The sequence below is a fragment of the Anser brachyrhynchus genome, assembly GCF_964034855.1.
Source record: "Anser brachyrhynchus genome assembly, chromosome: 25".
Taxonomy (NCBI): domain Eukaryota; kingdom Metazoa; phylum Chordata; class Aves; order Anseriformes; family Anatidae; genus Anser; species Anser brachyrhynchus.
Genome location: NC_137718.1, coordinates 3707577 through 3779665, shown reverse-complemented (window position 1 = coordinate 3779665; position 72089 = coordinate 3707577). Strand labels below are relative to the sequence as shown.

Genomic DNA, 72089 nt, shown 5'->3' with positions numbered 1-72089 from the left:
TTTGAGCACTTGAGTCCAGGCTTCTCGTGTTTGTTTGCTATGGAACAGGGAGCTTGTGAGGGGGACACCAAAAAATATAACAATGTGATATGATGTTTGGGTGGGGACAGCTAATTGATTTGACAGTTAATCAAAAACTACTAAGGGAAAATCAATATGGAGTAAAACAGTCTAGTCTTCTGTTCTATATCGTATTCCCAGTGGCATTGTTGATTGTATAGCATCAATGTCATCTATTTTAGATGGAAATGTTACCAACTATAATGCCACTGTTGATGTTTCAAAACGATTCTAATCTCATTTCAATAATAGCTTCTGTCTCTCTTAGTGACACACATGCCATAACATTCTTGGCTAAATTGACAGCACTAATAACACACTCGGTTTTTATATTATTCGGACCACTGTCTGCATTTTTGAGTGTTCATGTTATTGCACAGCACGAAGGGCCTGTGTCTCCTTTGAAAGTTTTGAGTAACCGAGGGTCAGTAGTGCTCTTGCAGCCCACCTGGACATTGCCAGCACCATGCTGGCACCCTGGAGGTTAATGGGGACATGGGGAGGCTCCTGAGCTGGAAAGGTCTGACTGAGGTGATATGCTCATGGCCACCGAGAGTAATTCAGGAAGGGCAAGGTTACGGCTGAGATTGTGGCCAGGTTTGCGGTTTAGCTGCTGGACTGCACACTTCCTCCGAGGTCTGGAGTCCCCCAAAGCGGATGAGAAAACATCCCACAGGGAAATTCCGTGCTGGCTTTCTGGAACTCCTCCTCTGCATCAAAGGCTGACTTACCAAACTCAACGCCTCTTGTGTGGTTTCACTGAAGGTTTTGTTTTCATCCTGCTCACAATCTAGAAATGAAAAATGAATGTGCCATCAGCCCAGATGCTGCACTGATGGGCGAAAGGGGAGGTGGACACCTCATGGTGAATCAAGTTCTCCAGCCTAAGTCGGGTGTTTTCAGTTCCTGATGTTTCATTCAGATGAAATTCAGAGTACAGCTCATAGCCCTTTCTTGGATGGATCTAGTGATGGTTCAAATCCAAAATTTAAAGGAGGTATCTGGCACTTTTTGTGGGGAAAATTCTCATCTCTCAGCACATTTACTGCCCCGACCCCGCCTGATCCTGTGTTGGTTTGAGCACTGAATGCACCACCCAGGCAAAGCACTTAAGCAGATGCTTAGCTGCACACTTAATTTCAACTCTCCCGAGCATGGCTTATGCTTAAATTTTAGTGAATATACAAAAGTCTCATTGGAGTCAATGGACTTCAAGCCTGTGCTGAATTTTAAGCATAGGCTTTGCCAGAGCCCTGCACTTGAACCTGTTTCTGGAATATGCAGTACATAATTGGGAACGCAGGAACCAAATCTTTCAAATAGTTCCTTCATTTAAAACAACTTTCCTCTTCAATTATCAGCTGTGGATTTAAATAGGATGAAAATTCAGTCTTTTCTTTCCGAATTTATCTTCTCTCTTCTCCTTTCTTTTGCAGGGGAATTTTCCCTTTATTAACTTTTTGAGAATAAAATGCAGAAAATAAATGAATAAACAAAACCTGGAGCAATATGTGAGATCTTTAAACTAATTCAGCAGTCATCATTACTGACATCAGGAGAAAGAAATGCTAGAATACAAGTCTATTGCTTTAAGCTGGGATTTTCAGGAGAGCCCGTTGGAGTTTGGCACTCAAATCCCACCAAATCCCCTTTATACTTTTCACTTCTCTTTCTTTTCTCTTAATTTATTTTTCTTGGACATGGGAAAGGCCTGATACATTTTGTTAGGGTGCATTATTACATGATGTTTAGGATCAGCATCTAGGATTAAAGCAGGTTCAGAGCCCCTGTAGTGCACAAAGTAATAGGCAGTTCCTCCTCTGATGATGTGATGCCTGCGGGTGGATGTGTGGTTGTGGCGCTGGGTTCAGTGTTTTAGCACACCGACTTCCCAAGCTGTTTATTACCTCCCAATGGCTGGCGATTATTATTATTATTGTGATGTTTTTCCGTTATTCTGGCTGAATTTGCACTGAAATGGATTGGGAGTGCTCCCTCAGAGACTTACAGCACTTCTGCTCTGGGACAGAAGTGGCGAAGGGAGGAAACAGCAAATGGGAGTTTCCCAGATCTGCCTGTGCCATTGCTAAGGCTTGCTGTTGTCAGCTCCACAGGTTTATTTGGCCAGTCTGAAGATGCAGGTGATGCATCAGACTTAAAGTTGCTGAACGGTTGGTTACGAGTAGCCACATCAGTATATATTTCTTGGTGTGCCTCGGGAGATCTGCATTTTAAAGTTATAAACTGCTCTGTGTGTAGTGCTTCCTTGTGCCTTGTGTAGGGCCTGGTGCAGGGTCCTGCAGATCCCCTGCTGCAGCTCATGGGTATGGTGAGTAGACACATTCTAGTATCCTAAGCACAGCTTGCAGTGGGGTACAGGGGGCATGTTTTCTATTCCTAACTGTGGAACAACTTGTGTTGGTATTACAGTAATATTTTGGTCATTTGTTACAAAAAACATCCACCCTGTTGGGACCAGCCAGCCTGGAGCTTGCTGTAGTTCGCTAAGCCAGCCCCGAGCTCTGTTTTTCTTCCTTTTCCTAAGAGAGGAAAACTTATATTTGGCTTCCACTCCCCATTACTAATGACACACTTTGTAGAATTTGCTCGGTTTTGCCTCTTGTTTCATTACACAGGAATCACATCTTCAGCTCAAACCAGGTGTAAGAACTAGATCCTCTGCCCTTGTGCTCACAACTCCAAAAGATTGCAGGGTTGTAGCGCATCCTGGATTTTGGTTTCCCCTGCCAGTCCTGCCTGCAGTCTGGCAACTGCTGTGCTGATTTCTGACCTCATTACTGTCTCCCTTATGAAGATGAGGTACCAAAATTTAATGCCTGATGTAGGCTCTGAAATACGGTTGTATGCTATACCGGTCTGACCTTTTCATTATTCTGCAGTTTGACTGACTGGCTACCCCAGCCCTTTCCCACAAGTTGAGGGGGCTGTAATCATTGGAGGAATGGAGCTGCTAGATAATCAGCATACAGAATGCCGAAAAGGTCAGGATAATCCAGTGTACATAACAGATGGATGCACAGATAGGTAATACACAAGCAGAACTTGAGGACTGGATATATGTTTTCTAACCTTCAAAGAAAGTTGTATTCTTTCTCCTATTCCCTCCCTGCCCCAAAAACCCCTGCAGACTTGTTATTTGTTATTTCAAAAATGCAAGTGTCTTTATGGTTTTTCATATACTGCAAACAAAATGCATTTCTTGTCTGGCTGTCTGCAGTACAGAAGTGACAAGGTACTGGGGAAAATACTGGAAACCTTTTAGTATTGTTTTCTTTCAAAAATAATTTCAAACTTCTTATCTCTGCTCAGTTTTCTACTCTCTTCCATTTTTAAAAACACAAAAGTATTAGAAAAAGTTATTAAAATGGATATTTCAAGAGGAAGCTTGTTAAAAAATGCAGGTAGATTATAGCAAGTTGTTCTCCGTTTTCCACTGGTGAAATAGTATCAACAAGAGATAAGAGGGGAAAATGGGAGAGATTTATAAAAGCAGTGTTTTGTTCTGTTCCTCAATGTAAAAAAAAAAAAAAAAAAAGTTCGTCTGAACTACAGGACTGAAAATTTGAAACAATGGGAATATAAATATATATTTCTTCTGAAAAATTCATGGCCAAATCTTTAATATTTTTTATTATTACCTTTCCTTCACAATCGTACAAATTACATAGCTGCGAGGAGGCACAATTGTACGGTATCACCGTACCAAAATCAAGACACCTGAACTTACATAAATGTACTAGTTCAAATGTACATGCCTAACAGCAACAGAGGGAAATAACTGAAGAATAAAATATAAATAGTATGTAGGAATAAGTTCCACGTTACTACAAATCAGTCGGTTATCTACGTTAATCAAGCAGTCCGCTCCATTCTTGGAGAGTCCCTTCACAAGATTCAGCGTAACCCAAAGGGTAGAAAATAATTACCTACAATTAAAGAGTATGCGAGACAAGTCAAGGTCAAGGTGAAGCTCTGGGGATCTGTCATTAGCCACTCTAAGGCAGGTTCAGGCTAGGCTAATAAAAATCCTGACCGCCACTGTTGTGTTATCTAAGAGAAACTGACCCTTGCTCAGCAGCGAAGAAGGGTCCGTGCCTCCTGCCATTGCTCGTGAGGGTAGAGCCACAGGGATGCTTTTAGTCACAGTAAAGTTTGTTGTACTAAAAACCCTGCAGACTGTTCGTTTCAAATGCCTGGCTGAGCAGGGCATAAAGCTGAGGAAAAGGCTAGATAGAGGACACCGATCCTTTTGTGAATGTTTTAGCCTCGATATTGGTTCTCTCTGTCCTGTTTCTGCTCCTGGAAGCTGCCTTCGGTTCTGGCGTTAGAGTTTCTTTCTATTACCTGAGAAATAATCCTTCCGTCCACATCACGTGGCTCTCTCAGGTCTTCGTCTCCCCATATCGATCGCTGCAGGTTGCTTTATGAGTTAGTCCTTCAGCTGTTCCGTGCTGCGGGTGAGAGCTGTGCAAGGTCAGACATCCATGTCCCGGTCTGCTCAAGCCCTAGCAAGAAACTCAAATTTCTTCCCAGCAAAATAAGGCCATGGAAGCACCCAGCCCCAAGTCAGCCCCTCTGCCCTCTTATTTTTCTTCAGATTTCAGGAGCCGCTACACCAGTCCTGGTCCTGAAATCACAGGTGATGAAACATTTCTTGGGAAACACTGATGCGATGGACCGCACCGAGGCTTTTTTCTCAGCCTGCAGGGTGTCTGCGGCCAGACCCTCAGTTATCCAGTTTGATCCTTTTTTTGGCTTCTAAGCCTGTCTGCACCTTGTGATGCGCAGGTACTGGTTTATTAATTATCCCTCCTGTAGGCTCGGGAGAGCAGGTGGAAGGGGCTCTGTTAATTGTGCCCCGAGGCTCTGATGTCCTCTTCCTAATCAGCTGCCCTCAGCAGCTATGTTTTTGAAGCAGGTTGCAAGCATTCATTGCACACTTGAGCCCTTAAAAAATCAGCTCTCCTTTGGCTGGCATTTTAAGACATTTTGCTTCAGGCTGGACAGTTTGTGACAAATATATATATATATATATATATATATATATATATATCTCCCCAAATACCTGGTGTTTCCACAGTCATTTTCCAGTGCTCATGCTTAACCCATCCCATGCCATGCCATAAGGAAATTTGGCCATGGCTCTCCAGGCATCCCCAAGGCAGATATACTATGGGTCAGATATACCATCCCAGCCTCCTGCAGCAGGAGGGCAGATGTCACCTCCTGCCACCTTTTTCATGAAGATTGATGCCCATTTGCTTCTTTCTTTCTGTGTAGCTAAATCTCCACTGAACATTTAGCAGATGTAAAGCCCCACAGCCTACCTGAAGAGGTGATGCTTCAAGCATTGGTGCCAATGGACAATGGGATGGTGTCAAGCAGGCTGGGTAAATGTCAGAGAGCTTCCTTGGTCTGGTAGCTCAGGACCTGCTCTCAGTTAAGCAACAATTTGGTGGTAAAACATATTCAGGGGAGAGATTTGAGTACTTCCAAAGGATGATTAATCCTATCCTGATAGGGCTGCTTATAAGTGGTGGGTTGAACTGCCCTTTGGTGTCACCTCTTCCTGCGCTGTGTGAGACAGACTACAGGTAGATATGTATGTATATCCTACAATTTCAGCTGGCTGGGGTGGTGTCCTTGTGTGAGAATATGGAGGGAAGGGAGGCTGGTCCTGCTTTGTTTCATTTCTTTTGTGCTGCTGTTTCTTTCTCCCATTTCCTCTCTGACTTGGGGAGACAATACAGGAGAGGTTTATTACTAAGACAAGATGTCAAACTGCTGCAATTAGATCCAGGTTAAATCTATAGTTTTTCTCAGCCCCACTGGCTCTTCCAACCTGCCTTCCAAACACCAAGGGAGATCAGCTTATGAGCCCAAAACTCAAAGGAAAACAAAGCAGCTTCAGGGAGTGAGAACTTCGTGAGATGGGACCTAAATTAATCCCTGCTGTAAATCCATCGTAGTCCCAGACATATTGGGCTGAGAGCGATGAAGGTGATGAATAGTAGGTGAAGGCATAGTACAGGTTGGCTTATTTCTCTGCGAAACCTAGCTGCTGTGTTAGCCATTGTTGGTTGCATTGTGCAGCCTCTGTGTTTAATAACATTGGGATGGATATGAGAACCAGAAGCAGTAAACTTCTTGGTTTTTACTCTTCAAGGTACTCCTTAAATCTTAGTGGCACTGCTCTCTCCTGCCAGCCAGCAGTGCTCAGATCAAATTGCAAAGCAAGCTTCCAGAGCTCTCCGTTGCCTCTGACTGCCAGCATCTTGCCTTACCGCGTGTTATCCTGCAGCATCCACCGGACGGTGGGCAGCATCAGCACAGAGATGTTTCATGAGTAAGGGGATGAGGGAGAGGTGACCGAAAATTAGGGGATGGGGAGTGTCCCCTGCTTCCCCTGGCCCCTTCTGGAGGCAGAAAAACTGAAAAGTGGAGCTGTGATGCCAGTGTCACAGGGGGAGACTGCAGCAGCACTTGCCTTGCAGCGCCGAAGGATTTGCTTTGACACCTTATTTCAAACATCACCCCATGACCATTATTTCTTTCTCCCCTCTTATAGAGCAAATATCTGAATTTAAGCAGAGCAGGTATTGCGCACTAATTAGTAATGTGATAAATATGGCAGCTAATTAAACAATTTGAATTTTGCCTCTACTGCCATTTAACTGGAACTGAAGTCAAAATACAGTCCTTAAAGCATCCAGAACGAATATGCAGTGTGCTTGCTGTGACTGTTTTCATTGTTTGAAAACAATTGAGTCTCAGAAAGCAATTACAATGAACCAAACTGCTTGTGTAACAGCCAGGTAAGAAACTGTTCAGGTTACTATGAGCTCCTTTCACTTAATAAAGCAGAGTATATAGGTTATTAATCTTAATTGAGCAAGGCTTTCTTAATCCATCCCATTGTCCAGACTAGGGTTAAAGCATTTTAAATGATTAAAAAAAAAATCAGTACCCATTCCTGAGCGGTTTGATACCAAAGAGGTAGTATTGATCCAGAAGAGGACAACAGAAATGACTTAAAGGAAGTGATTTGTCACAGGTGGACAAATCTGCTGAACTGCTGCTTTCACCTCTGCATGTTGTCGCTCCTTTGCAGCTCCGGTGGGAAGGAAGCTTGGAAGCCCAAGCCCCAGCTGCGCTAGCCCCATGCTGGGGCAGCATCTCAGAGGACAATCAAAGCAATTTTTAATTCCTCACATTTTCCGGAGACAGTTGGAGTTCAGGGTAAAGAGGGTCAAACCAGGTCCAGCCCAGCCCTACTCACACGTTTTCTTTTCTATTATCTGATCCAGCCTAGAAGACCATTCCAGCAGCTTGAAACCACCAGAGAATATTAGATTGCAGTCTGTCCTGTTTTCCCCTCCCACTGCTGCTACCTATTAACGCTTAACACCCCACAAAGCACCACGTTTTCTTCGGGCAGCCTGTGATGGTCCTGTGCCGAGAGAAGGCAGGGAGATGAAGGCTCTGCTAGCTCTCCTGGCTGATCTCAAGCCTGCTCGTGAGCAAGGAGGAGGATGTTCCTTGTGGGAACTGGCCCCACACTTTCTTTTTTGCTCCAAACTTCCTTAAAAAAAGCATTCCCACTTGTGTCTAACGTCCTGCCTGAATGCATTGTTGATTGTTGTTCTCCTTCTCAGTTTACCTGGCTGCAGTACAATTAAAAAAAAAAAAAAAAACGATCATTTCTCCCAAAGTCAGATGAATTCCCCCTTGTTGCAAAGCCCAGGCAGTTTACAGCTTTGGGGGGTGTTTTGTTCATTCCCTTTGGCACCCCTGCATGAACTCATCTTTGGGTTACCCATTCGCACAATGAACTTGATATATGGTAGCGTGGATAATCGCGTTACTGAATCCAGGGCCAGCTACAGGGGAGGACCATTAATAGCTGCCCATGCCGAGACGCCATGGCTCCGTCGCCTTGCCGTGAGTCATTCCAGCTGCTGGAGAATGCTATCTTTGTAGATTCCCCTTTGGTCAGAAAGAGGAGGATGGAGATTGCTCCAGTTCAGCAGTGAAAATATCTCACCAGTCTGGAGACAAGAGAGCTCTTTCAGAGCCATGCTCGCACAAAATACCTAATGGTGCTGCGCGTGGCACAAATACGCTCCAGTTCCCGAGGCCAGCGGATAAAAGACACATATGCTCTCACAGATTAGATATGAAACAAGCATATGTTTCTGCACTGAATCAACTGCAGAATCACGTTTGCTGGTGCATCTAGTCACAGGACGGGTCCCTGGCATATGTACAGGGCGGGGAGTGCGTAGGTACGTGGAGTCAGAGATTTACCCTGCTGTAGAGCACTGAATCACAGACGGGGTGGAATGACAGCAATTAGAGTTGGAGATTAACGCTGCTGTGTCTGAGAACATAATTTCAGTGGAGTCATTTCTGATTTACAAGAGAAAAGGCAGATCCAGCAGCCCCAAAACCTTGCTGAGGTCTGCTTCGTATTTTCTCTCCTACCATAACTAAACAATACAAGACATGTATGTACGTGCACCCATACAACTCTGGCACAGCATTTCAAAAAAGGATATGTTTTAAATTTCTTCTAACCCTATTCTATGTTTTCCAAGCAGTAGAAGTTACATATATTTTTCAGACAGGCAGGTATTTATTTATTTATTTATTTATTTATTTATTTATTTATTTATTTATTTATTTATTTATTTTTCTCAAGGAACAGCCTAAAACTAAGAGAGCTTTTTTTTTCATGATATCAGTTGTTACTGCCTATTTGCAAACAGGGGGTCTTGTTCAAAGTGGGCTTTGGATTTGCATGTTCTCACTCTCCAGTTTCACTGCTGATAACCTGACCAACTCAGTTCAGATATCCTGCCTGTCCCACGGGCAAAAGTTTCTATGTTTCAGATCTGTAGGTTTTTTATTTTGAATAGCATTAGGTAGTCCAGAGGGGCTAGTTTTTGATGCTCAGTCCAATGCACTTCCCAGGCTTTATTTTGGCACACCCGTAGACATTACTGCCACACATCCAAAGCTGAACGACCTGAAATTGCCAGGCACTTCACCTAAAACTTAAAATTGCAATCATGAATATAGAGGTACTGAAACATTTCTAACCATTTCCAACACTTGTGTGCTAGCTGATGTCCAACAAGGAAAAAGTTGATCTCTGTGTAGTAAAGGAAAAAAAAATGATATCATTGTGTGATGGAGAAAAATCTGAACTTAGTACCTCTTTTTGTTTTTGCATACGTCTCTCTAAAGGTTGGCTATGATCATGTGTTCATCACACTTAATATTTATGGCAGAGGGACAGCTAGCAGCTCTGAATAAAGCAGGGTGATGTTGGAAAGTTAGATGTCTGGAATTCGGATGGCCTGATGAATTTCATCTTTTATTAGTTAGAGACTGCTTGATGCAATCTCTGTAAGGTTAGCAGCTATCTTTAAGAGTATGTGGAGGATGAGGGAAGAAACTATGAAAGGATGCACGTGATGCTTGGCTCTAAAAAAAAGTTGTGAAGAGGAGGTGTGAAGTCCAGGAAGTGGAGAATCACAGACTAGTCATTTCAGTGCCAGCCCGTGGAAAATTATTGGAAAAAAATAATTGAAGCAAGTATTTGTTCACACCTGGAGGATAACAAGAAATGAAATAACAGACAGCATTGATTTGTCAAGCAAATTGTGCCAGAACATGCTGAGCTCCTAGTCTGGGTCCAGAACTAAATCCTAAATGAAACCAGGACCTACAAACAAATTCTCACACAGGTTGTGCAAGAGGCTTTGTGCTCTGAATGGGTCAGAGCAAAGATGATGAAAATATCTGCCTCCCAAAATGCAACCTCCTGTGCTTGATTCCATTTTATTACTGGGATGTTATAGGGACCTGATCTTCAAGACCCTCTGTGAGTCTGGAATGGCCATATCAAAAATCACCTCCCTAGTCACAGATCACTGAGGCAACGCCACTTCTCCCAGGCAATGTATTTGACAGTACCCAGGAATAAGCACTCAAGAACCAGAGAGCTAAAAAATAAATAAAAAGATTGGCTAAAATAGTGAGTTTATTCTGAAGTGTTTCCAAATGGCCACACATCTTTTTTTTCAGTGGTGAAAATCCCTTTTAAAAATTATTTTATTTGATCAATTAAATGCTACCAATTTCTGGATGCACTAACCACAAATTTGCTAAATTCCTGAGCTAATGAAAGGCTGGCTTGCTTTGACATGAATGGGAGTTTTGTTTGAGTAACAATCAAATAAGGACTTGGCCCAAAGACAGCAAGGAAAACATTTAGATGTTAAATATGTATTCAGAAGACCTTTCTTCAAATCTTTTCTATTGCAGCAACAGGATAGTAATTGTGTTCTGTAGCAGGGACAGTGCAGTGAGATATCCAGCACCTCTCAGGATTGGGCAGAGCGAGCAAGAAACTATGCAAATATTTTAGTTTAGAAATACTTGTAGCTCCTTTTCAAACAATGAAAGCCTCAATTAAAGCCAGATCTCCGTTATTTAAAAATTCCAGGCAGCAACTGAGAGAGAAAGAGAGAGAGTGAGCGGGTTTCTTTCTTTCTTTCCTTTTTTTTTTCCTTACTCAAGAAAAATAAAGTACAAGGTATTTGAAAGTCGGTAGAATTGTGTCTTACATTAAAACTGTGAGAGCTGAGAAGTCTGAAGCTGTGATTCTTATCTTCTAAAGAGTTTTGCAGTCATCAATACCTAAAGTAAGCTGAAATAGAAGAAATAGGTGACCTTAATAGATATAACTCTGTATGGGTTCATCGTACCATGAAATTAAATTTTTAATCTGAATTGATGAACAAAAATGCTAGTTTGATCCTCCCCACACACAATAGTTTAAATAGTTTGGTAACTATTTCACTTCCAGCGTGTACTTGCACAAACAAGCTCAGTAACAGGGGAATGCACTTCGTGCACCACGGGCTGGGAGATCCAGAAACAAAAAGATCTTGGGGGCTATTTTGTTGTTGTTGTTAAATTGTCGCAAACCAGGTTTAGGATTCCTGGGGAGGTAAATTTATGTTCTTCTGCTTCTGGTAACTTGTAAACATAGGGGTTAATCCGACAGTCACTAAAATCAGTAGTCGCTGAGTCTTTTGATGGACTTCAACTGGCTTTGGATGCTGTTCCAGGCTTCTGTCTTTTGCTGATGGAAGCCATCCATTTTGTGTATAATCACATTCAGCAACACTTCATCCTCAGAGTTCATTTCATTTCAGTGGGCTTCCCTTCAAAGTGATGCACTTCCTCCACGCGTACATTTAAAATACCTACTGGCAGGCTAAACTCAAAGCAGATATATTGTCTAGGAGGGAATTACTGATTCCTTATTTGGCTTATGACCACTTGATCTCAAAAACTTTAACATAACCTGTAGAAGCTGAAGTGAAGATATTAATAAAACATCCCCTGCCAAAAAACAGAAAATGATTTTATCCTTTTTTTTTAATCAGCTTTTTTCCTTTTTTTTTTTTTCCCAAGTTCATCAATATTAAAAATATCCCTCACTCCATGATCTTATTTATGGCTTTTTCCCCCTAAAAGAGCCAACACAGATTTGAGAAATAAAAACAAACAGGAAAAGAAAAATCAATTACTCTCTTCGTTAGTATAGAAACCTGAACTTGGATGTGTTGGTCAGCTGAAGTTGTCAGGATGGTCAGAGGAATTGTCTGCTATTATCTGCCAAGTAAACACCATCACAAAGTGAAAACTGATGCCATAGCATTTTTTATAATGCAATAGGCATGGCCCTCACTTCTGAGTATTGGAGCCAAATGTTCTGCCATGGCCCTATACAATAGCAGTCTTTGACAATAGCTCAGTATTTAGTTTGTTATGAAATCCAGTCTATTTTGGGAGGGCCCTATTGTTCCCATTTTATATGTGCTGCAGACTTGTGCCTCAGAAAACACAGAACTAATTGCAGAAGTTGTCACTGTTACTGAAAAAGCTGAAGGTTTTGTACCACTGTGAGCGCAGAAGCCTCCTCCTCCTGCAGCGAGAGCCTTGGAGACAGCTTGGTCCTGCCCGAGTGCACAGGAGCTTGTCGATGCCTGGGGACAGGCTCAGCAGCGAGCTGCCAAGGAAAGCTGAAGTTCAGCTTGTCCCCTTGTTGGAATAACATCTAGAAGCACCGAAGTCTATCCTGGAAGCATCTCATCTCTGATGCGTCTTAGAGAATATCTCAGTTTAGTACCAGTCCCTGAAGGAGGATACAAATCAGTAAATGGAAATATCCGGCTCTTAAAACGCTTAATTATTTCCTGAAATAAGGTGTTTTTGTCCCCATAATGAAGCTGACTCATGTCTGCCATTAAATAGAAAGAGTTGCTCTACCTATTCCACTCCCTGGTGGCCTGATTCTGCTCTCCTTTCCCTTGCAAAAGGCAGCGTCATACTATAAAAGTTAATAGCGTGGTACAAACAGAAGCGAGAGGAATGCAAGCTGATTGTGCATTCTCCATCCCTCTTTCTCCTGTGCATGAGTTCACTTCTACTTTGATGTTTGATAACTTTAAAATTTAATAATTTCAGGTAAATCAGCGATCTAATGATGCATTCCGTTGTATGTAAAGCACTCGTTTGTGGCAGTCCTAGCCCTAGCCTGTATCAGAGAGAAAGAAAAGTAAGGAGGATTTCAGGGAAGGGTGGGCGGGTATGAGGAACAGAGAATTTCAGGAGGGAAAAAAGGTATTTCCCCTGCCTGCTTTTATTAGTAGGCAGTGGTGCCCAGTGATTGATGAAGGGGGCTGATTTAATGTTTCAGGCATTTGTTAGAACTCTGACTCATGCCAATGCACTGGGCTGGCCACTGCACTTCTGCTGTTTTGTGCCACTGAGACTGTAAAAAAGAGACATTAGTATTCAGTTCTAGAAGATCATCAGCAGAAGCTAGGGATTTATTTGGGCCCATAAAGATAGCTAAAAGAAAAGAAAAGCCTCACTGACTCCTTTCTTCAGCTCCCTTTTGATTTTGTTTTGTTTTTTAGATGTTTCTAAATAATGAATTTTATTTTATTTTTTTATTTATTTCCAAAATTCCCTGTATGCTTACAAAGATATCCGTTCCAAGACTGGGGACTCAGAGTCAGACTTGCAAGTTGACTGAGGCTGGCAGAAAGACTCAGCCTTTAGCATCAGGCCTTTTAAAGGCAGCCATGGCTCCACAGGAGCAAAACCTTCCATTATTTTAGGCCTGGCCTCAGTGCATTTGTTTCCGATTCCAGAAGTTCACAGTAGAGCCAGGAGCAGACTGAGTCCCAAGCCTTTCCTAGGCCACAGAAGCTGTGTTTGTGCATCCTCATGCAATCTTACTCAAGTTACTGTAAGTTTGAACAGTCAGCCTTTCTGTGCTGAGATCAATCCAAGTAAATTTAGAGCTATCGAACCTCATTAAATATGTATTGATGGTTGTTGTATGTATATTTTTTCCTTTTTCCCCATTTAAAATGATTACAAGTTTGTGCACTGAATGCAAATCAGCAAATGAGAGCTGATAATTTTGCAGACAGCTAGTGATGGTTCGCGACTTCCTAGTACCTGTTTCATCCTTCCATTTTAGAAGACAGAGTGAATGACAGGTAGCTCGGAAATGGTTCATCCTCATAGTGACAGACCCTCCTGAAGGACTGTGCCCTCCCCTGGAAGCACCCCATGAGCTTCAATGGAAATTAGGGACAGCTACCAAGGAGAGTGGAGGTGAGACATACAGAAATATTTGTTATAAAAATTTTATGGCTAAACTCAGAGCAAGTGAAAGGAGCTAGACTGACAGCTGATGAGAAGCGTGGTGTGTTTCCACATGGGAGATGCCATGGGGGCAGACGAATATGGGAGGAAACTTCCAGTGGCTCCTCTGCTTACGTCCAGCACTGACTGTTGGGAACGATGCATTTCAAGTCCCGTGTTTTCCTTTTTTATAGGCTCCAAGCATGCCTCCTGCTAAGTGGTTTCTGGGGTGGCAGTGGTTTGATGTGCATGTGTTGATATGCATGTGTTTACATGTGGTCCACCTTTGGTCTCTAGTAATGAAATTCATCTTTGAAAGAAGCTGTTAGTGCAAATTTCTCGGGCTCGCTGAGGGCCAGGTGCTTACCTGCTTAATCAGGGAAGTTCTGCTGGAGTAAAACTGAGCTCTGCTAGTCTGTGCTGGCTGAGGATCAAGCTTGGGGAAATATATGTATGTGTTTTATCTGTTTTGTACAATTGTACAAGAAATGGTTTGCCTTGGAAGCTCACCAGTCTTCCCATTCGAAATTTGAATGCCTTACACATGCCAAAGTATTTCTAGATGAGGACCATGCAGTCATCTTCCAGACAGCGTTCATATCCTCTATCGACCAGAATGGTGTAGCCCTGGTTATTTAAAATATAGCTGCCCTCAGCAGCATCAGAGCATTTTATATCCAGTATGAGTGCTCTACTCTGAAAATCTTTTGCCTTTCCTCTGCAGGCCCCCCAACACAGCATGTAAAACCCAAGAAAGCAGCCTGAAGGGCCCCCGCCTTATATCTAATCATGGGAACTATCACTTAGTATTGATATTGCCTTATTAAAGCAATTAGCCAAGCATTTCAGAAGCTTGTTAATGTTTCTAGAGTGACTTCTAATGAGGGATAATGATAACAAGCATGGAAGGTCTCTGGTGAACTTTAGATAATGATGTAAATCTGAGAAAGGTCAATGGTATTCGTGGATTCGATGATGGCCGTTCCATTTCCGTTCATTACCTAGTTCAGCTTTTATTTTCCCTTCCCAGGCCATTTACATCTGCAAGAACGTGTTCCTTATCCAATTCGGAGCCTACCACTTGTTTTCACAGATCGACTTAGTTACAAAGTAAATGATGCTGAGCCTCAGCACTCCTGATAATGAGCTGAAGTCTAGACAACAGCTAATCAATTAGCAGAAGGAAGGCAGATACAACAGGAGGCACCCTGACAAACAATGACAGTGTTTTGCATTTATATAGCACCTTTCCTCAGAAGATCCCAAAGCAGCACATCACAAGGAGCTCATTGCAGCTGTGGAAAGGATAATGCTAAGGAAAAGTGAGATCAAACAGAGATGTAGTCCTGTGGGGAAGCAAGAAATGGAGCTTGTTTGCCAGAACTGTGCTGGGAAGTTCAGGTATGATGGCAAGGTCTAGAGCTGTAGGAACTATTTATATTGGTATCAAAAAGGCATTTGTTGACATAGAAATATGATCAGATTATGTATGCCCTAGCCCTACTAATATATCCACGGTCACAACTTTCTAATTTATCCCTGGACAGGGCCCATGAGCCTATTCCCAGCCCACCAGTCAGTGCGATGCTAACTCTGCACAGCTGGAGGAGGCCTGGGTTCACACCGCACAGTGCTTCAAAGCATGTCTTCATGGGAGGCTTTGGCTAAAGGTTCCCTGCAAGCCCTCCAAGGTGGAAGATGTGGCAGGAAGGGTATTTCCAGCCCTACAGAAAGTCATTACAGGAGTCAGCACTGTACGTGGTTCTGATAGGGACATCGTTCTTGTAAAGAGCCACGGAAGTAGTTGGAGGTGTAAAGGAAGGCTCTCGCAGTGACAGACTGAAAGAGCTGTCTATTTAGGAAAAAGAATAGAGAGAGATGGCTTGATTACTCCATGCTGGCACTCTGCTGGTACACTCACAAGAAGGAAATGCTAGATACCAAAAGGCCATTTAATCTACCAGAGATAAGCACAAAAGCCTGTTACCAGGCCAGACAAATTCAAAATGGAAATGAAGCATGCTTATTTTTATTATTATTTTTAAACAAGGGTGGTCAGGTAGAGGAATAGCCTCTTTAGTAGGCCAGCAGGTTCCCTCCTGCAGTGGGTCAGGGACTTGAGGGCACCACTGGGCATTAACAGCCTCACCCAGCCTCTCCTGAGGCCTCCACCCATTGCCTCCATGGTTCCATTTAAGCTCACAGGTGGGCTCCCCGGTTCACCTGAGCTTTGCTGTGAGCAGGTTTCTTGCTGTTCCTGAGCTTTGGACTGGACCTGTCACCTCACCTCTACTAGATGACCATGGGACACCAGCCAAACCAGTAACTATTGCTAACCCCCTTCTTCTCACCCCTCTCAGGGCTGCCTCCTTGCTGGTGGGGCTGCCCTTACTCCTCCCCGTGCCTTAGTTTCCCCATCTGTGAGGCAGACCCTATTATCCTTGTTTTACTGACCTGACAGGAGCTGTTATCAGGATTAATAATTAACAGCGGGATTTTTAAATCTGGGCTCGCTTTACAGAGCTGGGAGAGTTGTTCCAGGCTTGTACAGAAATCAAAGGAGGCAGAATGGAATTGTAAATCATTTTCAGGAAACAGTGTTATGCCTTTGGTGGAAGGTAATATAGAAGGGAAACATATTAAACGGCATGCTTGCCATTCATGCACTCTTTACTAATATTTTGAGTCCGCAGATCACCTTTTGATTATTAGTGCAAATATTTGCTCTTTGTTTATTATTCTGCAACTATTTAAGATTGAAAAGGAAGGGAGCTAGAAATGGCTGGCAAGAGGGGCAGATGGGAATTATTAAATAAGTAAACAAAAGGGCAGTCATCACATTAATCACTCCAGTCCCTGCCCTGTAAAGATCCTTGTGCTGCTGAGCCCCTCTCCCTGAGCACGGAGTTGCTTGAGAAGGCTCGTGCCTCGCCGTGGTTGTCCTCTGGCAGGGGATCCTGAAGGACCAGGCTCCTTATCTGCACCTCACACTCCGTCATCTGCCCCTGGTTTTTAGACTGCAAGCTCTATGTGTTTGGATAGCCTGACACACAGTAGGCAATCTGATTCAGTTTCAGCATAAAGCGAGAGATAAAAAGTTGTTGGGAGAAATAATTAGTATTATTGTGTGTTCGAGCTGAGAGATGGCAAGCTATCAAGGCTTACTGCAGAAAATGGAAAAGTTCATGCACTTGAGAGAGAAAGCTTGAAAGGGAGATGCAGAAATTAAGTGACTTGCCCAAGGTTACATATTTGGTTAAGACCGGATAAACCACTTACTTGAGCCCTGCCCCTGGGCTACCATGCTCTTCCAGGTATATAATTTTCAGTGATAAGCTTCTTCCCCAGAAGCCTCCCACAGTCCTGCCTTGTTTTGAAATTTCTTTCTCAGCTTATTACTGAGAACTTGCCACAAACCGGGGTTTGAATATCTGCTCTGTATGCCCTTTACAACTTCTACATTTCAAAAGTTCTTATTTAAAAGAAAAAAAAAAGGAAAAAAAGCTTTGCCATAGAGCATCCCTTGTCTTCTCCCTAAGTTTCTCTCTGAAGAATGTGTGAAGAATAAGAGTTGCTTCATGGTTTGGATGAAATTATGTATCTTTATTAGGTTTCTGTTCTCAGGAAACAATTTATTAGACACAAGAATGTTATGTTATACTACCTCCTCCTTTTTGCCTGGGAATTTACAGTTCGCACACTGCACCAGCACATAAATCCAGTTTTATTTCTCAATTTATTCACCTGGAACTAAGTGGATTAAATCTTTTTTTAAAGGAGACCGGCACTGCATTTTCAAATAGAAGCACTGCAAATAATCACGATTGTTAAGCAGACAAATTAGAGGTGGCTGTGGACATGCAGTTGCTTTCTATGCAAACTTTTATGCTTGCTGAGTTTAAATGGTGATTTTTTTTTTTCCAGTGCAAAATTTACCTTTAATGACCCTCTTTCCCCTTAATAAACCAGGATTGATTAGAATTTGGCTTTAAAAGATGAAAGGACTCTGCAATTATCTACTTGTATATGCCCTTCAGTAAACTACCTTGTCTCCCCCTTTCTACCTCCCCTTCTTAAGAAGACTTTCCCAGGTCCCTCTTGGCTGCGGTTGAACGATGTTGGCTCATGTCCATGCTGCAACAAAGACCTGGCATTCCAGCTGTCTGCTTCTAATCTCCAGTGTCAGCTCTTGTTAATGTTTCAGCATGAAATCAGAGGGGGCAAAGCTGCATGGAATATTAAAACCATGATCAGAATTCCACTGAAATGCTGATAGTCTGCAAGCACCATTAGGAGGGCCGTCAAATCACTGTCTCGCATTAAATAAAAAGAAAAGATTTCTATCGCTGGGGCGCACGGGAAGTACAATCAGTGAATCACTGAACTAAATTAGCATTTTTTCAATTGGAGATCGAAGTTGATTTATTGTTCTACACAACATTAATGTAACTATGTGCTTGACCTGTTAAGGCAGCTAATTTTTCATTTAAATGGGTTCTTTCTGTATGCAAAAAGGTTGTAATCATATTTCAACTTTGCAAAGTGATCAGAAAAGTACTGGACTGTTTCAAAATTGTCTTAAGGAGTCCCCGTGTCGTCCCCCGCCACCCCCCCCCCTCTTCTGCTTAGTGGTCAAGGGCAAGCAGTTTAAGAAAAAAAAAAATCTGTCTCAAGTAATAAGCTTAATTGTCATTTGACTTGAGCTGTTTTACACCATTTTGGCCATGTAAAAAAACATTGGAGGGGGTGTTAATTTCACACCCCCAAACCCTGCAAAGGGATCTAAATATATAAGGAGGATCTGTCCCATTAATAATTTTTTTACTTTTATTTTTTAAAAAGGTGTGTGTGGTTTTTTTTCCTGCCACATAGTTTTATCCTTCCATGTATTTTTCACTGTCCTGTATAAAGCAGTTGCTGGATGTGATAACAGGCATGTCATATTTTCTATAGGTAATAAATAAATAAATAAAGCTCAGGCTTCACTGGCAGCAGACTGAACTAACGACTACAAAATGTAGCCCAAGACAAAATTCAGTGCAGAAATTCCTGCTGGTTTTAATAGACTTCACAAGGCCCTATACATGTAGGATATGAGTTGTAGTTTTCCAGTGAAGTTTGTTTTGCAAATGAGAATGGTAACTAACTGGAACTGAAGCTGCCTGTGAGAAAGTGTCGCTGAAATGTCTGAGGGGGGGAAAAAAATGCAACTGTCCAAGGTGAAGTCTCCTTTCCTGGTCTGAAAGGCTATTCCATTTTGCAAATGTAATTTATGGTTTGAAAATAGAGGAATGTTTTTTAAACGGCAGAAATCCAATCTGTGTGCAAAACCTGCTGAGGTAGTCCCTTTGTTCTTGGTTCAGGATGATGAGGAGGTGGAGATTTGAAATCCCCGATGCTGGCAGGATGGGAACCCCTTTTCCCACCCAGCTCCAGCATGTTTCCTGGTAAATGTGTCTACTTTAAACCTGGGCATTTCCAACTGTTGATGCCTCTCAGTCCAGCATCCCAATCTGGGAAAAGTTTTGTACAAATTGACATTCTCCAGATGACAATGTAGAGCACCCCAGTGCCTCCTCCCTAACAAAGTGAAGATAATATACATTTCCAATTAGTGGTACACATTCTAGTCATGTTCTCTTTTTACTCCCTAACTATCTTTGTTTTGCTAAAAAGCTGTTCGGTCATTAATGAAATCCTGCAGTTCTGCTAATCCTAGATACAATGCAGCTTTTCTCTAGCAAGCTATCCCTGACATAAAACTACAGTTACCCAAGCTCCCCACCACATTAAGATTCGTTGTCATTTGCTTTTCATTACATACCTGATGTAGCACAGTAGCAGTCAAATGTCCTTGGCAGGCAAAGCAAAGTATTTAATTGTATTAGTTTCCGCTTGCTCCGCCTTAGGAGCATTTTTTTTTTTTCCTTTGGAAGGAAAGAGGGAAAAAAAAAAAAAAAAAAAAGAAAATACTGTATCATGGAAACTTATACTTTCTGGTTGGACATAAATGTAATTATACTTAAATTCTCAAAGCAATCTTGCAACCCCCCCTCCAACAACACTGTATTGCCAGTGCCATATGAAATGCCTCTCCGTAGAGGCGAACAATGAGGCATTCATCAAAGGGAACTAGTGATTAGATGTTTTTCATTTTCAGAACTTTAAGAGATAAATAGGGGCCCTGTTCCTTTATTTGATGTACAGTACTGTTGGGATTCAATTAATCTCTTCTGATAAATACCAAATTTCTGCAATATTATTTTGGAAGAAAGAGTGTCACATAGAATGTTGACTTCAATTCCTCAGAACACGGGTGCTGGTTTTCAATAAAGAAATATATTAAAGAAGGCTTGGATGGCTAGAGAGCCTGGGACAGGACTGTGAAGCTGTACAGCTTTTCCACTCAACAGCCATGTGTTTCCCAATGTTTCCTTTCAAAAAAAGGGCATTGGGTAGAATAAGGAGCTAAACGTTAAAACGCTGGCTTGTGTTTTAGGAGGTCTGAATTCTTTCTCTGGTGTTGCTGTGGAGTCATGAAGTCTCTTGGTGTATGTGTGTCCCCTCCTGTTCAAGGCAGTTAATCATCTTTTTCTTCATCGAGATGTTGGGGATTGCTTTTGCCTCATTAGGATTTTTTTTTCTTTTGAAATGCTCAGGTATTACTGAGCCAAGCAGCACAGGGATAGGTTACAGACACCTTCAGTTACGACATTTCATTTCTACACTCTTCATTTGAATATGCAGAATTGCAACAAAAGGCAGCTATCTCTGGCTGGCTGCTTCATGGCCTATGAAAAATGACTTGCTGCTTTCAGCCCTGAAAGCACACTCAAGCTTGCGTGCCTGTGTTACAAAAGCTGTCTCTGCAATTGATAATAATTTACCCATCTATTCCCATTGACAATTTTATTAATAAGATCAATGACTGAACAGGCCTCAAACACTGAACATGCATCTTGTCGTTGCTGGAGCAAATGAGGGATATTGATGGAGCAGCGCAGTGCAGGTTTGTGTTGCTGCTGCAGCATGGCACGTTAGCGGTGGATGGAGAAAATAGGTTGGGTTTGATCAATAAGCCTGCTTTCCTGAGTACTGAATCTACTTATATAAATGGACCAGCTCAATTAAAAAAAAAATAATAAATTAGGTAACAATCAGGCCCAATTTGGACTTAATCTAAAGAAGGAAAAACTCTCCTCCTGGCAGTGAGGCTAAGGTGGTGGCAGCAAGGAAGTTTTGAATGCAATGTCGTGCCCATCAGAAAGGTGCCCAATGGGTGTCCCTGGGAATATGTCCCTTCTGCAACAAAGAGCCAAGCCCCCCTCTCACCTGGTGTAGCCCCCTGGGGTGATCTGTACAGCCAATCTCAGCACAACCCCAAGCTTGTAGCATCATGCACACCTTTTAATGAACCTGGCTTAAATTGCCACAGCCCCTTTTGGTTCCATTTGTGGGCTTTATCATGATTGAGTTTCACTGCTAGGATTTATAATCTGTCCTTTCTTGTAATTATTCTTCCCTAAAACTACTTTGTTTGTATGTTTTGCTATAAAATGAGCAGCCATTTATTTGGAATAGCACACACTGCATTGGTATGTTGGAAGACTTAACAAATGGCATTCATTAAGGGTCTGATCCTCCTTCCATTTACCTCCTTGGCAAATCTGCCACTGGTTTTACTAGAGCAGAATCAGATACTGATTAAATACAAATTTACCACTGAGGACAAGATAGGGATTTATAGTCAAATGCTGCAGCCAGTTTCCAGAGCACCATAGAAATATCAAGGGACGAGTGGCAGCTGTACCTATGAAATGAAAAACATTTTTGGCACAAATCTCCATCTTTTTATTTTAAGGATCCAGTGGTCCTTTGTAGTCTCCAGGATTGATGTTAGGCTTGTTGAGGTCGGTAGGAATCTTTCAAACAATTTCAAGGGCTTTGGATCAAGTGTAAAGCCAAACTACTCATAAAAAGTCATGGACTACACATAGATTTGGGAAGGGACAAGGAGGTCATTCGGTTAAAAAAGTGGATTTTCTGAATTTCTGCTGGTTTTATCAGGTGCTTTCTGAATACAGCTCAGCTTGTATTATCTGCAAGATTTTATGTCACTGCAGAATCTCAAGCTGCACCGATAACAGGATCTCACAATGTATTCTTAACACAAAACATGTAGAGAGTTTTGGAAGGTTTAGTCTCTGGATTAACTGAGTGGAAAATGTCTTTCATTGTAGCTACAGATGGCCTTCAACACAGGGGAGGACTCTGGAGGAAAAAGAAAAAAAAAAGAGAACCTGTTTGTCTCTGCAAGTTCATTAGGTTTTTCAAAACTGAACAGTGACAAAATGAGAGAAGGGAAGGAGAAATATTGTTGTTATTATATTCTCTCATTTCTTTACATCTTCTGTTTTCCCAAATAGAAAACCTTAAATGCATTTCCTATTATAAAATGATAAATATAGAAAAAAAAAATCAAACCCTTTGCAATGCTATAGAAACTAAGACTTGAAGGAAATCTAGCAAGCCACCTTGCAAAGAACATGAAAATGTTATAATCCTAAGCCTGAACTTCGAGCACTTGAAAGCAGCAATTTGATGATATTTGATTTCTGATCTGTTTTGGTTTTCTCCATGAGGTTTTTCCCCTGAGGAGTCTGAAGCCTGATGTACTGTAGTGAGATTGCTGAATATCTGGTGTCACGGGAATTCATGCTCCACTATGACAAGCCATACTTCATTCTGACTATCATCAAAATGAAAATAGCAACCTCTTTTCTGACTGCATTGCTAACCCAATGGAGGCTGGAGAGAGAGGTGGGTAGGCGGAACGAAGGAAGACATAGCGGTGATAATGTCGCTTATTTGGGAACAAGATATCTTCCTGTATAAGCCTAAGTTATCAAATTAAAGCCTAGTGTCATTATCAAGAAACTCAATTCTCTGTACAGTACAATTGCCAGTCTGGGCCAAATTTATCCTTGATAGAAAGCCATCTGTGCTATAAGACCATCCAGGCTGAAGTGGATTTCTTGATACTGCTGGGATCATCACTACCACCAGTGACTAAGATACCTGCATGTAAATACCATTCTTGGGTCTTGAGAATGATATTACTGAGATATCTGTGGTGATTTTCATTTCATCTCTCCAGACCTTGCAGTAAAAGTGTCGTACCTCCATCATAGAATATGTACCAGTGAGAAGACAGCTTTGCTTTGCAGGAAAATGAAAAGCTAGACCAGCCAGCAATTGCAACAGAAATCTGTAGCCTGTGTTTGTAGCACATTAATAACATGACTACTGACCTTTCTGAAGACAAGAAATGTGTAGAATTGATTGTCCTGCCCAGGAGTTGTGCGGAACTATAGATCAGATATTTTCAGACCAATTTTTGTCGTGGCCACATCTTTGGCCAGTGCAACTCAGTGTGGGGGTAGTTAGTCCAGTTAAATCCGAATATAGCTGAGTAACTAGAACTGAGCCTCAGTATGGCTGCCAAAGGTGCAGCTGCTGGTGACTGCTTGAACTTGTATATTAAAAAGTTTCTCCTAAAGGAAAGAAAAAAGAAGAAATAATAAAAGGTAAAACATGATGTTATTTTTAAAGCTGTAGAATCTCACTTTTCTAGAATATATATATATATACTATATATATTTTTTCATATATACCCACTATGACTTTTCATTATTATCTGAGAGGATGGTAATTCACGTCCCCAGAAGTTTTAAATATTATGGTAATGTCATATTTAATCAGGGAATAAAAATCCCAGAGTCTGGTGTCCTCCCGTATGGAGAATGAAGACCAAGGGCAGCTCTGTGGTCTTCTGCTGTGAAAACCCAGAGGTCCCAGACCCAAGACAACCTCCTGGGTTACTCTGCTGGTGGGTTTCTCCAGCCTGGAGGCCCAAGCTGTTCGCAGCTCTCCAGAGCTGTACTTGGAAATCTGAGAAGGTTCCCTGGGCTATGTCACATCTGCAAAAAAAACAAACCCTCCCTGGAAAAACACTTTTTGCAAGCCAGAAGTTTTTGCAAATATATGATTTTCTTGACAATTGCTATCTTCCTTAGTAAAAACCCACCTCCCCCATGACTTATTGCTCCCTGAAGAGGAACAGGACACAGAAAGGCTATGTGATTTGCTGCAGGCCAAGGAAGAGATAGCGCACGTGTAAGACTTCTGATTTCTTTCATTCACAGCTGCAGCAACGTCCTTTTATAAATTGCAAGGTAGCGACAGTTCCTCCAGCCCTCTGCCAGACCTGTCTGTTTGTGGGCCTGAAAGCTACTGCAAAGACCTCGCTTTACTTGAGAACCTGGCTAGATGATAAGGTCACTGTGGGATGGGGTTTTCTTTACATTAGTCATTAGATAGCGCCAGTCCCTGTCACTTGCTCTAAATTTCCCTTCAAAGATTGCTTTATCAACCCAGTAGTATAAAATCCTATTGCAACAGGGTGCTGGTTTTAGTCCCAAACAGATTACTTTAGGTAGCAAACAATGGGTCCCAATAGCAGTTAGTTGGCAAGGTGGGTTTCCTGGATGAGAGTGGGTAATTATTTGGTACCCAGGCGTGGGGTGGATGGTCTGCTTCCTGCCTATGTCCAGGCATAATATCCAGAATCCATTAGAGCGTTGCCTAATCATCTTAACCTGTCAGATCCAAACCGCCCTCTTTTAAGAGCCAATTTGTTTTCCTGCCAGATCGATGTTCTTATCTGTAATTGCACAGGCCATGAGTGGAACCCAATAACCGGTTAATATTCAATTCCATTGCATGGCAGAGTGGGAAGCAGGGAAATGTCTTAATTTAAACATTTATTGTACAACTGTGAAAATGTTCTAAGTTAAATTAATTGAAGCTCAGGGAGAATAACTTATAAATCACCTTGTCTGGCTTGCATAAAATGATATAGGGATATGCCAAAGTCTTATCATGGTGCTCCTTAGAGCTGAAGAAAGCTTTAACTCTAAGGTTACTGCTGCTATTCTGGCTCCCGGATGGTAGAAACCTGACTTGTACAGGTTATGTGATAACAGGAGGGCTGATCTAATTAAAAAGAATCTGCAAATTTTTACTGATATTTTGCACTTCTCCAACATTTCCCTGCAATGGATCGTGCTAGACAATTTGAATGTAGCGTTAATACTGTCAGCCATTCATCTCTTATACTTCAACAGCACTTTAAAGAGGGGTAATAATCCCGTCAGACTGTGCTTTTCACAGTACAAATATCACCAGAAAATGGAAAAACAGCTCCAGTGACGTTAGCAGAATAGGATATAAACAATACTGGCTAAAATACAAGATGGAAATTAGACAGGCTAATGGGGAATTTGAAGAGCACATAAAGACGCAAACAACTTGCAGAGAATTTATTGATTTGCTAGAAACAGTGGGACTGCAAAGGAAATACTTGTTAGACTTGGGGAAGGTTAAGAAAACACTGAAGGAAAATAACAATATTGCAGACAAATAAAAGTCAGACCTACCTATTAACTCTTATGACAGGGGATAGTAGTGGAAGACGCAGTGCAATGACAGAAGGGAGCACTGAGGTGAGGATGGAGGTTGAGGTTTGCTTTTGTGCAACATTCAGCAGCATGGAGGCCTGGTTTATGGCTGCGATCTGCTGCTGTAAGACAAACAGTAAAAGAACAACAAGTTACAAGGACCAAAAAGCACATACCTGCGACGAGAAAAATGTGACCGAGCTATTGAAAAAAGTGATAATCCTGCTCAAATCAGCTACTCTATGGGAAGCCTGCAAAGGCTGCCTCTTTGGAAATGTTCATCCTGCATATTGCAAATCAGCAAGGCTTAATTAAGCGCTGGGCAGGCTGAATGAAGAGATTATTTAAAATAGAAATCTGTAACAACTACTTGATATGATACAGATGAACCAATGCAGCTTCTGTAAAGGAAATTCACATCTCTATAATAGACTCTTGGGAACAGGTCAACAAACTAGTGAATAAGGGAGAGCTGGTTGACATAATTCATATAGACATGCAGAAAGGCTTTGGACAAAGTCCCTAACAAGAGGCTACCGAGGAAACTAAGGACCCAAGGGCTGACTGGTAAAGCACTGTCGTGGATTAGGCATGAGTAAAAAGACCCCCCCAACACAGATCCCGAGAAGGGCAGAAAACAGCCCATTTTTAATGTGGAATAAAAAAAAAAAAAAAAAAAAAAGAGTACTGTGCCTGGGGTTTTGGAGTTGCTTAAATATATATGCTGATGAGTTGGCAAAGAGGTGAGAAGTAGGGCAGGAAAATGCAGAGATGATTCAAGTTGATTTGGGAGAAGCTGAAGGTTTTTAGTGGAACCTTACATGGAAAAATGGAAACGTGAGGGGCAGGGTGGAAATTCCTGGCTGACAACACCAAGGGACTCTTCAAAAGCATATTTGGACAGCCCATATCTATCTAAGTTATCACTGAAGGAAAAAAAAACAAAGGTCTGTAACTGAACGGTTCAATGGTATCACTGTTCAGTCCACAGCAGTGGCTAAGAAAAACACCAGTGAAGCGGTAGAAAAAACCCTACTGGTATGGAACATGATATTGAAAATATAAAGATATTATATCAGTGTCCCATGGCATTGGTCACTCCTACACAAGTAGGATACAGAATAAATAGAAACAGCTGGGAGACGGACAACAGGAATAATTAGGGGCCTGCAAAAGTTCTCAATAGAATAATTTCTTGAAAGAGATTGTTCAGAGAACATAGAAGTAAATAATAAAAGAACAGAGAAGGTGAATTGCAGTACATTCAGAACGGTCAAAAAGAACTGGGTTTTGTACAGTTTACAAAAACCTGTGGAGTTCTTTGTCTCTTGACATGGCTGAGGCCAGGAATCTGGTGGGATTGAAAAATTCATTGAACATTTGTACAGTGAATGGAAACATCTGCAGTAAAATGGGTGGGATGCTATTCTTAGCAAAGAACCGGCACCAAGCCTCCTACTTCGGGGCATAGTTTAAATAGCGACTGAGGAAAGGATCAGGAAGAAACTTCCTCATTAAGGTTTTCCATTGTGATCTGGGAGGAGATATGTGCTTTCTTCTGAAAAATTTGGTTATCAGTGCCAAATCATTGTAATAGGTTAGCCATTGGTCTAAATAAATATGTCAATAATGTAGGTTTTGTTATAGCATATTGTCAATTAGTCCAAATTTTTGTGAAAGGAAGTATGGTTTAAGTGTGAATTGAAATTTCTCCTGCTTGTGTTATGGCATCATCAATGCACATCTGTACACAACTGCTTAAGGCGGTGAATAAACAACTTTATAACACAATTAAAATTTATTGCACAGGTATATTTAAGTGCTAGCAATAAATGACAGGCTGAGGGAAATCATCTGCGGTTATTCTTAATGGGGGGGGATGAGACTCTTGCAGAATCCTCAAATTATTTGCCCAGTTGGGAGAGTACTGAAAATAACAACGAATTTTGATTGATGATTTTTTTCTGAATGAGGCAAATGAGCAGCATGTGCTGCATTTGAGAAGATGCTCATCCTCAGTTGAGGTGGAAAAGGACGAGTGAGCCTGGGAGTGCTGGGGGACAGTGCCGGGGTCCCATTGCAGGGGCTGGGGGCCACCAGCTCTGCCCCCCCCAGCCAACTCCCCAGAGGCCACACAAAAATGTCAAAGAAACCGGGGGAGTCCATAATTCGAGACAAAAATTCACTCCTAGGAAAGAAAAGAAACCAGAACAAAACAGCGCAGCCCCAAACTAGGATTTTAGGATGGGCTGAAATTTTGTGACACAGGCTTTAAATTTGACAGCTTCTTGTGGTGCGATTTACTTTGAAGTTTTCAATGTAAACATGGTACTCAGGTAGGGTTTTTATGGGCAAATTTGGAAACTTTTCTGCAAATTACTGCTGCAGAACGAGCCACTCCAATGGTTCTGTCCACCTCTCCCTGCTGCAAAACTGTTACTAACTCCCTGAAAATGTACATGTAGGAGAGCAGAGTCAGATCTCTAAATTAAAAAGCGGAAGCAAAGCATAAAAAATATCCTGTTATACAGAAAATGCATCAGACAAAAATACTTTTCCCCTATTCTTCAATGCAAGTAAAAAAGGATTGGGATAATATATATATGCACACGCACACACAGCTGCACAGGGATTTCTTTTTCTGTTCTGAAATCCAGATCAGTGTAACAGGAAAATAAAACGCTGAGCCACCACGCAAACCTCTCGCCTTTCTTTTCTGTGCCCACTCTTACAGAGAGCAGCGTTTCATTTCCTACTGTTGAGGCAGCAGCAACTAAAGCGAATGTTCATATGTGTGGTGAGGCATTTGTCCCTGGAAAAATAACATCTCCCCTTCTATTAACGTTTTAATTAATCCCTTTTAGTTATGAAATGTAACTTTACATTACATAAAAAAAAATTACATGCAGTCTCTTAATCTGCTAATCCTTTCTCCAGACAAGCTGGTTCTTTTTAAATCAACTGCCATTTTATCAACCCAATGGAGCAGAGATCCGGACTCAACTCTATTCAACAATACATTCTTTTCATGAGAGACTGGCCTAGCTAATATGACACCACAAAGGGCTTGAGGAATTCCAAATACCCAGCTCTTTGGATTAAAAGCATAATAATCCCATGCAGTTTTTTGTTCAGAATTGATAGAATGGTTGTATAGTGAGTCACACTTGTTTGAACTTATCAAAGTAACAATATATCAAGCATTTCGTAGGATGATATTTTATTTTCTCAGGTTGATTCAACTTCTTTCAAGTTTTTTGTTTTTTTTTTGTTTTTTTTTTTTTTTAACTGTGTATTTATAACTGCCAAATGCCCCTGCAGTTAAACAATTAAAGCATATAATTAAGCACAGACAATCTGATAGCTTTTGTTTTATGACTAGATTTCTATACAGTTTTTATATAGACATAAGCATTGTTTTTACGAAAACAGTAACAGTGGCACGGCACGCAGCGTGTACTAGTGGAAAAGTGATTTATACCACTGTGACTCCTTCCCCTGCCCATAGGCATGCCTTTACTCCATTTCCAGGCCATATAGCGTAGCCAAAGCAGGACAGCTTTTGTGTGTCAACAAGTCCTTTGGGAGACGGAAAACAAGGCTGTTGGAGTTAGCGGCCCCGTAGCCTTAATGAAATAATGCGTGGGCTGAAGGTGCTGGGCAGGAGGAGCCTTGCGGGGCTGCTGCTGCCTGCCCCCAATGGGGCCTGATTCTGCCAGCACTCCCTCCTGCTTCACGTGGGGTTAAGCGAGAGGTGACGAAGGCCCAACGTTTTCTTAGAGTTTTATAAGCTTATTAAAAAAGCTATCAGTTGCAGTTACAAAACAGCCTCTTAAAAGCGAGCGGAGACATTCATTACCATATTGCAGCTCTCATCGGAGGAATTGGTGGTTTTATTACTAAGCAGTTACTGCGTTTTCTGCCAGCGTCGATAGGACTCTGAGCAAATTTCATGCCTGGGAGCTAGGAGTTAATGGGCTGGAGCGCTGTGTAAGGACCTGCACTTCAGCTCGCCTGGGAATAGCACATCACAACTGGAAATATTTGGTGGGCTCCAAGTGTGCAGCCGTGCCAGGGGACTCCTGGGCTGTAGGCATCTCTGCAGGCTTCTGGGGGAGCCCTGTGCTTGAAGGAGAGGAGAAAGGAGAGGGTCTTCCCTTGACCCTGAGCAGCACAGAACACGCTGAGGTAGCTTTTCACTCCTGCTAACAGCCAGGTACATGAATGGGGATCTCTGCTTCAACATCGTCCCAAAGTAGAGCGTCTTATTCTTGTCATGGGAAGCTGCAATTCCCTATAATGAATAAAAATATAGAGAACTCGTCTGGCCAGTGGGACTGAGCTGGCAAAGAGCCGACTCGAGCAGGGTACAACCACCCCGATTGCCTCTGGGGATGCTCCTTCGCTCGCTGGCCTGCCTGAATCTAACTCAGGGCTGCAGAACCCTCCTGAGCTGCTGCCATCCCATCCACGCACGGCTCGAGGAGCAGAAATTGCTTGTGGCCAGACTGGTGAGTCCTCAGTCGTGTCCCCGCAGAGAACACAGAACTTCCTTTATTTTATTTATGTTTTTGTTTTCATTGTCATAACTCTTCCCCTGAGTTCCCACCCCTCCTACTCCATATGGCATCTCACAAGGGAACAATAGGGAGCTCTTCAGGGGTTGGTGCTATAACTCTTCAGAAGCAAAGTATTCTCGAAGGAGCTGGTTGAATTTTTCATCCCAATTATTTCAATATTTCTACCGAATTTCAAAACTAAACACATTCACAGAAGAATTGGCAGTGTTCGAGTGAATATTTTTCATTTTTACTTTCGACCAACTGTGGAGCTAATCAGAACATTTTGAAATTTGACTCTCTTGCCAATGCCTGCTCTAAAGCAGGGAAATTTGGCAGTGTGGCGGCAGAAATGTTTGCTAATTTCCCTGTTTCTTCTCTTTTCATTCCGGGGCCCGACCCCAAAGCCAGTAAGCCACCTCCCCAGGCTAGCAGAATAAAAGTGTTAATGAGGAAGCAAATACAGTTCAAAACTTCAATTCTTACAGACATGGAAAGAAAGCAAGAACAGCCACAATTTTGGGGCCAGATTAGTCCGCCTTTCTTTTGCCAAGTTAATATTGTTTGCATGCCTCCTCGGAGCAGGGCTAGGTCCTTCCATACTCCGCCAGTGCCCCTTTAAACAAACACCTCGTAACACTGCCGCTATAAATAGCACCGAGGTGGAAATGGCTGGATGTGTTTCTATGCCCTCCTTTGTGTTCACATTTTTCAAACATATGAACCTTCTCCCCTTTTTCCCCCCACTCCTCCACAATGTGTGGTTATATATAGAATATTTATAATAGTCCTATTTCTAAGCAATTTTCACCACTGCCACACAGCAGGAAGAAATTGAGAAATTGCTGGGTATTTATTTATTTCTCCGTTGAAATATGCACTTAATCCTGCACAGTGTGGCAAGACATGCTATATATACATGGTATGTATTGAAACACATCCATTATATATAGAGATAGAGAGATGCGTGTTTGTGTGTGTGTTTTAAATGCAGACCATATTGATTGCAATGTGGAACTGATAAAGATGGGAGATATTCTTATCTCTGCAGGAAATAAAGTGTTTTGGGTAATATTTATGGGCAAGATGGTGACCAGCTTATGCACCCCATCTCTCTCAGAGCTGCTTCTTTGAGCTGGTGAGGTACACGGGGCTAACTGCTCGCTGGTGGGAAGGAAGATTCCCCCCTTCCCAAAATCACTGCAGACGACTCAAAACCGGAGTATATAGGGGAATTATTGGTATACACTTGCCCTGATCTTCTGGCTTTCCTCACACATCTGCTGTTGGCAACTATTAATGGGATATTAGGCTTAATGGCTAATTGCATTGTAGCCCCATTAATGCTTCCAGCGCATCCCAGGAGAGGGGAAGAGGTTTAAGAGGATCACAGCTCACACCAGCCTGACCCCACAGCCCAGCTTTAATGGGGCATCTGCACCTTTTGAACCATTGTAGGGCATTGGGCAGCCCTGGATTATGCTGTGTGGCATACCTGGGTTTGATATGGTGTTCTTGGAGGATGTCACTCATGTGAAAAGGAAATAGAAGTTGTATCATTGTGCAGTGCAAAGGGGTGCTTACTTAAGTTTTGCTTCTCATTTGGAAAAAAAAAAAAAAAGGAATTCAAAAAAAGAAAAGAGAATTCAGATGTTTCCATTTTGGAAATCAAGCCCAGTGAGATAGAGGAAGGCGAGGGGAGGGGAAAGGGGAAGAGCAAAGTCTTAGCTGGTATTTAAAGCAGTCCTGGGTACTGAGCTTATCCTAGGCCCCCTGTGCTGCAGTGTTTCAGCCAAATGCTGTGCTTGCTTGGGGGCTGCCCATAAAATCAGCTGTGCTGTGCTCAGCCCAAGGCCCTTCTCCACCAGCTTCCAGCCTCTAGCAGGAGCCAGTAACTGATGGTCAGAATTAAAGACCAAGGCCAGCAACGCCTTTGTGTATTTCAAGGCCATGCTGTTAGCTTCTGGCAATCTGTAGCTTTTGGTTTTGTGCTTAGTAGCTCAGGTGAACTTCTATTTATTTGCCTAAATACATATAAGATCCCTTTTTGTCAACAGACTGGAGTGTCCTGGGGCAATGAGTTCCACAAATCGTGTGCTGTGTGAGAAGCAGATGGGGCTTTTGGAAGTTTTTCTAATTCAAAGGGGAAATTCTTTAGGGCTGGGACTTCCCTGCTACACAGAAGACATGAAATATGTAATAGAATAGTAGCAGTTTTGAGCTATTTGTCTTGATTGCCTTTGACAAGTCCTGTCTATCAGCTTAGGGGAATGAAAAAGAGCACGCATCTATCTCAGCCCTTTTTTTCATCGGTATCAGGCAACATCTTAGGGAAAGCACTATTATTTGAAAGGATTAGACCCCAAAGAATGTGCATGGGACATGAGAAGTATTGAAGCACAGTGGGTGATACCAGCAGCATCTGTGATCTAAGCAGCCTTCAGAAAGGCAAGGAAGAATGTGTGGCTTTTGCAATGGGTTCCCTGGAATGTCAGATGAACATGTGGGTGCCACCGGGTGCTGCCGAGAATGCGAAGCTGTCTAGGTGGGCGCCAAGATATGCACTAAACAATATGAAACATGCCATGGGAAGTCACTGCGACAAAGGAGAGGGCTGGGGGCGGGGAGCAGGGTGCTGGAATTAAAACATAGATTAAGCTCCCAGTATGTTTTGCTCTCACTTCTGAAGTATCTGTCTCATGCTGTTCTCCTCTTAATCTGTCAGTTACAGTTAATAGCTGATCAGAGCAGTACTTTAATGAGTCAGCCAGATTGTTTGCATAAACAGTTGCTAGGCTGATGCAACCAGCAGCAGTTTGATGCTGAATGTGCCCTGCATGGCTTACACCTGCACTCACCCCTGATCCCCCACCCTCTGGCTTGTTCTCCACCAGAAGAGCACCTGAACATGGTTGAGTGGTAGCTTGGTTTAAAAAATGTATTTACAGAAGCGCAGCATCCTTTCCCCTACCGGTTTCCTCCTCTCCCAGCCCTGAGACCAGATTTGGTGGTGAGCACACTCCAGGATGTGACTTCAGGTGTAATAATTCACAACTAGAGCTTTGCCTGAGTACTGCCTTTTGCAGCTGGGTGTGAATTATTAAGTTCTGTTTCTCACCTCGGAGTGCCTTTATCAAGATTATAATAATAAAAGCAGTACAAGAAGAGCTAAGTGTGGAGCGCAACTTGGGAGATTAAATTCAAATGCTTTTCAGTGCGCTCCGATATATTTACAACTTAAATACTTTGCTTTGAAGTGATTTCAGGCATTTTGTATTGAGGTAATAATTCTGTCTGGAAAACAAATGTTTGCAGTCTCATTAATTACTATTGTGAGAGATTCAAGCAACCCAAGGCTTAGAGCTGTACAGGTTCTGATCCAAATTTGACTCCTTTGGCCTCATCTCAGCACTATTAATAATGACTTTCCATTTACTCAGTGCCTTTCTCTGTGACATTCTGAAAGCCCTTGATAAAAATTAATTAACCCATAATGCAAATCTGTCAAAGCTGGAAAAAGAGCCCCCTGACTCTTAAAAGTCATTGCTTTGCATGAATATCCGAGCAGAATGACTCCCAGGACGTAACTTCTGATGATGCTACCATGCTTGAAAATGTACCTTTAAAAACTCTTTTTACGTAATGCTGTGTGGGCAAAGTGAGCATTCAACATTATTTTCTTCCACAGATGGGGAAAACAGTCACCAAGTGACTAAACAATTTGTTCATTGTCACACAGGAGAAGAACGCAGTGTTCTTAATTCAAGCCATGTACCTTTCTTGTTCGCTTCCTGCGTACTCACCATCATATGGAAAACCTAGAGGTTTAGATTCCTGTATTTTGCCAAGGGTATAAGAGTAAAGATCTGGACCCCTTTTGAAAGCTCGTGGTCTCATGCATAGTTCTGTGCCATGGAGTTGTACTTTGGCCAAATTTAAATTCTCCAAATTCATTTTTATTTTCCTAAAATTGTGCTTATATTGCAAACTAGGTATTCCTTCCTGCTAGACTCAAGTTAACCTTCAATATTGTGGATTTTAAAAGGCTATAGTATTCCATCACTGAAACTTTTGTTCTGCAAAAGGAAAGATTACCCTTTTAAATCACAGAAAGATTTATAGGTGCTCCAGGGGAGCTGGAGCTACAGAAATGTCATCAAGTTATGGTGCAAATGAATAGAGAGGGTTTCTTGCAGCTGCTTTTTGGATGCTCAGACATTGCTGAAGCACACCTGAAGAGTCAAAACCTGGCCAGGTCACTGCATGTGGTGGGCTGCCTGAGCACATCAGCACCAAGAAATTGGCACCATTTCCATAGGAAAGGGACAGGGATTTACTTGTACCGTGGTGTACGCTGTGATCGTTGCCATATGCAAGTTACTTTCAGAAAAAGATGCATAAAGATTATAGTACAATGAACCTATAAAAATGTATTATTTGCATGTTGGCTTTTAAATTGAAAATCACTTACACACCAGTCAATGGTATTTTAATGTTATTTGAATTCATGTTCCTTTTGTATTCTTGATCCTGTGTGTTATTCAGCATGCAATGTTTGGATTTTGCGTGGCTGAAATATTTCTAAAATTTCTCTCTGTTATGCTGCTTCTCTTCTCAGTTTCTCATCCCACAGGCCTATTTTTTAGAGGTGCAATGGATTTAAAATGGCATGTAAAGTACCGAAGATATTTCATCTTCTACAGTCAACAGGTGCTAGGTGAGTTTGGATGTGGTGATGTATTAAGGAAGAAAAAAAAAAAAAAAGAAAATTTCTTAAATGAAAAAAGAAAGTCCTATTGTCTTTCTCCTTTGGCCACTATATTTTTGCTGAAAAAAAATGGAAATGAACCCTTTTGATTAGAATTGCTCCACATTAGTCAATAACATTATCTTTCCAATTGGAGAACACATTTTATTTTTTGGAGAAAAGCATTTATTGGGTGATAGGTGGCATCTGCTTCCCTGGCTGCCTTCATGGAGGCCAGCTGGGGCTCGTGGGGGCAGGTGTGCTGCTCCCCCGTGGAGCAAGCCAGGGCAGCCTGGCTCCTGCCGAGGTGAAGCAAATGGCCACATTGAGAGCTCGCCCTCCCTGCGCCAAGGTAAGCCATCTGGGCTTCTTCCACACTGATTTCCATGGTGTGCTTATAACATGTGTTTAAGTGAATTTCCTGAAAGTTGATTTTTATAAGCAGACTTTTGCATTTCTGTGACTTCAGGGGTTTAATTGAGGTTCCTTGGTCTTAATTTTCAGAGGACTGGCCTGCTTATTTCCAAACAGCTTAGAGGGAGATGGAGGTGCTTGGGAACTTTATGATTCAAATCAGTTGTTAACTATTTATTTTTTTGAAGTCTGAGTTTCTCCAGCACCTCTTTGGTTGATCAGGTTTATTGCGGTAGTCCTGAGAGAGATGCTTGGAAAAGGTTTTGTTTTGTGCCATGTGGACGGAAAGTGGAAGTCTTCCTCTTGCTGTTTCCAGGTTTTTCTCTTTTTCAGTCAAAGTGAAGCTGTTCCATGTTCTGGGTCCTTCCTTTTGTCCTTGTGTTATAAGCCCCTTGTTGTACGTTATTTTTCTTTTAACGCTTGTTTGAAATAGAGGTAGTTTAGTGTTAGAGGAGTGTAGAAGCCTGATTTCCAGCACCATTTCTGTGTGGATTTGCTAATGTTGAGTTAAGAGTGAACTTATTTTTCTCGGTGGAGACATTCACGGGGTTGCTTGCCTTTATCTGCTCTGTATTTTTTTGAAATTTGCACAAAAAGAATGATCCTTCAGGCCTTTACTCTGTCTTCTTGATTTGTTTGAAATTAGCCAGAAAGTTTGAAATTTGGGAAGTGGTAGAAGAACAGAGACTGCCAGAAACCAACACATTATTTTTGTTAAGAAATCAGGCTGAAAAAAAATATGCTGTTTTTACATTATTTGTGCTTTGATTACTTTAGTGCTGGTATCTCTAAAGACTGTTTTGCTTCTATTTTTGATGTTTGTTAACAAGAGCAATGCAAAATGGTAAATAACCCAAATGCACACCATGTCTTGGGCACATCAGTTTTATTATTGTTATTATTGGTACCAATAATATGTTTATTGCAGTTGCATGTGTAATAGCCTCTCCCACAGTATTTTTCTAGTTGTGGTTCCTTACAGAGCTGTTTTCATGCAGCCCCCAATTGAAGTCGCAGCAAAACTCCAATTACGCAAATATCAGATGAAATTGAATTTTGTCTGCCTGATTTTTGGTGTAGGAGCTACTGGTCCATAGGCAGCAGAAAAGATCACTTCCCCCTGCCCCCAGCTATATTCTTGATAAATATGTAGGGGGAGGTAGTCCCTGCTGGAATATTTATGGTATGAATAAACAAAGCACAGAAGGGGAAACAGAGGCGCTGGCAAATCAAGGTCACACGCACACTTTATGGATCTCATGATGCTCAAGCCAGCCATGCAACCTCTAGACTGGGCTGCTCTCCCTATAGGTACCCTGAGGTGCTTCCTCCCTTTCATCCGCCCACAGTCACACTCGCTTCTGCCCTCTCCTTCACACACGTGCTTCTGCTAAAATATTCACTGAGAGTGTGAAAGCAGCTGCTCTTGTAAAGAAACAACCTTGCGTGTTATTAAGAAAGTGCTCCCAGTCATTCAGGCTTCAAATTGATGTTGTGAGTAGCCGCTGATATTCTCCGTGCCCAAAGGGAATTAGGTGTTCGGTCTCGTTCTGCACCGCTATCATGTGGCAGAGGCAGCGTGCAGAGGGTTAAAGATTAACGGGGCTGGAGTTGACAGGCTGATGTGCTTTCCAGGTAATCAGGATAAGCTGAAGCTCATTATAAAAGGGATGAGCATGAGCCGTCTGTAAGATAGCAGTACCTCTGAGGAGGGTGGGGCTGCTTGCTTGGAGAGCATGGGGAGCAGAGGCTCTGCAGAGCTGGCAGGAAGGAAGGCGGGAGGTTTTATTCCTCCTAGTCAATAGGTCTGAGGATGGCTGCTTGCTCATTTATTATTTCTGTGGCGAGGCTATGCTGGATAATCAATATGCTGCAGTGGAGGTTTTGATGGTGTTCATACATCCTGGGTGTGGTGTATAGGCTGATCTGAAAGTGCTGCTCTGAAGCTGTGGTGTTGTTTTTTTTTTTCTAAGCTGCCAAGAAAGATCCCTATAAGTGGCTTTTTATTTTATTATTATTATTATTCCTGAGGCAGGCAGTGGGAAATGGCTGCCTGGCTGAAAGAGTCTCTATGAAGCTTTGTGTTTTACATCCATCGTGATTATTTTCTGCATCCAGCCTATTCAAAAGGGCAAGATTCTAGAAACAGGCATCATATTTATGATGCTGGAAGGCTAAGCATTCCCCTCCCTGTGTATTGGAAGGCTATAGACCTCTGCTGTATATCTGAGCATATCTGCCCTGCAAAGCACTGGGCTCCTCAGCTCCCTCGATATGTCAAGTTTAAACCTTCGAAACACATTATTTTCATGCTCTGCAGGGACTTTTACAAGAGGATTAAGACACTTCTCTAGTGTATTATATGGAAAGAAACATTATTCCCTTTAAAATAAAAGTATTGGAGAAAAAATGCTTACAAGTGCACTACAGCCAAGTATCACGTTTCCTAGCACAGTGTAAGTGCTCTTGCAGGCAGACTCCTGTGCTTTATAGTGCTCTCGAACCTGTTCGAAGTCCTGCTGAATTCAGTCTGAATTGGATATTCTTTTCAAGATAGGGTCCAGCCGGAGATTTATCTTCCAGTTAGGCAGCCTACGCTGTAAAATGGGTGAACTCTGGTCTCCTTTCTACACTCATCTGGTGAAAAACTACATGGGGAATGGAGGGAGCTGGGAAGTGTAACAGGGGTCATAGGCAGCTTCCTCGCTGTGATGGCTGCAGCGTTGGGATCACAACTGTGATGGTCCTCAGGTGTCTTTCTAAACTCTCTCCCCTATTTAGGGTCTTGAGCAGCCAAATTTTAATTGCCCAGAGCCCCACAGAAAGGTTGTTGGATACCTGAACGCCAAAAGTTGGAATTTTTTAGGCCAAAAGAAAAAACTTTCCTTCTGACACTTTAACACTGGCCCGGTTCAGAGAGATGCTCTGAGATGTGTGAGACACCCAGCCTGCTGGAAACTCGCTGGTCTCACCCATAGGAGGATGTTTTGGTTAATCTCAGCCTGTGCCTCAGTTCCCCAGGCAGGGTGATGGGGCATGAGCTTTGTTGGCATTGTCCAAGAGGCTTGGAGACCATATGAATGCAGACTGGAATCTATTATATTTTCCCGTGGCCAAAATAGAACTGCAAATGACTTGAGATTTGTCTTTTAAAAATATTGTCTTACTAAATAGGAGCTATAAATGGTTTCTAGTACCCACAAACCAGCTGCTCCTGTTGGTGCCTGGCCATAGGTCACAGGGTATAAGGATGCCCAAAGTAGCCGTGCTCCCAGAAACTTAGATCCCTTACCTAATGCTGGCTTTATTTTGTCTTTTCCATTACCTCCAGATGCTTGCATGAAGAAAATGCCGTTTGCTGTTTTAGGAACTTGAATATTAGGAATGTTACACTTCTAAAAAAGAAAAATCTCTTCAACATTTCCTCCTAGTTTTTCCAACCTCTTGGCCACCTATCCTCTTTCTCCTTGCTTGACTTTGTCCTAGTTAATATTCCAACAGGTGTTTCCTTTTTCAGTGGAATTTTTTAGGCCGATGTCTCAAGAGGCCTTCTGCATAATAATGCTGTATTCATTATGTGGCAGTGTTACTGGGAGAGAACTTTATTTTCTTAACCCCACCATTTCCCCTTCATTCAGTGAGCGTGGGGGGCGGAGGAGTGAGCAAACTGTAATTTTCAGCATCTTCGGCTACTTTGTTTTCTGATGGGACCACTGCACGGCACCATTTCAGATGAGTCCTGCCAGGAGGGTGACAAGGATTAGGGAAGGGAGAAGGGAGGCAGTCTCTTTTACCTGGTTTGCAAAGCATCTCAGGTTTTGACTCCAGTTTTGCTTTCCTGTCAAGAGACTATTGAAAGCAGACAGTTAAAAAATAATGAAATTAAAGCTTGTTGGCAAGAGAGGCTCATCCCTTTGTGCCCCCTGGTGCCTTCTGATATTGCTAGAAATGTGCTGCAGTGACATTTGGTTTGGGGGTTAACAGGAGTTACTCGTTAATTCCTACAGCAATTTGAAAGATGCGTTGATGTGAAATTCACCCCGTTCTACCTCTGGATCCTGCTGAGCTATCATTGCCAGAGAGTAGCAATGTCATACCTGAACATAAAACTAAAGTACAAATATTTTGTTTCAAGGTTTAACCAAGTTTCAGGCCTTTTTAAAGGAAGTATGGAGGATATGAGAACTGTGTGTCAAAGCTTTCCCTTGCTCGCATTTCGTAGTGTGTGAGGTACTGGTCTGTGTGTTTGGGGTACTCTGTGCAGCACTGTGGTACACAATGGAAGTATATTAGCAAGTGTGTGTAGTAACTGTGAGTTTGGTTCATTTCCAGTAATAATAATTTTAATAATAAGGAGGAAAAAAGAATCAGAGCAATGCAACATTGTAAGATCCTCACTCTATTTGAGGATAAGCAAGATATGATTTGTCCAAAACCGACCAGAAGTGTATTCCCACCAAACATAACCAGTGGAATTCATTGGCATTACTAAAAAGGGCTTAGTTTCAAGAGAAAAGCTGGCATCTGAGGAGTATCCAGAGATGCAAGAGTAAATGCACACGAAAGCGCAAATTTGGAGACTGCACTGTCCCTTAACTTGCCCTAGGATGTTACAAATTGTTTAGTTCATGACTGCAAGTTTTCCTCGATGTCTTTCTGTGGCCCTGAGACCAGCATGGTTAGGCAGTGTGAGTGATGGAGGCCCATTTCTCCTGCTCTTTCCCCCCTATCCACTAAATTCTGGGTGACTGATCACTGATGGAGATGGTCTGTTTCTGTCCAGCTGGTGGAACTGCCTTATGTGATAATGTGGAGAAGTGTTAGAAGGGCAAGTAGGAAAGAGAAGAGTTACGCTGGTTTCCAAAAATAGTATGTCTCAGAAAAAATAAAAAATAAAAAAAAAAGAAACAACAGCAACAAAAAACAACTGGTCTGTTTTGCTGACAGAGATTTCTCTGGCCAAAACTGAGACAACAAAATGTTCTTCCGCTTGGCTGGGCTGACATGAGACCACAAAGCAATTTTGCTTATAGGCTAACCTTTATTTTGATGGTGTCCACTAAGGCTTCAAAGACCCACCCTGGGTTTTGCATGAATGGGTAAAATTACCTACTGAGAGGAAATCACCTTGTTGGCATTTTTCCAAGGAGGGAGAAAAAGGATTTACTACCTTGCCCATTGCTGCTGTCAGGCTTTTAAAATTTCCAGATGAGTCCTTCTTGCAGAGTTTATTCAAAACACACTTTCAGTACATCTGGGAATATTATTAGTAACTGATGAGCCAGTCTGTAGAGTTTCAAGTGCAGAATAAACAGGAGGAATAAGGGATTCTGAGCCCTGTACATTTCGGGTTTATACATATATAATAAATATTTGTCTGTAGAATAGTTGCAATCCTGTACCTATCCAGAGTATTAAAAAAAAGAAATGACTGGTCAATTAAAATAGGTTAGCTTTAAAGCACCTCAATTGTCCCTTCTACTACCTGTGTTGGGACCGCTAAGGCACATCATTTGCCTCTTTTCTTTCTTGCCTCAACTATCTCACTGTAAGACAGTGAAGAATGCACTTATTTTTCTATCATGTCATTGGATAGTAAACTCTTTGGAGCAGAGACTAATCAAATTCAGCTGTGTGCATGTCCACTAGTACAGAACACTATTCTTGTAACCATGACTATGGTGTGAAGAGTATGATGCTCCACTATTACCTGCTATTCTGCATGCTGCCAGTAGATGTATTGCACAAAGGCAAGCTGTATTTCTCCTGCTTTCATAGCGCTGATTCCACCTCTTTTGTGAAACAAGAGGATTCTCCATTAGCTGGGTACTTACTTCAAGATGACTGTCTTGAGGGAGATGCATGATTCCCTATACAGTATGTGAGAAAATACCTGATAGGGCTTAGGAGATCTTGGAGGGGAAAAAAAAAAAAAGGAGCTTTGCTGTTGGTTGCAAAGATCTTTTTGCTGGTAAAGTGGCCGATAAAGAAATTCTGAGTGTTGATCAGTTGAGCTATGGATAAGAGCCCATGTGGAAAAGAAACTTAGACAGCCCTCTCAACCTGAGACCCTAAATCAGGACAATATGGGCCAATATTCTCTTGTATGTACCATAGATGTACAATATTCTCTAATTATATATTACTTGTGGCAGAAAGGATAAGGAAAGAGGGATGTGAGTACTGAAGTAACATAGACTATGAATAGATTAGATTCTTCTGTTATAACTCCATTAAAAAATGAGTGCACAGTAATGTTGTGCTATTCTTAGTACTGATAACTTTTAAAAAGGTTAAGACCAGTAAATTTGCTTGCTATTGCAGAGCTCCTAATTCTAGCATGGAATGGGCTAGGTGACCTCAATATGATGCTTACAAATTATTGGAAATAAGACGACTGCAGTTCTTGGAACCTTTAATATTGATTGCTTAAGTAAATCATCTGTTAAATGGCAATCTAATTTGAAAGGTATACAAAGGAATTAATAAGTGAACTGGTCAGATTCAGATGTTAAAAAATAAAAAGAGAAAAGTAAAAAACAACCTGCTTAGTGTGCTTGATTTGGTGCTTATAAGCAAATGTGGAAGTGGAAGATTACCATATTTACTTAAAGCTCTTTTTCTCATGTACTGTGTTAGGCAGACATTAAAGACAGGGTGTTCTGAGAGACTGTAGCAATTAATGCAGCTATAATTTTTGCAATACAGCCAAACATTTTCACAGCAAAACCTCCTTTTCCAGGTTAATAACACATGAAGTTATTAAATTCAAAGGAATCATTAAATTAGATTAGACATATTCTGCTTGTTTACCTGGACAATGAAGGTTTTTCATTTACATTCTTACCAAGCTCATCTTGGATTTCTTGCCAGCTGTTATTTTGTTTGGCTGTTTGGATCTCTGGCTTTTTAGGAAGGTGTTTTGCACTTGCTTATCCATGTAAATATGCATCTGAAAATCTTTATACACAAGAACGGTCCTTTTGAAGTCAGCGGACTTATTATGAAGGATACCTTAGGAGGATCCAAACCATAGGCTGTAAGATTCTCCAAATGCTGGCTGCAACTTATCCTTTGATATGTACAAGTACTTCTATATGTATATGCTTGCACAGCTGACATATACAGTGACATTAAAGAAATTACTCAATATTTTAACCATTAGAATATTTATACTTTTGACAAAGTAAATTGTCATGGTATTGCAAAATCTTCATTTGGAGAGTAATGTTTCTGTTTCTTTAAAGTGGACTTTGTGTTATGTAGCAATTACAAACGTTTTTCAACATTTTGAATTATGAATATAATTGCTTACTGATTCCATTCTTTATGTTTACATTGCATAATTACTAGACACTCTTGATGCTTTATAATAATTGACTTGATATTGATAAATAGATTAGCTAATACAGTAAATGATTATTCCCCAGTAAATGAATCAGTATGCTTTTGACTTCAAGTGCCATTAACAACAAATGCATGGATTCAGGACAGCTTATGCATTTTACATTAAACAGCCCCTGAAATAAACACCCAGAAAGCAGCGACCAGCGCCCAGGGCTGCTTCTCCTTCCTTGTTGCATGCGCTAACACTTGTCTGCTCCTCCTGAATTTGCCCTTACGCTCCCTTGTCGCTCAGCTCTAAAATTGCTGCTGTGCCTACAGCTCGGGCAGACTTGCTGGAAGGCTATGGATTTCTTTAAACTTATCTTAATGCTGAGGACAGACCTGAATGAACTTCTGGGTAAATGCTCTACCAAGTGCATCACTGTGTAAAATAAAGGCATCACTACCTACCTCTTGGGCAGCTGTTTTTTTCCCCAAAGAGGGTAGCTCTATCTACATTTTGTTTTATTTTTGTGAGTGGCTTAGAAAATTATAGAAGGATTGGTACAGTCTGAGCACATCTGGGGAAGTGAATGCCAATACATCTAGTTTCTGGATCCTACAGCAGACCTTGAGCATATTGGATGTACTTCAGTCAATTCTGCACATCGACTTGCTGCAGAACTGAGATGTGGGAGATTTCAGGTAGAAAAAGGGAATTGAAGCTCCTCCTCAGCAATAGCTGGCTGCAAGTCAAGGCAACCTTGGGTCCCTGCTAGAAGCTTTGGTACCCAAAGACCCCCTAAGTCTTTTCTGGGTCTGACCCAATCTGCTGAAGGAGTTGACAGTCAAAATGATTTATGGGAGTAAATTCTAGACCATATGTTGGGTGAAATCTTGGCTGCATAGAAGTGAATTGTGGGGGAGGCAGGAACGCTGGCCTGGATTTCATGTCATCAGGTTTACAGCCGCTGCGTGCACGTGTGAAGGGCAGTGGGATACTGAACAAATAACTTGTCTCGCTGGCAAGGAGAACGGAGTGAGCTCTAAGCCTTAATTCCACCGTTCATTAAGTCAACGGCAAATTCACTGTTTTGAGGGAAATGGGTACTGTAGGATTGAACCTAGTCGTGACAAAATGATTTTCTGTGTCTGTCATGATCTGAATTTATTGTAGTCATGTAAAGTCCTGTCACTCTTTTTTCTTTCTGCTTTTGCAGTGACTTTATTAACCATAACACTGTCTAGGTGATGTATGGGACCTCCAATATTAACATACATTTTTTAATAGATAAACATACTATGCTAGCCTCAGCACCAGCACTTTAAAAAAATAAAAATAAAAAAAAAAGCTAAAACTAATGCAACGGAATTGGAACCAGCCCTTAAATGGATACAAAATGTAGCCTGAAGTTACAGGTCTATAGCATCACATCCAGTTTGTTGGGTGCCTGCATTTGCTTTACATTAGTGTCCCAGATCCGGGAAATGTTTTAGCATATGCTTAACTTTAAGGTAAATGATTCTCCATGGCTACTCTTTCTGGCCTGTGACTCTGTCAGGGTGAATTTGTAGTGGAGCTCAGAATTCCCTAGACTTCTGGTGCTCTGCAGCACATTTCAACTCCTCCAGCTGCCAAAATTAGTAATAGGTGCACATGTAATGATTTGAAGATCATGACTGGTACTGTGGGGAGAGATCTCTATGCACAGCTTCAGAGGATGGGAAAACTTCTGGCGGTTCTTTTAAAAGGGTGTGTTATTTCGTGGACTACCTGCATACCTATGGGACCAGACCTTGAGGTCCCTGACTGGCAACCACAGAGCTGGACATTTTTCCCTTTGCAGAAATATGGTGTGTTTAGGTCTAGTAAGCTTCTAAAGGCATTATGGGACTTACATGTCAAGAAGAAACTTCTCTAAATACTAACATTTGAGAATTAAAAAAAGTATTCTGTAAGGTAGTGCAATTCTATATATTAAACTAAGCTGCTGATGGCTGCTTTGTCTAAAGCAAAGTGTATTTTTTTTTTTTTGAAATACTAGGATTACCATTTTTTTGCCGTATTTTATTTCATTTTCTTCATGCTTTAGATCCTGCTATTTCTTTCAATGTCGATAAGTCAGGAGTATGAAGGTGTTGGCATGACATCACAATGTGATCTCACAATCCAGACCTTGTACTATGTCAGTGACTTTTCTCTGCTTACTTGAAAATGCAGCATGAGGTTATTTGGGTGTGGAAGAGGAATGCAAATGTGCAGGCTGGTGAAGCAGACAGATGATGGAACTGAAGCTGGCAGCTGACAAAGCGCGACTGAAGGACCACAAGAGACTGTGATCTGCTCTGCACACAACAGTGGCCATCAAGGACCTCAGTAAGAGCATTGAGCCTGTATGTTTCTGGCACCCTATCGATCTCACCTCGGTTATTAGACTCAGGATGCTTGTGGGTATGCCAGACTACGAAAACCTTGGTATGGTAAGGTGAAGGAGGATTGTAGAATGTAGGATGACTCCAGAAACTTTTAGATATTGGCATAGGGAATTGGCCTGTGTGAACAGAACTAGGAGCCACTCAGTTCTCCTCCAAAGGTAAAGATACTGCTTGTGCTCTTTTTACCCTAGCTTTGTCTGAGATCTTTTTTCAAGCACAGCATGAGAGAGTAAAGCAATCCAGGATGGGCAGATGGTATAGAGGAAATAGTTGCATACAGCTGCTGAGAGCAGCAAATAACAAAGCAATAGCAGCCAAAACATGGGCACATCCAACTATGGGACGGGGAAAGCAGAGTCCTGGTGTTTGGGCAGAGGAGCAAGAGGTGGGAACAAGGTCAGTTTTCAGCATTTGCCCAATGACAGGCCTGTCTGTGAGCTGAAACATGCTCCCGTTGATTTTTATGATCCCTCTGCACTGCATCTCTTAGAAAATCGGTAAAGAATTAGCAACCATGAACAGTTGTGTTCTAAATTTTGACAGAATAAGTTGACTTGGGCTGTATTTCAGTAACCAGCTAAACAAGATTGATTCCTCAGAAGTGCTTCTGTGACTCCAGGATTTAATGAGAGCTCTTGACTGTCATCCAGAGCAGAACAATTCTGTTCTTCACTATCAACAGAGCTGTTGTCAAGAAAGATTTAGGAACAAATGAGCTCGAACCTTAATCTCTCCACAGAGGTATGGTAGAAAGCATATTTGTGCACATTTCTCCAGTGCCCACCTATTGTGGAGTCCTTGAACAAATTAACCTTTTGGAAAACAAAGCCTGCGGTTATGATATAATCAATGTTTTCTGGGTGCAGAGACACATGAAATCAAGACCCATATGGAATAGTTCCATGAAATTTAATGATAATAAAACCAGTAATGGAAGAATATATTGGAGAACCTAGAGTGCTTAATAGACAATAAGGCTCTTTCTTTTCTTGGATTTCTTTTTCCGAGCTTGTAGAAATATATAGCAAGACCTTGATTGTATATAATTGCATAGAATGGGTCAAAACATCCTTAGAAAATTGATTGTTCCTGAAGAAGATTGGAACTTTTCTAAAATTTAAAGCAAATGAGAAGACCTCCTGTTATATTACAGAAGCCATTCAAAAGGTTTTATTTATGTACAAATTATTTTTTCATTTGTGTTTAAAGAGATGAAAAGCTGACCATGTGGGAAGGCTGGCTTAATTAATGTACAGGTCAGATATGATACATTTTCATTACTGTGCTGCATTGAGCTCTGACTTGGTGGTAGTCTGGAATTCATAATACTTTGGTCTACTGAGCAGACATAGTTAAACGTGCTCATTGGTAATTAAAAACAAACAAAAAAATCCCAACAACAAACAAAACAAAAAAGCCCACACCACATTTCATGTCTTTCTAATGAGCAATGTCTGTTTTACAAACTGATACTAAATGGTAGGGTTATTTTGGAGGTGTTAGGGGGCGAGGGTTATGCGATGAGCTGCAAGTCTGAGCCAAAGCCTTGTGAAATCTAGCTGAATCTTCCCGCTGGTTTTCAGTTAACTGTGGATGGGATTCCTTTCATCTCTCCTATGAAAACATCTTCTTGTCTGTACTTTTTATCTGGGAAAGAAGTTATTTGTTTTTCCTGAAAAGGCTTGAGCAGTTCTCGGAAAGTGATGGGCTTTTACAAGTATTTCTAGTTCCAGCAATCATGAAACAGCTCCATTCCAAAGGTACAAAGGTCCTGTTTTTCTCAGCCTGTACAGTTTTGAAGGTGCGCGTTTACTGTCTTATTATATTGGCACACTTGTTTTTTGAGAGTCTAGAACATCCTCTGTGATGCCATTGTGAACATCGTGACATTGTGTCTTACCTCAGGGCAACCAGAACACAGATGAGTTTGAATCTGTGAAAACTTAGGAACCAAAGTCGTGTCTGTAGGTTATTTTTCTCTTTTTACAGTTGTTGAGCTAAGAGTCAGGAATTGACGGAAGTTAAATGCCTATGGCAGTTAGAAAATCTAATAGCATTATTTTACAGGTTCTCATCATACTATGTGGTTTTCTCTGCATCTCTGCACAGTTATTCCAAACAACAGTGTGGTCCCAAGCTATTTCCCTCTGTTATACAAGAAGTTGAGGGCTCAGCTTGAAGATAAATGTGATGCTCCTAGATCAAAGAGCAGGGTTTTAAAAACAGAATTATCCCTTCTTTCGGAGTCCTTTAAAAATTGTATTTTGTAATCAGTAAGAGAGGTGGATTTATGATGTGAGAGACTAAACAATCTGTAGCTCTCCTTTATCACCAGCATCACACTCTCTCCTGCATTCCTCCTCTGCTCCTCTTGCTGTGATCATCCTGGCTGCTCTCAATCATAATGCACGTGCAGTGTTGTGGGGGGAACGTGACCCATTAGGCAGTAGACCTGGCAAACTGGGTACACAACTACTCTGGCTGCACTCCCACTGCAGCTCCACAGCCCATTAAAAGACAAAATAATTAACAAAATAATTTGGTGCTCTGATAGGAATGACTTGACATATGGTGAAACTCAGAATTTTGAAAACCAAGATTTTTTTTTTGTTTTCATAAAAAAAAAAAATAGTTCATTTGAAAATCCCTCTCATGAAGACGACCAGTCTTTAAGATGATGAAATTCCTATATCTAAAACATGCCGCCTCTGCTTTACAAGTTATGTGGTGGAAGACACTCTGGTTCAGTAAGAAACTAAGTAGAATGATACGGTTTTTTGACTGAGTCTCTGCATGTATTACTTCTGTGGTTTGTTCTATTAATTTCAAGTTCTCCTAATTAACTGAAAGAAATTATAGCTTTTGGTGTTTTAAGTAGCTGACAAAGGGTGTAGAAGGAGAGGGTTGTTTGGTACTAGTGAGGCTACCAAACAAAAAGATCTGCTCTCATAAACAGAAGCAACACTATTAGAGAATGGAATTTGAGGATCAACCTCATAACTGCTATTCTTTTACTCTGCTCTGCAATATCATAAACCGCCTTTTGAAAGACCTCTTTCATGAAATCATTTTTTGGATGACATAGGAACAGTAAGGTATCAACACCTGCGTTTTTAGTTTCTAGGATATATTGGTGCCAGGTGGGAAAAGAGTGGGAGATCGAGTCCTTGCAACAACCTTTGCAACTGGATCTTTACAGCAAGCAAGGGAGACAGCGAAAAATAGTCAACATTATTTTGGCACAGTGGGGAAGAAGGGATGAAAGCTCTGCAAATGAATTCATTGTGACAACCTTTGTGAAGAATCTGCGTGCTTGATCTTTTAAAAGATTTAATAATTCTTTTGATAGATTAAAGAATAAACTGGGGCGGGTGGGGATGGGGGGAGGAAGGAGGGGAAGTTAACTTTTCCTGATTCTGTCAAAATAGTAAATAAAAAGCAAATTCCTAAATTTAGTAAGCTTCCCCTACACCATCTCTGTTCCTGAGTGTTGGATGCATGTCACATTATAGTCAAAGTATTTGATAAACAGTTGGAAATATGACCCCTTAGAAGAAAGGTTGTGGACAATGATCTAATGTGCTTATGTCCAAAGGAAATTGATCTAAAAAGCAAAGTAACTGAATGCTTGGAAACCAGTATTTCCAGTGTGTAGCTGTTTATGAGCTCATATGCATCTCCAAAGACCTTCAATCACAGCTGATTTTTTTTCACTTCACCCGTTTATTCTATTGCTTGCTAAGGCCTTTAGCTATCTGAGCAATGTGGGACTTTTCCATTTTGGTGCAATTACCTTCAAATGGCCTCAAACTGGTGAAGTCAAGCTCTGAAGTTCTTTGCACTGACATTGTTCAAGTACATTTGCAAATATTTTTGTTTCCTTTTAGCTTGAAAAACTTTGCTTCTTGGACTATATTCTTATAGATATATCAGATTTATGATGCCACGATGGAAAAAGTTAATTTTTGTTACACTTTTTTTTTTTGAGACTCTGATTAAAAAAGAAGGGGAAAGGGATTTTAATTGGTTAGATTTTTCTATCAAAAAAACTTTTTTTTAATTAGTCCTTTTAAAATAAAATATGGGAAGAAAACTGCTTTGGAGGGAACCAAATCTCTCTCCTCTGTATAAGTTCTTATCACGAAAAATTAACAGAGGATGTTTGTTTTAGGTGGGCCTGGGCTACCTTTAGCTAACAAACAAACAAAAGACAGTTTTGACTGGTAACAGCTGTCATACGTGTAAGTCGGAAAGGGTAGGAAGGAGGTAGGAAGAATGTATAATCATTTCCTCATCAAATGCTGAACAGCCTTTAGTATGGTAAGACCCCAGGGTCCTAGAGAATGAGCCAGAAACTCATCTGGACCAGAGCTGAACAGGAAGGGCACTCAATGTAGGCATCTATTTCAAAAGACTCCATGTAATGAAGATTAATTAGGCCTTCTTTACCTATCAAAAGTTAAATACACACATCCAAGGCCTCGGGCTTCCTCACACTACTAAAAAGACCTTCCATGGAAAGCCAAGAAGACTAAGAAGCGGTAGACAGAAGAAAGAGGATCATTGCCCTGTACAATTACTTTAAAAATATACTGTGATAGGCTTTGCATGTTCACATACAATGTATAAAACCCCATGACACATTCCTCCAGCAGAACAGTAACATAGGAATAATTGCTGTTTGTGGTAATGCAGCTGTCTTCTCCAACCGCTTATACGTTACCTTCTTTTCAGTGGTGGAGGGTATCATATCCCCTTCATTTCATACATGTCATATTCAGATATACTTGATATTCTTCTCTTTCTAAGCAAAAGGACACATTCACAAACCTACCTCTTTGTTTTCCACCTTGAATCCATACAGTGTGCTAGATTTCATTTGGACTTAATTTTGCAACTGTAGCTTTTCTTTCTGATCTGTTTGCATCCAAGACGTTGTTTCATCTACAGCTCAAAAGCAGTCTACAGTTACTTGCCCCTACAGGTTTAGGGCTAGGATTTGAACTGATCTCCTTTCAAATGGCACTCTTGGGGAGTAAGACCCCAATGCAGCGTGTACTCAGTTTGAGGATGTTGGGAGAGGATGGGAATGGCTTTGTCGTATTTCCTAGCTGAGGGGTGTGTTGAGAAGTTGCCAGCTTTAGGGGCTATGTTCAATGCAATCTGAAGTATAGGGCACTGCAAAGGCAGAGTATGGGGTTGACTTCATAAATTACCGGTTAGGGACAGACTGTCCCCCAGTGCTACTTCAGAAACAACAGGCATTTGCTATCAGCACAAAGAAAACTTAGGCCACGAGTGGAAAAGGAGCTGGGCCCTGGCTCCTCACAGTGTCTCCAGCACCTTTGGGCATGCAAAATCCTTGTAGTGTCTTATTGTCAAGGCGGCTGACTGCTCTCATTAACTTCAAGTGGAATCGAGTGCTCAGCACAATGAAAACCAAGCCCTTCACTTCCTTAAAGTGATCTTTTAGCTTTCATATTTATTTGCAAAACAGGGTAACGTATCCTGAAAAAATGTTTTTCTCGTTGCACAGAGTTTTAGGTAGACACATCTAAGAAACGCATGTTCTTCTAGCACAATAGCAACTTATGAATAAGATCATACTTGTATTTGCATTAACACGGCTGGCTTCTCCAACCAGTTTTACATAATCTCCTTTTCAATGGGTAAGGGTGTCATTTCCCCTTCATTTCATACAACTGTGCTTTGAAAATGTAGGGAGGAAGTATTTAAAGAAAGTCCGCATTTTATGAAAGGGAAAATTGCCGGCGTTCCTTTGTGTGTCTCAGTAGGATTTGGATAGATTACTCATACTTAAAAAGGAAGGGAGCTTTTGCTTTCTCTTCTCCTTTTTTAAAAACTTGCATTAACATGATGTATTGACATATTACAAAATCCAAGGAATTTTGGAGAGCAAATCAACCACGACTTTGTCCACAAGTTGCAACAAATTCTTAAAACGTCATCACCTTCTGAAATAAAATTGTCACATTTTGGATACAGGCAACTTTTATAAGGGCTCAAGTGTCACCTATTAGATAGGGACAGGAGCATGCTCTCTCTCACTTCTTTCTTTCAGCTTAAAAATTGATTCTTCTTTTTTTTTTCTTTCTTTTGATGCTGTAAGCTTTGTACGAATGCAGCACATTTTAACAATTTTCATAAATCAAGCAACTGGAATAGATTTTAATACAGAATTGTATTACTGCAAGAATGCAAGGCATGCAGGCTCTAAGCACTAACTTTTCTATTAGTTGAATGGAAGCCAATGCTTTAGCTGTAAGCATGTTAAAGGAAAAAAATTCTCAGCTACGTTTCTTGGGTCTCTGATATACAAAATCCTTCCTGTAAATAGCCTGCAACTTTTTCAAAGTTGTCCCTGTCTCATTATGACTGGTCAGTCACAGTTTGAAGAGCATGTTTTATTCTTCGTGGTCAGATATGAAAGTCTATGAAACTATTGTTCTCCCTCTGACATTCTTTGATTAAAAAGTTACGTAGAAGTAGAATGCCAAGCTTCATTGCTGCAAGGAATTATTAGCGTAGTGGTACCTTTCCATAAAAGTTTTCTATAGTTTATAGAAAGTGTATTTATATTTGCTGATCGCTTTTTGTTAGTTTGATACTTGCTAATCAACTGTTGGTGATAATTATCATCATTCTTATGAAGGACGCTTCATCCTGTGAGGTCATAAAGACATTTCACACAGTGCACTGAGTGCATGTGTTTATATTTACAAAAGATGTTTATTCTAACAATACTTTGTTGGTATACCTCAATACTAGTCTTTTTTTCTCATTTCTTCTCATGTATTGCTTTTTTTTTCGTTCGTCAAATGCAGCTCCTTTAGATCATTAACAAAGTTTTAAAGATAGAGCTGATTTTGCTGCTTTAAAATTGAGAAAGAAAAATGCAAGGAAATTTTGAAGGTGCTTTTGTGAAAAGCTGTTGATAAACATTAACCATTCTTGCTCACCATCTTTTTTCCTTAAAAAGATTTTTCAAAGAAATCAATTGAAATTTTCATCTAAATCCATTTATTATCTCATATTTGAAAAGCACTTAGCTCAATAGGGCTTTGTGCCTTCTCTGAGATTTCTAGGTATCATTATATCATTTTTCCTAACTTAAGCTTAGATAAAAGATGGCACTTTTTGCTCTTCTCTTCCCTCAAAAAAAGGAAATAAGGCTTCTGACACTGAAAATGTTGGCCATCAAGTCATTTGAAGGCATGTACATGTCTTAGCACCAATTTTTTTTGTCTTGACATTCCACAGGTTTTTCCATGTCCTAATGAATTTAAGAGGATGCTAACCATAGTCCATATCTCTTAAAATTAGACAGATTTTGACTTGTCATTCAAGCAACCATGTTTGCTCACAATAATACTTGAATGTGAATTCCTGAATTTGTAGTTTGGATCTCAAGCATTAGATGTTCAACTTCAGAACGCAAAGGACTTCAGAGACTGATTTTTTCCATTTCCATGTACCATTCTTGCTGCTTTGGAGACCAGAGTCCTGTTCTAAATATAGCAACATGTATCTGTTGTCACAGGGCAAAAAGATAGCTTGGGCACTGCAGATTGCTTTCCTGCTGGAGGGGAATAGTGGTACATTCTCAGTTTAATTGTCCTATTTAGACTGGTGTACCAGTATTGGAGCAAGAGTCGTCAAATAATATGCAGGATAATCCCTTCTTAGAGGAATCTCAGCCTAACCTCAGTGACTGGTACCCAGAGACTGATTCTGGCTCAAGAACTGACCTCAATCAGAGCAGGGCAAACGCAGAAAGCAAATTATCTCACTGCTTCCACAGTTTTCTCCCGAAGGACTCCAGAATCTTGCATAAACAAAACTAATTATAACACACACACACACACAAAATTGTAAAACTGAACCTTTGCTTGCAGGCTAACAAAAAAGAACCTGAAAGAGTGTATGTCACAGTGCCATCTACTGACGCCAGCCGTAACAATGTAGGAAGGATACCCAATTACAGTAATAAAATAAATAAATGAAGCTGGGAGTCTTGGAAGGATTATAGTCTTATGTTTAAAGGAAGGAGATGACTGCTAATTAATCTGACAAAAGAGAAAGCCTCACCTACTGACAGGTTAGTCATCCCACAAATGTTAGATTTCTCTTCAGTGCAATCTGTCGGTCCTTGTAATTCTTGGAAAGAGAATGTTGCACTGGAGGAACAGCTGACCATAACTCTTAGTGCCAGTTCCCATATTTCTATTTTGTGTCTCGCTGAACACTTTATACTGTAGCAGAATTACAGCCTACTATGGCTAGCAATTTGAAAACATAAAGGAATGCAATTGCTGAATAAAATCTGTGCAGTCTGCTGCATGATAACTTTATCTGACATTAAAAGAAGGCAGTAACTTGGAGGCAGGTAGAAGTAACATGTAATCCAGTTGACATAAACGAAAATATGATGCTGGCAGAAAATTGGGCTGCATAAGAATATAAAGGCTGTTGAATAATAGGGAAAGGAAAATGACATGCTTAGCAGTAGTAAGATAAAGACGAAGTTCAGAAAACATTTGTAAGGGAGAAGCCAAGTACAAGTCAATACAGACTGAAATTCTTTGCTCATAGAAGCAGAATTGAATGCTGAAGCCTACAGTCCTAGCTGTGTTAAGGGTTGCCAAGTGGTGAAGTGTCAAAACAATTAGAGTTTATTCTCTGGTTGCTAATGCACAAGCTAAAGTGGTGGCTGAGATGATCAGCAAAAACATTGCTAAGCAAGATGTATCATCTTTGTATCACTTTCAGTAATTCCAAGGTAAGAATGAAATGAAGGATGAGATGAGAGTGACTGGGAATTGAGAGGCAGACAAAAGTCAGGAGGTGAGGAAACTGAGGAATGTTTATTGTTAAATATATATATGTGTGTGTGCGTGTGTATATTCTTAAGTCTTATGTCAAGTATAAGAATTCAGAAGGAAGGGAAAAGTGAACACCTGAACTGTGCTTGCTAAAATTCACTCTGATATGTTGTGGCAGATGGAGCTGACATCCTGAGAGAGGCTAAGGGGTGAAAGTAATAATGAACAATCTTCGAGAAGTAAAAGTAGAAGAAATATTAGAGCTGTTACAAGAGAGCAAGCAGGAGATGGTTAGATTTATGAGCTCTTCTGGACAGCAGCCATGGTTTGTCTTTATTTCCTAGTAACTGGTTCTTGGTTTGAGCTTCGTCAGGTCATCAGATTAATGCCATCAGCTAGGGTAGGTTTTTAGTCGTTTCTTTGGATCATCTAACATGCAAAGTGCAAACATGGTATATTTTGGGGGGAAGCTGTCTTAATAAGAAAAAGCAGTGGAAATAAGTAAGAATAGAGGATTTTATTATGGCACCATCTGTCTCCTTGCTGTTAATATTTTTCCCAAATTTTAGCAATGCTTTTGAAAGGGGTGTAGGCTTGGGTGTTGTAGTTCAAAACTTTGCTGCTGCTGTCGAGGGATGGCTTCAGAAGGGAGACTGAAGCCATGACAGTAGCTGACCACCCTTGGCAGCAGAAAGCAGATGTTTGACTGAAGTCAACTGGATGACATTGATCTTTAAAGTAACATGCACCACTGTGTCTTTCCTTGGATCAGGGCCAATAAGAAGTAGTTGAATTTATTACTCTTCCTGGGTCTTGGTTTAAGCCTCATGAAAAGCATTTCTCCTGATACTTCTATTTCCTGCTTTCTTCTTCCGTGCAGTGCTTCATCAAAGTTAATGATGGTACACACCTGTCTTGTCTGATCTGCATTTCTCTTGGCACCTAGTGCCATGCAGCAGTCAGCTGGGACAAACACACTTACCGAATGGTAGTGAGCCCTGGCAAGAGCTTTGCTATCACATTGCAGGGTATTTTTCATCTGATCCAGAGATTTGAAATGGCAGTTTGTTTTCGTTTTTAATTTAGTTGAAGAAAGTAAAGGGAGCTTCTGATTTTTACTGGTGGGTCCTGTTGAGGACTGAAGCAGTTTAAACTCGTCCGACCTTAATCATGCAGGTCACCCTTCTAGAGGTTTTGTTTACCTCCTGTTGAGCTGCTGAAGAGAGAAGGGGGGGAAAAAAAGCAGCTTTCAGTTGCTAAAACCCCTCGTGGTATTGAATCCTAACCAAGTACATCCAGCCCTGCCAGCCAGAAATGCCAAAAGGAAGAAAGCTGCTGAATCAAAAGAAATGATAGGGGAGTAGTAGAGTAGCACTAGGTGAGTTTATTTCACAGAATTAGTGTTGTTTCATGTTTGTAGATCATCTGGGAGTAGACTTTGCTTCCTTTTTTTTATTATTATTACTGTTTTCTGTTCCTAAATTATTTAACAAATGGTTTATGAGGGCAGCTTCCAGCATATAGATTAGTTATCACCAGCTTTTTGCTGTTCTGAGTTGCATTCGTGAGGTGCCAAAAGCTTTTGAACGCCCCAAGCTATGGTCTGAGTAAATGGGAGTTGGTGGTGTGCTGCACCTCTCAGGTTCAAATCCTATTTGCATGGAGTGGAGTGGCCACTTAAATCATGTGGGTTTGTTTCTGCTACCTAACAGAGCTGCTTTCAAGGGCCTTTTCAGATCAGTCATGTGAATACCCCTGCCCTCAAGTACTTAGGCAAATAGAGTAGCCCTGTCACTTTCTCCCTGTCTGCAAACCCAGTTGTATTGCCCTGTGGGCAGGTAGTATGTGGGATGGCAGGGGGAGGTGGTGGACAGGGAGGTGCAGCCTGTGGCCAGGATCCAGCAGCCCAAGGGCGCAGCCTCCTTTGGTCCCTCTCCACTGTCTGAACTGCAGCAGGTCCTGCCTGGGGGGCTGCAGTGCAGATCCTCTCCATCTCTCTGGTTCAGGCCAGCAGTCCGTCACTGGTGGGGAACAATCTGGGAAGTGGGCACTGCCCTAGATTCTTGTGTCTGGCTTCCCTACCCAGGTGGAGTGGTCCTGGATAGACAGGGTGGCCAAATGTCTCCACCTTTGCAGCCATCCTTTAAATGCGGTGGAGCATCTTCCCCCCATAGCAGAGGTTTAGCCTACAGTTGTTCCTCTCCAATTCTCAAGCAGATGCTATGCTTGACTCAAGTGCAATCATCTCATTACGGGGGGTGGTTGTGGTGGGAAGCAGCAAGCAGGTGCCCATTTCACTATAAACTTCATTGTGCTTTTGGGATTCTGGACGAAAACTAATATAGCCACATCTTTGATTTTCAGACAATGAGAAGCTCCTGTGGCATGTTCTCAGTGTAGTTATTTTTTAGAAACCAGCAATCTGTCTGCTGAGTGGTGGGGTGGTATTATTAAAAAACCTAGGAGTTACACCATGCTGGCCTTGAGCAGCAGCATGTCTTTGCTGAGCGTGGTTTGCTGCAGCATGCTGCCTAGTCATCAGCTAATTAATGCAATGCCGATGTAGTTGGAAATACAGCCAAGCCATGGCTGTCTGCTTTTCCGAAACACTCTGTGTATACTTTCTCAACTACACTCAATGGAGTTATGTTTGCTGAAGCAGCTATTGAATGCATTTAAGCAATAAAACTTCTACAGCTACTTCAGAAATTGTTGCAGTAGGCGATTTTCCTTATCAATGGGATAATTTTCCTTGTCAATGGGATTTCATGAGGTGTGAAGGCATGCGGAGTCGTACCTTAAAGCTGTTACAACCTGATCTTGGTTGTAACACCAAACTCTTATTTAAGCAAAAATGTATTTAAATAAGAAAGAGATCCTTTAGGGAAGACAGGGCAAGAAGCTTGACACATGGTGAATGTAGGGACACTAGTGCAGCTCCACAGCGAGCCATGTGGTGACTTCTGCTCTTGCTCTGCATTGCTATATGATGATTTGTATCAATCTACTAGTTACTGATGTGCAATCTGCCAGTCTGCTTGGAGATGTTTTAAGGGGCTTGTTATCATTAAAAGACACTGTGCAGCTGAATGAAGGGTCACGACTTAGTAGGTGGTGTTACTGCCATTGACACGACAAGTGGAGGGGCCGTTCTCCCCCTGAAAGGTGAAAACAAGGTTTTATCTTCTAACTCCCCAACAGTCATCAGAGTAAGGAGAATGCAGTGTACTTGACCCTTAACAATTTGGAAGATGATGCTCACTCAGGTTTCACTTTTCCAGTTACATAGATCTGTCTCTCTTGCTCAGCCCTACAGAATTGTTATTTAAATGCGCACCTTTTACAGGGTTGCCAGCTTCCACCTGAGAGGAGTAGGATATGCTAGGACACTGTTTGCTCCCTCCTACCCAAGACTACAGAGAATTTAAAATACCTTTGGGACCCTGCAGGAAGGAACGAGCTATAAAAATATAACAATAATGACTTCTTTCTAGCACCTTCAGCTAAGGAATCTCTAAGCGTGTTTCAAATATCAAAAAGCAAGAAACCCATTGTAGCATTATTCCCTGGGTATAGTTGGGAAATGGCAGCTCCACAAGGTAGAAAGTCTTGTACAAGGTTAGATGCAAAGATGGTAGAAGATCAGGAGATGGAACCCAAATCTTGTGGCATTCAAGTCTGACCTTTGCTACAGGAGTTGTCCCTGTTCTGCTTTCTTCAAGATCATTGGAAGATTTCCTACATTTAGAATCCAGTCATCAACTCTGAAATAAAACTGTCTATTCCTCTCTACTTCTGTCCCCAGCATAACATGAAGAACAAGATCACTGTATATACTCTGTGAGGTTGTTCCCATGTTCTTGTGTTTCTGATGATTAAAAACTAATAATGAAAGAATTAGTATGGAATTCTCTCAGTTTGAAAGGAACAGACTGATAACAAAGTGCTTAATGAAATCACTTGCAATCATTTTCATTTGTCAGAAACACAAAACAGCGTTTGCAGCAGCTCAATATTGCTGTTGAAGTTCAACAAGAGCTGGGATCATTTTTATTAAGAATGCATACATAAAAACTTACTAGCTGGTAAATATTTTGATATGTGTTTCTTGCAGAAATAAGGGCGCTCTTCCATTTTAGAAAAGCTGAAGTTATGCCTACGTGTCTGCAGACTAGAATATAACAAATTACCAGTATACAATGCTCTATTCCATCCTATCAGTCACAGGACTGTATCTTTACTTGACTGTCCTGTAAATATTAACCGGCATGGTAGATAGTGATAGTTCAAAGCAGAGAAGTACTAGAATTATTCTTTTCATATTCCAAAATAATGAGCTTTCATTATTTCTTACGCTTCCAATTTTCTATTTGCCCCAATTTATGGGGTAGATAAGGGTTGAATTTTGAGGAACAACATTGTGAATTGTTTTTCTTATTGATCGAGCTTTTAATGTGCAAACAATGAAAACAAAACTTGCATTTAAAAACAAACATTTCTAACACAGGAGCTGCATTAAAATGACACAAATTGCTTTTGTGGGCTGAATTTAACAGAACACCCATGAGGTTCCACTTAAAAACAACAAGCCAACAAAAATCAAATTGCATTGTTTTACTAGCAAACAAAATGGTGAACATGCCTTGGGCTACGTTTTCAGCATGTTTTCTTGAAAGATCAAAGCTTAAATCCCATTAACCCTTCAAATGTCAGTCTAGCGAATTCATTTCTTTACCTCTGGGCTTCTAATACTCCCTTTAACATGAACCAAACTCTTTGCCTACATCTGATCCTTTTCTTCCTCCTCTGAGTGCAGCCAGCGCTTCGCTTGTCTCCCCCACCGACATCTCTACGGAAGCACCACCTTGTAAGTGGGTAGAGTTCAAACAGACGGTTATCCATCCCACATTGGTTTCCCATTTTACTAACTTGGAGATATGGATAGAAGCAAGAACTGATTTTTTTTATTTTTTTTTTTATTTTTACCCACTCACTGACACTGCATACCTGCTGGCCGATGGCTGAATGAAACTCATTTTGTTCACCAGCAGACTCATCTTTAGAGCAAGTTGTGGTCTTGGTTTGATCCTTAGCTTTTAATGATCCCCTTCTGCACATCAGGTACGTGGGTATTTCAGTGCATCTGATGGTTGCTTATCATGAAGGAAAGCTGATCTGTGATGGTGTGTCACAGTTTCTGTCACCTGTTTCAACAACCATTGGCCATTTCATCTGCCTCCTGTTCATGCAAGATGCCTTCTACCTGAGGGTTAGCTGCTTTCTAAGGGATGAGAAACTAACACCTTTGCACCAGCATGCCTTTTCTAACATGGCAGACCAGATCCTAATCTGACTTTACCCTTATTTCCCTGCTCTGCTGGGACCCCGTTCTGTGTAGAAAAACTGAATCCTCTAAATACTTATTAATTCCAAATATCTGTGTGTCTGCATGAGTTGTGTAATGTCGGAAAGATTAAGGAGATAGAACAGATGCACCCTTCTGGAAGTGGTTTGTCCTTACGGGAAAGTGTGGAAAGATTTAGATGCACCGAAGAGCAGCAGCATTCCCCCTGGGTGCTGCAGGCTGATCCCTCCCAGCCCGGGATGACACCGGCATCCAGTCGGATCCTTGGAGATTTGGAAACGTGCCAGAAAGCAGGGGTCAAAAGAGAGGGTTTTCTTCTGAGGCCAGAATTACAATGCTTAAAAACAAAACAACAACAACAACAACAGAGTGAGGGAGCGGAGAGGAAAAAAAGAAATCTGCAGGAATTTCTTTCCAACCAGCCCCGCATTCATTAACTTGAGCAGTGCAAGAAGGTGGCTGTGTCCCGGCTCATACAGAAGCAAACTGTACTTCCCGGCCGCGCTACCCTTCCCGGGCCTCCCATCGACATGCCAGAGTTCACTCTTAAAATGATTCAGTTACAGTACCAGCCCCACAGCTGTCTGCAGCTGTATGCCTCCCAGCTCCGCACAACTGGCTTTTCACACAGAAATGGCCCCTTTTAAAAGGGTTACTCGAACAGATTGCTGCAGTCTAACAATGTGTAAAACATGGTACTTCAGACAGGCCTTCCTTTTTATTGTGTGGTCTATTTTTTTTTTTTTTTGGAGCCTTTTATACTCCCAGATGAGAAGCACTATTGGCAAATAACTCGGCAGCATTTTTTTTCCACCTGAGTACTTGGCAAGGAGGCATCCTGCCTCCCCGCTGCCCCCTTCCCCTTGAGAGCACCTCGTCCCAGCTCCCTTTCTTTCTAAGAAAAAATGAAAACTCACCCCTTGTCCCTTCTCTCTGAACGATTGTGATTTAAAGCCCTGAAAGACCCAAGTACACAAACGGGACTATAGCCCCAAGGGCTGCTCCTACGCACCTGTACAGAAACCCTCTTGCAGGATTGCTCAGTGCTTGTTTTTCCCTGTACAGCTCCTTGCACGACCATGGACCAGGGCAGAGTCTGTGGTAGTTCTGTGCTACAAGGTATAAACACGAAACAAATCCTCCTGTTTCTCCCTTGAAGTGGATAGCTCTCAAAAAATGCCCTCAATCTAAGGAAGGTGTGCAGGAATAATAACGGATGGAAGTTAATATTTTATTTTAGAGGATTTCTGAAGCATGCTCCCTGCTGCACAGACTAGGGTTAAAGGGGAGAGTCTCTTGCTCTGGAGCGTTTGCAGTCAGAACAAAAGGTGCAGAAGTTTGCCGTCATGCCTCCCTCTTTTACTTGACTATCGATCTGCTAGGAGGAGAAAGAGAGGGGGGAAAATAAAAGCCTTTTCTGATGCTTGTTTTTATTTCTGTTAGCTTGGGAATATCGAGGGGTGGTGGGGAGCTTTATTTCATAGCAGAAAGGCCAGCGTTGCTTCCCCTTCACTGTGAGATAGGTCTTCTCTCTCCCCATGCTTTCCCATTTTCCTACTGGGATGAGGACCTGAAGAGAAAGAAGGGGGCAAAAAAACCAAAATGGCAGCACCTTGTTTTCTTTTGGCCATCACTCAAACCTCGTACATGTGCTTTGCGGGAGAGGGGAAATTAAAAATTAGACCATTGATTATCTCCTATCAGATGTCACTGGAGAGGAGCTGTGGAATGAATTGCCTTTGCCATCCTCGGCCGGAACTTTTCCCTCCCTGGTTGAGCAGGTCTTGCTGGGGCTTGTTCTGTAACACACACGTACCGCTGCTGTACCTGCCAGCAGGCTGCCTTTTCTGCCATGCGGCAATTTTTCTGGGGATTTTGTGAATACAGGGAGTTAGGGTAATGCTGTGTTTGAAACCCGGATTCCAGGGAGAATTTCCCTGCACAATGGACTGCATTTAAAGAGGCTTGCTCCAAACAGCGCGGTGGCTGAGTCCAATTTCCAATGTGAAGCGAGGTGTGATTTTTAATTTAGTTTTTATGAATTCTTTTTTTTTCCTAATCCCATCATCATTATTCTGTTCTAAGGTTTTTGCCAAATGCTGGCGTTTGGTATTGATTTGAAACACAGCAAACTCTCTCGGTGCCAACTCACACGAAATAAAAGCTGACCTGGTACTGGGCAACTGTGGTCAGAGCGGGCAGCACGATGACAGGGCTTTCACCGCCGCTAGATGGTTTAAATCTGCTCTCTCTTCCAAATTAGGCTGCTTTTCAATTAGCTGGAAAGGCACCCATTTTACACTAGCTGCGGAAATGATGGATATAGTTTTCACAATGCTGAATTTAGATGAATTCGGTTCCCATCTGAGGGCGACTGGGTTGACTGTGTGATGCAGTGTAACAGTCCCACCTCCCAGATGGTGCTTTTTTGGCTTTTTCCAGGGCTACCAGAGAGGGATGTGGTGTTCCCACCTTGTCCCTCCAGTGCTCCCATGAGGTCAGGGTAGAGGCACGCTGTGCTGCCTGTCCAGGCTCTCCTAGCTGACATGCAGCAACTGGAGACGCTGAGGTTGGTCAAGCTGAAACTTTTCACTGGCCCTACATTCTCACAAGTCCACCCACATGCCTTATTTTATTTAATTAAATTTATTCCTTTTTTGTAAAGGAAAGCTAATATCTTGGTTCTTTCCTTTGGGAAGTGTTGTGGGATACCCAGGAAGCAAAGGCATCAAATTAGCAGGACCTTCTAGGATCAGAAGGCATCCTGGAGGCATTAGATATGGATGGTATTTGATACAAGAACTGAGGTTTCTCTGTTTTATTGATTTAACCTATTTGTGGTCATACACGCACAATGGGCTACATTATGCGTGCCATGTGGATCCGTGCTCCTGCCAATAAACCCAGAAACCCCACCAGAGTGAGCTGAAGGGCAGATGTTTCCCACCCGACGTCTCATTCCTTTACGGCTGGGAGAGGGAGTGCCCGTTCCCCAGGCCCCCTGCAGCAGACAGGACAGAGGTGCACATTTTTGTGTCGCTGTTCACATAAGCCCCTTGGCCCTTCGGTTGCAGCAGATAACCCCCTTCCTGTGTGGTTTATTCATGTTCCCAGCAGAAATAATGCATGCAGGCTGAAGGGAAGCCTGAGCAGAGCGGCTGCTCTCAGCTGGACTGCAGGAGCATGGCAAGAGGCATCATCTGGTGCGTGAGCCCACCTGTAATTTAGGAATCTTTTTTTTGCATCACAACAGAATAATTTACTCATCCTTTATGCTTACAATGACACAGCTTTGGTAATATTTTTGGAGGGACTGCAAACTTAGGCTCAGGTTTTTAGAAATGATGCCTAGCTTTAGGCTGCCCGGCTGTCTGGAGAAATCTGAGGTTGGATTTTCGGTGGTGGTTGGTACATGGTTGGGCACACGCTGATGACAGGTAAGTCAGCGGGCAGAGGATGTGAAAACCAACTTCCAAGAGTCTCAAGTTGAAGGTGAAGCTCAAGGATCAATAGAGTTTTTAAGTTAAAACTAGCATCTGCTCTTGTAAGCATCTTTTCTCTCCATATGTTGCTCTTTTCAACACAAATTTTAACATACCCAGGCCCTGTCCAGTCAAAGGTACATGTTAGGAGAAAAAGAGAACTGTAATAAACTGAAGAGAACTGTAATAAACCCAGGCACTACACCTGTTGGTCACTTGCTATATAAATGATGGACAGCCAGCCTTGGAGTACCAGCATGCTAAAGGGCATTTAACACAGGAAAATGTGGTAGTGGCAGCACAAATAGTGGTTTCCCTTGGTGCTGGAGGGAGGCAGCTTGGACAAAAAGCACAGCCCAGGATTTGCTCTGCTCTAGTGGAGGTTTATGCTCTGTGCAGGCAGCAAGGTAGGTGTAAGGCAGCGGACCCTCTTCTGCCAAATTGCACTGAGGTCTCCTCCTTTCTCTGCATGTAGGTAGGAGCCAGGACATTTAGTCTCCTAATCCATAAGCAGCTGAAATTTCTCTAATGGGTCATTTCTCATTTAAGCTGTTACCTTCCTCAGAAAAAGCCTTTGTTTTGAGAAGAAAAAATAGTTATTTACTCTGTTTCAAATCAAGATGGAGCATTCCAGCGAAGCTGAGACATGCTTTCCATCCTTTTCAAAATTAAATGCTTCAATTTTCCACTTGGAAATGACTTTTCATTGCCATTTTTGTATAATACAAGTACATTTAAAAAAAAAAAAGTCGAAATTGAAGTGAAGCACTTCGTTTTTTTTTTATTAAAGTGAAACCATTTTGAGCTGCTGAAGAACTGTTTTGTGCTGGGAACAGAGAGGATCTTTCAGAATTTCCAACATTTCAGTGCTGTTTCTTCTGATTTTTAAAAACACTAACAACAACAAAATGTGGAAAACCGCAAATTACCCGCAGAAGAGTTTCCAGTTTACCACTAGCCCCGGTAAGCAGTCCAGTGTAAGGATTAGCTGTATATGGTCTCGCACAGCACGCACCAGCATATTTTACAGTTGGGACTGAAAGTCTATATTTAAATAGCAATAATTTACACAAAGTATTGACAGATTGGAATGCACCTGGTTCAAGCTGTTTGTTGCTAATATCATTCCAAGTTCTCTCTGGTAAAAGCCAACTTCATGGGTACACACAGTCACACCTCGGGCTGCTGCACGGAAATATGCCCTCAAATTACGTTTCTGTTGCAGGCTTGCAGGGCTAGATCTGAGACGACACAGCCGAATTTTTTAGGGGCTCCCACCATGCAGGGAGAGGTGTAATTTGGACGGTTCCAACAACAACCGGGCCCTTTAAGGAGACTTCAAGTGGGACCCAAAAAATCCAAGCCACCCCAAATCACCAGTTGCTTTTGAAATTTGAGGCCAAGCTACTTAGCTGTACTGCCGGCAATATTGTTTAAAAACAATGGGGCTCAATTAGAAATTAGAATTATTTTAACACTTCGGAAGGCTGCCAAGTCATTTCCTTCTCCTTTATTGATTTTTTCCGTTGCCAGTAAATATATATGCAGCAGCAGAATGAAAGAAGTAGCATTAGAGGGGGGGAAAAGTTAAGTGTTAAAAAGGAGACTGTAACAAGATATGTCCCTTGAACCTCTGGGAGGGAGGAGGACATTTTAAGACAGAAGGAAGCAAGGGATTCATGGAGGCATTCACAGGGTTCGATGTGGTAGCAGACAGCCCAATATTATTTTCCTTCCAGTGCTTGCCTGATCCTTTACTTAGATTGGCTCCTGTTTCTTCCCCTTATTGTGCAGTCCCTGCGTGAGCTGGTCTCTATGTAAAGACATTCCACCTACATTCCTCTGCCACCGGCTGAGACGAGGGGGGAGCGCAATTATGTGGGCTAGCGAGACACAAAGGGCTCTGCTCCACTGCTACAGCTTATAAACTTGAGGTAACTTTTTTCTCCTTTAAAAAAAAAAATTACCACAAAAACACCAATCAAATAATAATAATAAAAAAGACAACAACAACAAAAACCAATGCAATCCCCCCAAAAATGGAGGTTGCCAAAAAAGTTTGCTCCCTACTTTCCTACCAGCCTACGATGAAAGGTTTTTGAGCTGTAACTATCCCAGTTGCAAATATCCCCTGCCCATCGCTGCAGATCACCGCAAAATAAATGACTTTTCTCTTTTTGGCAATATCTGTGTTTCTCTCTGGCTTTTGATGGGCCTTTTCTCCATAGTAATGGATAAGGTGGGAGCAGATCTAAATGGTCCTTGGTTGAAAAAGGGGCTGTAGCTGAAAATTTGGGGATAGTTGTGCCATACGTTTGCTGGGGTCTGATGTGGCCATTATAGTATCTGCCCAACTTGTGCCCAAGCTTAGGGGTGACTGACTTTCTCTGTCTTCACCAGCACACTTGAGTCATGTCTCCATACTGTTAACAAGTACTAAGCGTATTCTGCTCTACACTCCACTAGAAGGCAACTAGCTCTAAAGGAGACATGGCAGGAGTGGTCTATAAGTGGTCAAATTCTCCAGTCGAGTAAGCTGGAACATGGAATAAATTGTTTGGAAGTTCACGCGAACTGGACCTCTTCCAGGTGTACATCTTCAAGGATGTTATCAGCGCAGGATTTGTTATCAGAGTTATTACACTTCTCAGCAGAGAACTTCATTAGCTATGCTTTTTTCCATGTGCAGTGCTTTCTAAATCTTACCTTCCTGCTTACCATATTGATTTCTGTGCCCCTGCACTCTTTCTTCCCGTTTTGTCTAATAAGCAAATTTCATTACCTGACTTCACAATTTTTCCTCTGGGCCATTAGAATTGCTTGACTGTATTCCTGGCAGAGCCCTTAATTAGAGATGGATCAGAACTGATGCCATTAAACTGATCCATTAACCACACTCTTCCTGTGACTCCAAATGTGGGTGCTTCAGATAAAATGCAACCTGGATCCAACTCACCATTGAATTCATTGTCCAAAGCTCCAGACTTCCTTAGATTGCCAATGCTGAAGAATAAAAGTTAAATGAAGCCAGGCACTCCCATGGACCTTTTGCAGATTCTGCCTAAGTGGTCCTGATGTAGGAAACATCTCTGGTTTTATTCTGCAACCAAAGCATTGCTGATTTCTTTCCTTCTGAGGGGAGTTTTTGGGAGGCATTTTTTGTTAAAATGAGGATGTTCTCAGTCTCTTCTATTCATATAAGGATCTTTGGGTACATGGACTGTCTTCATGTAGCACAGAGTAAGAGCAGGCGTGCATCTCTGCAGCTGACTCCATGGACAGGTCGGTCACTGTGTGGCTCTGGCACACTGCTTAAAAGCTGAAATGGGTGAGCTGGACCTGGGTGACAATGCAGCCCTGCTGCCCCACGCTTCCAGCCCATATCCCAGCCCTCTGAGCCCAGCGCTCGCCTGGGGTTTCCCCTAGCCCTGGGGGTGCGGCTTTCTGAGCATGAAGCCAACTTTGGAACATCAAATTTCCTAACTATATTTGCTTTGCTTTTAACAAAATACCCCTGAGAGCTCTCTGGAAGTTAGTCCAGTTTTTAAATCGTCCTATAAAACCCTATTAAGTTGGAATCTGTAGGCTAAGATAGACTCTTTGGCTTTCTGTAGCCTCGTCAGGTGATGCATTGCAGCAGCCTGGCTACTTGCTTAAAGAAATAGTTTTATTTAAAATTCACTTCCCTCTATTTCTCCGTGTATTTTAGTTGGGTTTCAAACATCTCCATCGGCCAGCATGCACTGAGACCATCAGTCTCTGCTCCTACTTGTAGGAACCTCTCATGCTGCCTCCTTTCAGAGCTAGACAGAGCCAGAGATGGGTGCAGAGAAGCTGAACACAAGGATCTCAGAAGAGATGCTCAGAATCGAGCAAGGAGGTTGCTACGGCATGGGAGCATCGTGCTCTGAAATGAAAGTCGCACCATGGAGCCATGATGCGGAATGGGGTTTGCCAACCAAGAGAGCCCACAAAGCTGTGCCCCTACCTGCCTACAGTTATAAAAAAAAAAACAACAACAACAACAACTTGAAGTCATGCAGGGCTTCATCCTGTACCTCTTGTAGCACCCATATTTAATTCCTAACAAGCAAAATCAAAGAGCCTCCCTTCCCCTGAAACCTCACGTGTGCAACATTGAAACAGGTCTTGTCCTGGCACGTACACGGATATTACAGTAAAAATAACACACGTTTCTACCCTTTGTCCCCTGGAATGACTATTTCGGGGTTCCGCAAAGATGGCTCAGCTCAAACAGCACACTTTCCAGAGTGTTATTCCCACGATGAGCCCAAGGAGGGTTAACGTGGCCTCACGCCGAACCTCGCAGGGCAGTGCCTGCTGGAAGGGTGCGGCAGCGCTGCCTCACGCAGCTTGTCGGAGGCAGATTATGGTGGTGATTATTTTGTGAAATAACACGTTTCTTTGTCTGCGTCCTACCCCGCAACCTTCGGTAATGTTGCTGGTCTCAGCCCTTGCTGCCAATTTTGCTGCTTTTCCCTGTTTGCAGAAACCTTAATGCTGTTTGAATTGGCCTGCAGAACAACCCTTCGAGGAGGGCAAGGGGCTGGACAAAAATGGGAGGCTTCCCCCGTCCCCCCTCTCATCCCCCCAAAAAGAAGTGTAATTTGCCTTTAAAGGCTCTTAAACAGCAAACACATTCTGTCTGATCCTCCTTAATAAAGTATCCCAGCAGTGCTACAGTGCCTTATTTGAGGTCTGTGCAGTCTCATTAAATTTGATGTGTCACAGAGGGCTTGGACATGTGAAAGGGAGGCTGCAGGAACGAGGATTGAAGTTTGCCAGATTTGCTAAGGAAAAATGATTCATTACGGCTCTGCAAAATGGACGCCCTTCAGGCTTCCCGCTCCATTGATCGTGTGCGCGCGGACGAGGGAGAGCCGGGCGAGGGGGCCATGGCAGCCGGCAGATTTAACCCTTATTAATAGCTGGTTAAATTAAGGATACGGTTTGATCTCCTAAGATGTACGCTTGTACTTCTGTGCTCCAAGTAGAGAAAAGAAAGGTTATTAAAGATTTAAGGGTTGAGAAGACAGGGTGCGGTTTGTGGTGCTGCAAGGAGCGGGGCAGCAGCTCCAGGCTTTGCCTGCCCGTGCTCGGGTCCCACCGAGCCCCCTCCATCCTGCACACAACCAGGGCAGCCCCTGCACCCATCAAATCCGTGTGCTGCCAGCTCCAGCATCTGGGAAAGGAGAGGAGGGTGGTGAGGAACAGGTTGGCATCATCCTTTTCACGTACCCCAAATATCGTGGTTTGAGACCCCAGTGTGCTGCAGAGCCTGTTGCACAAGCTTTTATTTAATTGCCTCCTGCCTTGCTAGGAGCAGATGATGGCTGCGATGTGTGCTGTGGTCTGGAGCAGGAGACCCTGTTGACGTGTGGGTTTCTGAGTGTTGGAGCCTGATCCCTGCTCAGTCCTTGCAGCGGTGCAGCTGGGCGGCTTTGTCCTGAAAGGCTCGGGTACCTGCCCGGTGCTTGGCTGGGGGGAGAGCCAGGGCAGCCCCACGGGGGCTTGGGGGCACCTTGTCATCACCTGTGCTGGGTTTGGGGTGGGTGAGGAGGGAAGTGACGTGGAAAGGTTTGGGAGCCTGCAGCTCCTTGGAAAACACTGCAAGGGTGGGTTAAGCAGGACACCAAGCTGGGAGGGTGCCTGGGGAAGCTGGAGCTGCCTGACGGCACCCATCATGCAGTGAGGGCAGCAATAGGGCTGGGTCTCTGGGATTGGGAAGGGGCTGATCCTGGACAGGGCTGCTCCGGCGAGCCAATGCGCGACCCGTGTTGCAGTCCTTTCCTCTCCCTTTTCTCTCCCTCTGTCCACGAGCCTGCAGCGTGAAGCTTGCAGCGCAGCCAAATTTCAATTCAAGACACCAGGGGGAAAAATGGCAAGAAAACTGATCCCCGGGATCCATGTCTGGCTCTTTGGACTGCAACAAAAGGCGGGAGAAGCCCAGCAAGGGGGATTTCCTGATGCCGCAAAGATTTTTCCTGATTTGTGGCAACTGAGTTGGGGGGCCTAAAAGAAAAACATTTGTGCTTTTAAAAAGGTTGTAAATCACGCTCTGAATGCTCACCATTTACATTTTAAGTGAAATAGGATGTCAAGCCATTTTGCTTTATGTTTATTTTCAAATACTGTATGCTTTACTGTCCACTTTCTCTAGTGCCTGTGCCATTTAAATCTTATTGTATATAGTCAAAGATTCAGGGAATATAAATCTCACACCGTGTATGTATACACTGATTATTCTTGGGAAACGCAGCCTGCCAGCTAGAATTCACGGTACCTGAGAACGTGCGTGTGATGGGATATGCCATTTCTGCAAAACTTTGGGTGTGATTCTTGCCCAGCAAGGGTTTAAGAGGAAAGCCACTGAGTTCAGAGGTGTGGCGCAGGTATAACATGGATGTAAATCAGGTCTTTTAATTTCGGAGAGCAAATTTCATCTGTAGATGCACACAGATGCTGTATGATAAATACAGTCTCTCAACTGCATATTTAAACAAAGCATTAAAGCATTCACACTTCCTGTTGGAGTAGTATTTTATTTCTTTTCCTTTATTTATACAGTGTGGCAGAAAGAGCAGAAATAAATTTCATCAGCTTCTTACTGCCTCATCACCAGCAGAGACACACAGGAACAAGATGAAACATTGTTCAAATAAAATGTAAATTTAACTCGCAAGCCTTGTCCAGTAAAACGCTGTGAGACTTGGCAAAGAACATCGCAAGGCAATATGGAGAGCTAGACGGGGCCACAGGAGGGATGGACCTGGTCGTGCTCCAGGACTAAATGAGCTGAAGTGGTGGGGGTATCGTTGTACAGGCTGTGGGCTCGGGTCCATCCCTAATGTCCACGCTGGAAGCACAAATATCGATTCCCCGAGTCCTGGTGCTAATGAAGTTTGGTTTTCGTTGGACTCGTGCCTTATTTTTGCTTCGCTCGGTCTCCCAGAAGGTGAGGGCTCCCACTGAAGCCTTTGCAGTGGCAGCGCTATTTGTGGAGCTCTGCTGTGGCTCTCTGGTCTTTCCTAGGGCAGATCTTTCCAGCTTTTCCCCAAGCTGGAGGGTTTGCTTCTGCTCTAAGCTGTAGTTCTGAATATCCCAGGGATGTAATTCCTGGTGGGACTGCTGTGCCTCGGGTGAAATGGTCTAGCAGGAGTGAAGAAGGTAGGGATGGGGACAAGGTCAGCATCACTGCCTGAGCCTTGGTCCTGTGGGCTGTGCCCTGCCAAGCCCAGCGGTGCTGGTGATGAAGCAGGACCCGTGCAGAGTTGGTGCTTCCTGCACAGAGGAGCTCGGTGTGCTCGTAGGAAAAATATTTCCCCACCAGCACTCTAATGAGAGGTTTGGATTGCCTTGCCTTGAAAATAAACAGACCGCCTTCCTCCGCTGTTAAGCAGCGTCACTTCCCTGACCTCCGTCAGTTGGATTTACATCACCTGAGGATCGGGCCCACCAGAGAGCAGGGGGGTGAATCCTCTCCCGGTGCCCCCCAGGAGAGGTGGGCTGGGGTCTCTGCAAAGCCACACCTGTACCGGGGTCCCTGCTCACAGCCCAGTTAAATCAGGGGAGAGGAACCCAAGTCGTCAGGAATTTGATTTGCAATTACTGTTCCGCCTTACTTTGTATGTTTTTCTCACGTTGAGACTGGAAACGCAGCTAGGAGATGGTGCTAGATCTTCCCCGAGCTGCCCTCCTGGTTAATTAAAAGATATTCTCCCCTATAGCTTCCAGCACAAATCCCATTTACCAGGCTTTCTCATGGGCAAAGAAAAGCTGCAATTCTAGCTATAAGGCTAAATAGATCCACATTGTGCTGCAAGGAAAAAAAAAAAAAAAAAGCACATCACAATTCAGTTAGCTGCTTAAAAAGCTGCCTTGCTTATTGCCATTGTTATAAAACCTAATAAATCATGAGATTACTTTCTCAGGGTCCTAGAAGCTGTCCTGTGGGTGGGGAGATGCAGATAGCAGATGATCGCAGGCTCCCCACACATTCAGCACGGTGGGCACAAGCAGAGCCCCCTCCCCAAGCCCCGAGTGGCGGTGCTTGCACACAGGAGCTGTGTTTCTGGTGGGGAGGAGGCTTACTAAGCCTCTGAGCATGCTTTTAAGGAGCTTGGAGGCTCTGCTGCTGTGTGTCGTTTAGCTTACGTCTTGTAGTGCTGAAGAGACTTCGCTCTGCGGTCACCCAGATGCCGCAATGCTTCTGAAATGTGACCTCGGGCACGTTGCACAGACCTCTGCCCTCTGGGGTACCGAGGGTCTTCCTTTGCTTTTAGGATTGGTGGCTATCGGCAGCCCTCGGGAGGGATGCTGGCATGGACGAGGTGCTTGTCCCCATTTCTGGGCTCATCCAGATCCCTCTCTGCAGAGGAGATGCTACGTAACTGCCAGAGGTGTATGTGTCTGGGTTAATTGTGGTGTAAATCTGTCCGTGTTTGGACCTGTGTTAGAGATGATCCTTTGGCAAACAGCTGATGGAACAGACCTGAGGAGTTTGTACCTACACTGGGACAACTCAGGATGTGTCTGCTATAAAACTGTCACCCATGAAAGTACAGCCACATTAAAATATGTACATCTGTGTCATCCACGTTATTGCAGTATTCCTAAGGACCGAATGGATTCGGTCTCTGCTCTGTCCTGCAGGCAGTACGTTTGACATAATGCCCATATTTTGGCTCCAGCCACCAGGCTGTATGAAAGTACAGCTCAACAAGCCTCTTCCAAGCAGGAAAACACAATTCTCAGGGCAGGTTTCTGCTGGGGGCAGGATGGTGCTGTGGGCAGGACACCGAGGAGAGGCAGAAAGTGCAGGAGCTCTTCCCAGCTCTGCTGTTGATCCCTTGGGTGTCTGGGGCCAGGATTTGACTCCCTTTCTGTTTGCTTTCCCCTATTCACATAGCAAGGGTTTTGAGGACAGGACGGGCTGGTGCTGAGCACCACGGGGCCGGGGAGCTGAGCCCTGCTGCAATACAAATGCCCCCAGAAGGAATTCACGCAGCTCCGTTCCTGTCGCTGGAGCCGTACCGGCTGCCACCAGCCCAGCACCTGGCCCTAAATTTAGCTGGAGACCTGACACACTCTGCAAGCCAAACTGGGGCATCCTGTTCCTGGGCGAGCAGATAGGAGAGATTCCGAGAGATAACATATTCCAGGTCTTTCTCATTACAATTCTCCTCATGCAAGATTATCTTTGATTTTTCCATAGCTCCTCCACACTGGCAGCCAGAGGCTTTGTTTAAAACACATCCATCATTATCACTGTAATGTATTATTATTATTATTATAACTTATGCATTCATATAGCATTTTCCCACAACAACCTAGGAATCAAAGTGTTTTACACTTTGCAGTCGGAAAGCAATCTGCAAGGAGAAATCTGGGGTGTGTGGAAGGGGAGATTAAAAATACTTGGGCAAATCAGTGCAACTGATCTGTGGTGCCCAGTGAAATTCCTGGGTCTAAGTAGAAAGCTAAATAATGGTGAGAAGCTGTGGGTAGGTGAGAAAGAAACTATTATGATGGGTAACACTCGATGAAAGAGAATTTA

General features: G+C 42.4%; 1 long non-coding RNA gene across 4 annotated transcripts; it reads left to right on the top strand.

The window, feature by feature from the left end:
- Window positions 1–12728: 12728 nt before the first annotated feature.
- Window positions 12729–70462, top strand: LOC308182839. 4 transcript variants are annotated; one of them, XR_013942120.1, is made up of 4 exons: window positions 12729–34998; window positions 44608–44763; window positions 64307–64446; window positions 66222–70462. It is a non-coding gene; the product is annotated as an uncharacterized lncRNA (long non-coding RNA). The 4 variants fall into 4 exon arrangements; XR_013942119.1 differs by lacking the exon at window positions 44608–44763 and adding an exon at window positions 63303–63475 and having other exon boundaries at window positions 64307–70462; XR_013942121.1 differs by having other exon boundaries at window positions 44480–44763; window positions 64307–70462.
- Window positions 70463–72089: the final 1627 nt, after the last annotated feature.